General features: G+C 36.6%; 1 protein-coding gene and 1 pseudogene across 1 annotated transcript; both read left to right on the top strand.

The window, feature by feature from the left end:
* Positions 1–20,559: 20,559 nt before the first annotated feature.
* LOC128094236 (vomeronasal type-2 receptor 116-like) lies at positions 20,560–44,772 on the top strand. The gene is made up of 8 exons (XM_052712451.1): positions 20,560–20,589; positions 21,991–22,022; positions 28,235–28,402; positions 38,686–38,986; positions 39,343–40,149; positions 40,886–41,104; positions 42,571–42,694; positions 43,844–44,772. The coding sequence occupies exons 1-8, from the start codon at positions 20,560–20,562 to the stop codon at positions 44,770–44,772; spliced, it is 2,610 nt and encodes an 869-aa protein (XP_052568411.1).
* Positions 44,773–59,579: 14,807 nt separating this feature from the next.
* On the top strand, positions 59,580–62,029 carry LOC128124296 (vomeronasal type-1 receptor 4-like; annotated as a pseudogene).
* Positions 62,030–72,089: the final 10,060 nt, after the last annotated feature.

The following is a 72,089-nucleotide window of genomic DNA, read 5'->3' as shown; positions in this document are numbered from 1 at the left end:
ACCCAGACTACTATAACTAGCAAAATTTTCAGTCACCATAAATGGACAAAAAAAGGCATTGAATGACAAAACTAAATTTTAGCAATAATTGTCTACAAATATTGCCCTACAGAAGGTACTAGAGAAATAATATAACCTAAAGAGCTTAATCACACCCTGGAAAAAACAGAGAATAAATGATTCCAGACTACTAAAACTAACACCACCACCACAATAACAATAGCAGCAACAGCAAAATAACAAGACTCAGCAATCATTTGTCATTAATGTCTCTCAACTCAATCATTGCAATTCCACACAAAAAATACACACACTGAGAGAATAGATGTGAAAACAGAATTCATTCCTCTGCTGCATCCAAGAGACATGCCTCTACCTCAAGGATAGACATCACTTCAGGTAGAACAAACAGAACTATAGATTCCAAGCAAATGGACCTAAGTGGCATGCTGGTGTAGCCATTTTAGTATCTTATAAAATATACCTCAAAGTATAAAATATACACACAAGTACATAAACAAAACAATCTATGAGTGGGGACAATAGAGGGTAGGGGATGGGAGTTTAGAACATAAGGGAATGGGATGGTCAAGCTGGACCAGGGATCGAGTGGGAAAGCAATGAAAGAGAAACCATGATAGAGGGAGACATCATGGGGATAGGGAGAAACCAGGAACTAGGGAAGTTCCAAGGATTCCACAAGTTGACTCCACCTTAGACCACTAGCAATAGTGGAGAAGGTGCCTGAAATAGCCTACTCCAGTAATCAGATTGGTGAATGCCCTAACTGTCATCATAGAGCCTTCATCCAGTGACTGATGGAAGCAGGTGTAGAGATCCACAGCAAAGCACCAGAACTAGCTCCAGTAGTTCAAAGAGAGTGAAGAGAGATTCTATGATCAACGGGCATGAAGATTATGATGGGGAAATGTACAGAGACAACCAAACCAAAGTAATGGGAACTCATGAACTGTGGACAAATAGCTCTGGGGCCTCCATGGGACTGGACTAGGCCCTCTGCATAGGCAAGACAATTATGTAGTTTGATGTGCTTAAGGGACCCCTTGACAGTGGGGTCAGGATCCATCCCTGGTGCATGAGGAGGCTTTTTGGAGCCCACTACTTATGCTGGGACTACTTACATAGCCTTGGTGGGGGAGGGGGGGTTGAACCTGCCTCAACTGAGTGTATCTGTCTCTGCTGACATACCATGAGGAACCTTGCCTTGGAGTAGGTGTAAATGGGGTGTAGGTAGTGGGGAATGGCTGTGGGATGGGAGGAGAAAAGGGAGAGGAATATGTGGTTGGTATATACAATGAATAGAAAATTTCTTAATACTAAAAAAATGAAAAAAAATCTGCATCGTAAATGAAATATTGATGCTCAACCCCTGATAGTGGAAGACTTCAATTCCCAACTTTCATCAAGGGACCTGCCATACAGACAAACATTTAGCAGAAAAATACTGAAGCTCCCTGACATTAAAAACCAAATAGACCGAAGAGTTATTTTCTGAACATTTCACTCAAACATGCACAAAAAAATACCGTCTTCACAGCAGCTGATCTAAATTTTCCAAAATTGACCATGTACTCAGATACAAAGCAAGTCTCTACAGATACAAGAGGAATGGTAATAGTGCCCTGCATTTTACTTGAGCACCATGGTTATATCTGGAATCAACAACAACAGAAACAGGAGAAAGTTTACAAACTACGGAAAATGAGAGCCTCATTACTGAATGAAAATTGAGTTAAGACAGAAATTAAACACTTTCTAAAATTGAATGAAAATGAATACAAAGCATACCCAAAATGGATATGGGAAACAGTGAAGGCAGTTCTGAGAGGATAGTTCATAGCACTAAATGTCTACATGAAAAAAGTAGAGATATCTCATACAACTAACATAGCAGCAGCACACATGAAATCTGTAGAAAATGGAAGAAATCACACCCAAAATTAGACATCAGGAAATAAGTGATCTCAGAGTTTAAATCCACAAAATAGAAAAAAAATATATAAATCCCAGAATCAATGAAACAAGAGTTGGTTCCTTAATAAAATCAATAAGACTGAATGACCATTATAATTGGTGAGAAAAAAAATCCCAAAATAGCAAAATAAAAAAAGAAGGACATAATAACAGACACCAGGGAAATCCAGAGAATCATAAGGACATATTTTCAATATCTTGACTCCACTTAACTTGGACATGTAAAAGATATGGATGATTTTCTCAATATATACCACTTATAAAAGTTAAGCCAAGATCAGATAAACAATTTTAAAAATCTATACCTCTTTCTGTAATAGAAGCAGTCACTTGAGCTCTCCCAACCAAAAAAAAAAAAACAAAAAAAAACAACCAAACAAACAAAGACAATCTCAAGACCACATGGTTTTAGTGCAGAATTTTGTTAGAGTTTCAAAGAAGACCTATCATAAATAAGCTTCAAAATATTTCACAAAATGTAAAGAGAGAAACATTGTCCAACTCATTGTCCAAAGCAAATAAGGACCCAACAAATAAAGAAAATTACAAACCAATTTCCCTCATGAACATGGATGCAAAATTTCTCAATATATTACAAGCAAATGGATCCAAGTACACATCAAAATGATCATTCACCATGGTCATCTGTGTTTCACCCTAGAGATGCAGGGAGGCTTCAACAGATAAAAATCAGCAAATATAATTCACCATATAAATGAACTGAAAGAAAAAAAATGACAGGATCATCTCATTGAATGCAGAAAAGTCCTTTGAAAAAATTCAACACCACTTTATGATAGAAGTACTGGAGAAATTAGAGATACAAGAGATATACCTCAGCATGATAAAAGCAGTTTACAGCCAGCCCATCACAAACATGAACTTAAATAGAGAGAAAATCATAACAACTCCATGAAAATCAGGAACAAACAAGGTAACTCTATGTTGAACTTGGACATGATATCTTTGCTTCATCTTACTATATTTCTGGTTGTCATGTTTGATTGTTTTCTCCTACTATCCCGTTCTAGTAGGAGAGATCTAGAGACAAAAACAGAGTGGATCCAGTGAGGAGGAGAGGTCAGAAGGAACAAGCAGGAGTTAGATGGATGTAGATATAACCAAACTTCTTATTAAATAAGAAACACAGAACCAATGCAAAGAAGAAAGCCAAGAGGTCAGAGCTAAGAGCTAAAACCTTACCCTTCATCCTGCAGTGGTCCTAACTCTCTGAACCAGAGCTACCCTTGTGTTAAAGTCTTTATATAGAGTTCCTGTCCTGCCTTCTCATTGGCTGTAAACCCAATCACATGACCGCCTCATCACCACCTGTCTGTATAGGCCTCCAGGTTTTCCATGATTGGTATTGAGATTAAAGGCATGTGTATCCAATAATGGCTGTATCTCTGAACACACAGAGACTTACCCAGCTCTGCCTACCAAGTGCTGGGATTACAAGTGTATGCCACCACTGCCCTGTTTTCCTATGGCTTGCTAATAACTGTGACTTCCGGGCAACTTTATTATTAACATACAAATAACATTTTAATACAAATAAAATATCACCATAGATGGAGGGGAAAGTATAATCAGGATATATTGTATGAGAAATGAATCTATTTTCTATAAAAAGAAAGGGTTAAATAAAAATAAAATATATTTGGGATTTTGTGCCTACCTCCCAGTGCCATGCTAGAATTTTTTTCTCACTTAAGCATTCACAACTCTTGTGAATACTGTCACAATCACTGTAACTTCATATGTTCACTTGCTCTGTGGTGTTTGGAAAAAAAATGTGTCCCTCAGGCTATCCACACTCTCTGGTTTTTACAATCTTTCTACAGACCTTCACCAAAGATCTCTATGTTTAGTGGGGATGAATATGTTGTTTTTCCCATCTATGGCTGTGAGCTTCAAAGTCTCCTATTGTCTGTAACATTCTGTTTGAATTGCCATCCTTTCAAAAAGGACATTTTCTGGTGAGGATTGAAAGATGCAGTAATCCGTGGTATAGCAGTAATTAACTTAGCCTTGTTTAAATATTGGGTCCATTTTGCAGTATAAAAGTATTTGTTTCCCTCCTAGCAGCTATGAACTATCTAGTCACAGAAATTTAGCCATGTTTATATTTCCAGTCATGTGTTCCATACCCTGGTATGTATCTTAGATCCAATCAGAAAATGGTTGGTTACAAACATAACTTTTCTCCATTTACCCCCACACAGGCCTGTTGTTACTGTACCTATCATGTTTCACAGCTGTGTGAATGTGATGACTGTATTTCTTTTATGAGATGATTCATAGATTCCCAGCACAATGAAATCAAACCAGAAGAGATGCATCTTTCAGATGGGTAAAAACTTGGTCTCTCTACATCTTCTGATTCAAGATGTGGTTCCTTCACCAATGGGGTCTTACTGTCAAATTATGGAGGATCCAATCCTGTATCATCCCAATATATATGCTAGATAATGAATGTGAAAAATGTATGGTGTTTTACTTTCAGATTATGACACATTTGGCTTAATTCTGGTCCCCAGTTCTATCCATTTTTTTCCTGCAGGTATTATGAACTTTTACTTCCTTACAGGTGAAAAAAAATCTTCATCATGTTAGTCTGTATTTCCAAATACATGTACATAAGATGAATATTCTTTATTCAGTAACATCTCAATAGGCATATGAGACATGCTTTCTGTTTTAAACAGTGCCAAAAATAAAAATAGATGTGTATCTAGGTGGTGTGGTATGTTAATTGAGATAAATAGAAATCCAACTGTTTTTTCAGTTGGCATGTGTATTTTTCAGTGTTACTGCTTGTTGGTGTGGTGCACAAGTTTCTCCTTGTGCTTTTACAAATATATGTACCTGACCATCTCTCTCTGTGTGTTTCTTTCTCTTTCCTCTTTCTCTCCAACTGCTTTTTTGAATTTTTATACCCATAAGAATTTTCATAATTATCATGACTACAAAATTCCCTAAGTTGTGGAGTAGTTTCAGGTGCCACTATGCTAACGTTTGTATGTTTTATGTTTCTAATTGGACTTATTTTCAAGCTGTTACAATTCTTTAGATGGTACATATAAGCACCTGTTAGATATATAATATGAATAAATATAAGGTTCTTAATTAGGGTAACTAATTTTTAGGCACACAGTGGCTTGAATTGTGGTCATATACATTGTAAAGTATTTTCAAACTTGTCACATTCATTATTTTTGTTTGATTTTTCTCCACATATTTATGTACTGTCTCTCAAGTCCAGGTCAGTGTATAACAATAAAAGCAGATTCTCTTCTATCATGATTTGTGTGCTGGGATCAAACTCAGTTCTTCAAAATCATCAAAAGGATCTTCACCTGACTGAGCAAGCTTGGTGAGCCTTATGGTAATTACATTTATAACTGCTGGCTAAAATTCTTCCCCCAAACCTCAAAATGTCACTTTCAATAGATATGAAATATAGTATTTACTCTTAAAATTGCTGAATATGTGATTCACTTGGTATATCAATGTGAATTACAGAAAGTACACATTTGTTTCTTACATTAATAGCATCATAAAAAATCATGTATCATAGAAATATATTCTTGATGATCTGTAATATATATATATATATATATATATATATATATATATATATCCTCCTAATAATAACTTTCTGCATAAAAAGCATAAATATTTGCTTCAGGTATTTATGAAATACTTTAGAGTTTGATGTTTTTTCCTTTGATTTTTTAAATATTTATATTAAAGGTGGAAATGCATGCCAACTTTCAGATTTACCAACATTCATCATTCTTGTGTTATTAATATTAATGAAAACTTAAGTATCATTTGATAGAGATAAATTGTTAATTATGAACATACATAAGCTTTAAGAACTATGTATTATACTTTTCTCACATAGATAAACAAATATATAATTGAACATGCTTTTTCTCTACAGTATATACGTTTTTAGTAGATGAGCTGCAATGGACGACAAAGTAAGGAGTGGGAAGGGAGAGGGAGTTGTGGGAGAGAACACATTGAGGGACAATGAAAGTTAAAGACTATTTGAGAGGTAGGATGAGTATGGAAACTTCATATAGTAAAACTCCCATACATATGTAGGTGATCTAAAGAAAGTTGTCAAATAAAGGGGGTGGCCATCTGTTGTCACCAAATGAAGATTGTGGAATAGGATTGGGTTATATCTAACTGGGTTCTTGGTCCAAGAGACTCCACGGGAATCCTCAAACAACCCAGGCTATTGCCAAGACAAGTTTATTCTCCTTAAATTGATAACAAGGCCTCCTTGCTGAACACAACACCTATTCAACTTATTGAGCATGGAGATGTTAAATAGGTGCCTATGTAGAATATTCACCCTTACTTTTTGACATCTTTTGTACAGAAAATTACTCTGTTTCTGACAAAAGAGAAGTGTAAACAGAAATTTAGTCACATACCCTTTATCGACAATGGTGTACTGCCTGCAAGATATGCTAGGGTAATGAAGGCACAATGCTTGTGGGAGTCACCAGCTTTAAAGAGATTTGACTTAAAGCCCACTCCACAATATAAAATCCACACCCAACACTGACTGGATGACCAAGAACCTGAGATTAGATTGCCTAGGGATCTACAGTAAAAGCAAATAATACTGTCCTAAAAAAGAAAAAAATACAATATGTATATTGTCTTTTATTATATAATATATAATATTAATTAGATAATATAAAACTAATCATGAAATTAAATAAAATTATCTTATATAATGTATTTTACATTTTATGTATCCATATATTTATAGACATGAAGAATATATATGTGTGTGTGTAATATGTAATGATAAAATAGCTCTTAATGATACTCTGTTATACTCCGATCAGGGCCTTATTCAGCTACCATCAGAGAAGCTTCCTCCTAAAGCAGACTGGAACAAACATATATGACCCCCTTATATTATGCAAAGAATGAGACTTTGTAACACTCAGCCCTAAATGGGATGTCTCCATCAAATCCCTGTCCTCAGAGCTCAGGTAACCATATGTATGAGGGGGAAGAAAGAGTATAAGAGCCAGTGAAGAATGATGAGAAAAAATTAAGTCTCTAAACATATATGATCAAACTCATATGAACTCACAGTTACTACACAAGCATGCACAGGGCTTGCACAGGTCTGCACTACATCCCCTTTCTTGCATTGTAGCTTCCAGTTTAATGTTTTTATTTGATTTCTGCTGCAAGCTGCAAAAATATGTGCTGTAGAAATTTATCTGATTATGGCAAAGCAATACCTAAAAGAGTTAAGAACCCTTCTATAGGATGAGCTGTAGCTGGAGAGCTTTTCTCTCCAGGTCCCACCAAGTCCCGCCAGTCCCGGAGCACACTTATAAAAAAAAAAACACAGACTCTTACATTATTTAAACTACTTGGCTATTAGCTCATTCCTATCATTGTCTATCTCTTACTCTTATATTTATCCCATTTCTATTAATCTATACTTCGCCACGTTGCTTGAGGCTTATCGGTACCTTACATCTTCCTTGTCCTTGCGGCAGCTCCAGGCAATCTCTCACTTCCCTTTCTGTTTCCTCAATTCTCCTGTTAGTCCTGCCTATTTAAAGACTTTATTTTTAAAAACTAATAAGCCAGAACATGGAAACAACCCAGATGCCCTTCAACTGAAGAATGGATAAACAAAATGTGGTACATATACACAATGGAATACTACTCAGCAGAGAAAAACAATGGCATCATGAGGTTTGCAGACAAATGGATGGATCTAGAAAAAATCATCCTGAGTGAGGTAACCCAGACTCAGAAAGACAAACATGGTATGTACTCACTCATAGCAGGATACTAGACATGAAACAAGGATGACTTGTCTGCTACTCACATCCCCAGGGAGACTACCTGGAAAACAGGACCCCAAGAAAGACACAGGGATCGCCCAATGACAGAGAAATGGAATGAGATCTACATGAACAGCCTGGACATGAGTGGGGGTAATGAAAGGCGAGGGTTGAGGGAAAGAGAGCTTGGGGGAGCGGGAGATCCCAGCTGGATCAACAACAGAGAGAGAGAACAAGGAATAGGAGACCATGGTAAATGAAGACCACATGAGAATAGGAAGAAGCAAAGTGCTAGAGAGGCCCACAGAAATCCACAAAGATACCCACACAACAGACTGCTGGCAATGGTCAAGAGACAGCCCGAACTGACCTACTCTGGTGATGGGATGGCCAAACACCCTAATTGTTGTGCTAGAAACCTCATCCAACTACTGAGGGATCTGGATGCAGAGATCCATGACTAGGCCCCGGGTGGATCTCTGGAAGTCCAATTAGCGAGAATGAGGAGGGTTTATATGAGCGAGAATTGTTGAGACCAAGGTTGGATAAAGCACAGGGACAAATAGCCAAATGAATGGAAACACATGAACTATGAACCAATGGCTGAGGGGTCCCCACTGGATCAGGCCCTCTGAATGGGTGAGACAGTTGATTGGCTTGATCTGTTTGGGAGTCATCCAGGCAGTGGGACCAGATCTTGTGCTCATTGCATGAGTTGGCTGTTTGAAACCTGGGGCCTATGCAGGATTGTTGGGCTCGGCCTGGGAGGAGGGGACTAGACCTACCTGGACTGAGTCTACCAGGTTGACCTCAGTCTGTGGGGAAGGCTTTGCCCTGGAGGAGATGGGAATGGGGGGGGGATTGGGGGGAAGGGGAGGGGGACGGGAGGGGGGAGAACAAGGGAATCCGTGGCTGATATGTAGAACTGAATTGTATTGCAAAATAAATTTAAAAAAAAATAAAAAAAAATAAAAACTATATAGGCAGGACTAACAGAGAGGAGAATTGAGGGAAGAGGAAGGCAGAGGGGGATGAATGAATGAATGAATGAATGAATGAATGAATGAATGAATGAAATCCATTCCACTAACTTAAACATTAAATATGAACTCTTTTTTAACCTGTTGTGGTAGGGTAGGCCTAGTGTTCAGGAGCTGTTGATCAATATATAATAAACTCCACAGTTTTGAGTGTGTGATTTTATTTGGTTATAGTTTGGTGGGGTTTGTTTTCTTTGTTAGTGTTGTTTCCCTGTCTTGGGTTTTGGGTGTTTTCTTTTACTGAGCTTCTGTTTTTTGAGACTGAACTTGAATTTGGTGGGTAGGGAGAAGGAGAGGATCTGGAAGGACTTGTGAGAGGGGAAGAATATGAATGAAATACATTTGAATTTAAAATTGTTTTACATTATAAAATTAAAAAATAAAATAACATGCAGAAATTTCACTATGCTCAATATTATTCTTCTTTCATTTCTCTGTCTCTGTTTGTCTTTGACTCTCTGTTTCTCTCTCTGACTCTCTGTCTCTGTCTCTGTCTCTCTCTCTCTCAGTAAATTCATATCTGTAATGTATATATCTGCAGTTGAAGCATTTCATTTTTGCATTGATCCAAAGAGAGAAAGGTATGTCCAGCAGAAAAATAATTGTTAGTTAATTGTTTTATTTACTTTTGTCTTATTTATGAGAGTTTATGGGGTATGAAGTTTATAAAAACATACAGTGCTATTTATTTCTTTGTTTCAGAGAGATTTTATACCATCATATGAAAGAACAAATAGTAGTAGATCAGGTGAGTAGGCTAATAAGATCATATACTGTCCACTAAGACACTTGAGAATGAAGAAACAAAAATGCATTGTATTAGCCTGGTTTCTTTAAAGTAAGACAGAATAAAGAATGAGTACATATATGTGTATATTTATGGGATTTTTGAGACAGATTTCATGGTGTGTCTAGGCAGTTCAGCAATGGAAATGGATATCTCACACTGGAGAGAATGTAAATCCATTAGCTCAATTCAGGAGGCTGGATGGCTCTGCAGTCCAAATCTAATGTTAGAGTCTTTGAAGATTCCTGGAGAGATGCTGATTGTCATTCTATGTTGAAATTATAAAGATACTGGACCTGATATCAGTGAACTAAATCCAGAGCATCAGAAAAGATTGACTTGGTAGATGAGTGAAGACATGTCTCTGAAAATTGAAGGTTTTTGTCCTATACACTTTATGTGGTTTATTACCAGAAATTGATGCCCACATTTACAGCAGGTCTTTCTACTTCCAGTAATCTCATTAAGAAAATATGTTGTAGGCATTACTAATAGCTTGTTAGATTATTCATGATGCAGTCCAGTTGTAAATAGAACTTAACCAATCAAAAGCCCATTCTATATCAACATGACACAAAATTAAATCTCTTTCTGTCATGTTTTATTCCTTATAAAATCAATAACCAGGTCATATGATACAACAGTCTTAAATACAATGTCAAATTCATTACATATTTAAAAATAGATGGTGGTGTTCCTTGAGGAATATTTCATCTTTTTAATCATAACTTTAGTAACTATCAATATATAAATCACTGTTATGACCCATGAGAAATATTGAATTAAATCACAAATACTGACATATATGCTTGTTTATACATAAAAAGGTGTTCTTAACAAAAAAATCCTCATTTCTGCAACTGTTCATGTGATCTTAGCTGCTAACAATGAACTTATTCTACTACCTCTCATTATTTATTTACCCACACAGTAGCCAAACACCTATGAAGGTCTTAATTATTTCCCTGAATGTATGATCTCTAACTTCATTTCAGAAAGTCATGGGTTCTATATCATCCCACATGGATTTGTTCTAGTTTCAGTTTCTCACTGGCATTAATCACAGGACATGGAAAAACAGACCATAGTCCAAAAGGATCTGCTGTAATCCAGACATAATCTTCTATTCCTTTATTATAGAAAAACAACCATTTTTTCCCACAACTGTGGACTAATCACATCTCCTAACACTGGTATTCCTATAGAAACCTGTTCATATAAGGGCATTGAAAGCTCAAATTGACCAGGGTGAAATATCAAGTTCTAATTTGAAGAAATATTTGTTGTGTCTCCAGGCAGTAGTGCTCCACACCTGACAGCACATTTCTAGGACAACAAACCATAAAGTCACTGTAGCAATAAGCATTTTTTTCCTGGATCACTAGAGGTAATGTTGAGTGGAAACATTCCAATTTCCACACCAGAATTCATTGTCCCATAACTGATGGCTAAGAAAGACAGCATACAATACTCTGCATCCTGATTCAAAGCATTTACCACCTTCTGAAAGGCACTGTCACAGCCCTTTGTGCAAATACCACATAAATGGTATCTTACCTGTGAAAAGCCATTTCACCATTATACCAAGCTTGCTGATAAAGGATGGTGGAGGCCACATTAAACTAGTGGCTCCCATGTATATGGGCCTAATGTAATTCTCTTCCTGTGAAGAGAATTTCTTGGTAAGAAATAATGCTCTGTTATTGTCCTAATCCCGCCACTGAAAGGCTGTCCTGATTAACGGACTGGTTTAGTCTTCATATTCTCTATTGCTAAGAGTCTTGGCTAGGTTCATACTTATTGATTTCTGGGAGCTTCCATTGCTCTAGGTTTCTAGCTCATTGCAGAGATGCCCCCAGATCCAATTGTCTCTCCAAGAACTCTTTTACGTGGGACTGACCCAAACCCTCTGCATATATGTTGCCATGGTATAGCTTAGTCTTCTTATGTGACTCCTAACAATGAGATGAGGGGCTGTCTCTGACTCTCATACCTGGTTCCTCCCTCTTGATTGCCTCTTCCAACCTTAATAGAAGAGGAAGTACCCAGTCTTACTGAAACTTTATATGCCATAGCTAACTGATATGCATGGTATCAACATAGATACTTGGAGAGAAACAGGGAAGTACTGCATGGGTGTGATGGGAGAATACAGATGAGGGGAGGACTTGTGAAGAGGGGAGGAAGGAGAAACTGATTGGAATTTAAAAACAAAAAGCAAATAAACAAACACCCACAAAGATAAAATGCTATCTTATTATGATCAATCCACATGAGTCTATTAAATTGGTAACATAATTTATTAAGATATAAATTGAAGAAATACACTCACAAATACAGAATGGAGTTTTAGCTCTTAGCTCTGACCTCTTGGCTTTCTTCTTTGCATTGGTTCTGTGTTTCTTATTTAATAAGATGGTTGGTTACATCTACAATTGGTGCCCAATGTGACAAGAATCCATTAAAAACCACTTGTTTTGGCTTGACGGCAGGTCCGGTTTCTGGCCTGGGTGGCCCGGCTCCCTAGCTCAGGCCCAGGTCTGACTGATCCACAGCTGGAGCTACTTGCTTAAAGCTGGTGCTACAAACAACTCAGGCCTGCCCTGCCGAACAGGGCCCCTGCCTGTAGAGCCAAGGCTTGACTCAGCTCAAGCGGGAAAATCGTGGCTAGATTTAAGCTTTTAGTCAGAAATCATAGCTACACTTTCTTGCTCTCTCTCTCTCTCTCTCTCTCTCTCTCTCTCTCTCTCTCTCTCTGGATTCATACCTTGGACACCAGGTGACTGTTTTGAAATTCACTCAGATTTCTACTGTTCTACACAGACTTGGTAAGTCAATTAAGATATCTATTAAAAGGGAATTTTTTTCTACATTAAAAAATGGGCTTTTTGTGTACATTGGAAGAAAATTGGGCTTTGTTTAAAATTTTAAACACTCTGACAATGGAACAACTATATGAGAAGATTAATATTAATCGAATTATTCAGTTCATTACTTTTCTTATACTCATTTTACTATTTAAAAAAGATAGTCAATTTAAGTGCCAGGATAACAGTCTTAGGAAAACTTGTTAAACCTGTAAAAATGAATTATAGAGAAATTCAAATTCAGAAAGAAGAAATTAACAGTGAAGTTGTTTCAAAATTGGATCATAAGGTTACAGAAAGAAAGCCTGTCTTCACACAGTCACCCTTAATTTATCCGGTAGCCATACAGTAGCTACCTGGTGAAGAGAATGGACAAAATACTTGGATTCCAATTGAAATGCTAGATTTATGAAGATTTAAGGAGGCAATAGTATCTTATGGCATGCATTCCACATATGTAAAGCAAATGTTAAACAGCTGGTCAACTTGTAATACAATTCTACCACAGGACTGGCGGGGGCTGGCACAGGCTGTTTTTGAACCTGGACAAAATCTCCAGTGGAAAATGTGGTTCAAGGAGGAGATTAAAAATATAGAAAAACAATGGCGGGATAAAGGAATACAAGTCTGCCAGGATCAGCTTATTGGAGAGGGCCAATATGCTTCAGTACAAACACAATGTTATATGATGTCCAAGCCCTAATTCTATGTCAAATAGCAGCCTTGAATGCATGGGACAGAGTTGAGGAACCAGGAAAAAAACTGAGTCATTTACAAAGGTTATACAGGGCCCAAAAGAATCTTTCACAGATTTCTTACAAAGATTAACTTCAGTAGTACAGAGAATGGTCCCGAATTCAGAGGCTAGTCAGATAATAATCGAATCTTTGGCCTTCGAGAACACAAATGCAGCATGCAAAAGAATAATCAGACCATTAAAGGCAAGATCTGCACCCTTGGAAGATTGAATTAGAGACACGGTTAATGTTGAGGCTTATGACCATGATGATATGTGGGTAAGAGAAGCAATTTCAAAAGGTTGGATAAATGTTAGATGTTTTGGATGTGGAAATGAAGGACATTTGAAAAGGGACTGTAAACAGGTCATTCTTAGAAGTAATGCTTCTTCAAGGAACACTGGCAACAGAATACCCCTTCCTTCTGAAGTATGCAGAAGGTGTGGTAAGGGAAAACACTGGACCAACGAATGTAGATCCACAAGGGACAGACAGGGAAATCCTTTGCCTCGGGCCTTGGGAAACTTCCAGAGGGGCCTCAGGCAGGCCCCCACAGTAAATCCAGTTCAAAACTTTCCTGAATTTGTAGAGGAAACCCCTACTCAAAGCAACTAAATACCCAAATGCCTATTACAATAAATCATGATGGTCAGGATGATGAAACAGAGAATAGGAAATTCAGGAAAAAACATAAAGAAAATTTTTTGGCAAACTTCTATTATTGAACAAAGACCAAAATTAACAATAAAAATAAAAGATGTTTTGTTCTCTGGTCTGGTAGACACAGGTGCAGACATTACCATAAATACACCAGAATTTTGGCATCCAACTTGGCCACTTCAGGAGCTAAACATTCAACTGTTAGGAATTGGGACATTATCTCAGGTGAAACAGAGTGCAAGATGGCTCAAATGTATAGGTCAGAAGGACAGAGAGGAAAATTAAAACCATATGTGGCTAGCATAGCTATGAACCTGTGGGGTCAAGACTTGTTGAAACAATGGAATACTCAGATTAACATCCCTCCAATCTCAGAAACAAATCATAAACTAGTACATGTTTCTGAGAGAAATATAAAGATATTTTTCTAATGAGTGGTCACCAGTCATCCATATCATACAAGAAAGGGACACAACAACTGATAATCTTCCAAAAACACCAACAGCTCTACCTTTAAAATGGTCAATAGACAAGCCTGTATGGGTTCAGGAATGGCCTTTAACAACAGAGAAACTCCAGGCTTTAGAAGAGCTGGTAGAAGAACAATTAAATGCTCAGCATATTGAAGAATCAACCAGCCCTTGGAATACTCCTGTATTTGTTATTAAAAAGAAATCTGGTAAATGGAGAATGGTAACAAACCTTAGAGCAATTAACAAAGTAATTCAGCCAATGGGCTCTCTACAATCTGGAATTCCTTTGCCTACTCTGTTACCAAAAGGTTGGCCTCTCATAGTTATTGATTTAAAAGACTGTTTCATTTCAATACCCTTACAAGAAAAAAGACAGAGGAAGATTTGCTTTCACAGTGCCTAATTATAATAATTCTCAACCGGTTAAAAGATTTCAATGGAGGGTCCTCCCACAGGGAATGTTGAATAACCCAACTCTGTGCCAATATTTTGTACAACAGCCATTGGAAGTGGTACATAAAAAATTTCCTAAATCTAGAATTTATCATTATATGGATGATATTTTACTAGCTGACTTAAATGCAGATACTTTAGAAAGAATGTTTGAAGAAGTAAAGAAAGTTTTGCCTTGCTGGCGATTACAAATTGCTCCTGAAAAGATACAAAGAGGAGATTCTATTAATTATTTAGGATATAAAATAGAGCTACAAAAAATTAGGCCTCAAAAGGTGCAAATTAGGAGAGATAGACTACAGACCCTTAATGACTTTCAAAGATTATTTAGAGATATTTCTCATCTAAGAACTATTGTTGAGGTAAAAAACGATGAACCAAATAATTTGTTTAAAACCTTAGAAGGTGACAAGGACTTAAATAGTCCAAGAGAATTATCACCTGAAGCTGAGAAAAAAAATGGCCTTGGTAGAAAAGAAAGTACATGAAGGGCACATGGATCGTATTGACCCAAAGCTGGATTGCATTTTGGTTATTTTGCCTTCTAGGCATTCTCCAACAGGAATATTAGTGCAGAGGGAAGATATTATATTGGGATGGATATTTTTACAAAATAAACCAAAGAAAAAATTAAAAACATGTGGAAAAATTCTCTGACTTGATTTGGAAAGGAAAATTGAGACTTCGTCAATTAGCAGGAATAGGCCCAGCAGAAATTGTCATACCTTTAACTAAGGAGGACATTGAAAAATTATGGATAGAAAGTGAACCTTGGCAAAGAGCTTGCAATAATTATTTGGGAGATATTAACAGCAAATATCCCAAAAGCGATAGAATTGTTCTTATAAAGAGAGCTGATTGGATCTTGCCTCGAATTGTATGGGAAAAACCCATATCTGGAGTTCATACATTTTGTACAGATGCCAACAAACAAGGAAAGGCAGGTTACAAATCAGAAAATTTAAGTAAAGTGGTTCAAAGTCCTTATAATTCAGTTCAAAAATCAGAATTGTATGCTATTCTGTTGGTATTAATGGATTTTTTAGAACCTCTCAATGTAGTAACTGACTCTCAGTATGCTGAAAGAGAAGTATTACATATTGAGACTGTAGAATTTATCCAAGATGCTTCATAATTAACTTCACTATTTATTCAATTACAAGATACAATCCGGAAAAGGAGTCATCCTTTACATATAACTCACATCTGATCCCATACTGGTCTGCCATGCCCTCTAACACAAGGCAATGATGAGATTGATAAATTATTGATAGGAAATGTGCTGCAGGCCTCAGAATTTCATAAAAAACATCATGTCAATAGTAAAGGTTTAAAAAAGGATTTTTCCATAACCTGGCAACAAGCCAAAGAAATAGTAAAGAAATATTCTACTTGTTCCTTCTACAATCAAACGCCATTGCCAGCAGGATGCAACCCAAAGGGTATTCAGAGGAATGAAATCTGGCAGATGGACATGTTTCACTTTGCAGAATTTGGAAAACTGAAATATGTACACCACACCATCTATACTTATTCAGAATTTCAATGGGCAATTGCTTTGAGTTCTGAAAAAGCTGATTCTGTAATTACTCATTTGCTAGATGTTATGGCCATCATGGGTCTACTTGCACAAATCAAAACTGACAATGCTCCATCATTTGTCTCTGTTAAAATGAAACAGTTTTTTGCTTATTACAATATAAAGCATATTACAGGCATACCACATAATTCTACAGGTCAAGCAGTTATAGAAAGATCAAACAGAACTCTAAAGGATATGCTAAATAAACAAAAAGGAGTAACAAAAACCCCCAGAAATAGACTACATAATGCTCTATTAACTTTGAATTTTCTCAATGCCAATGAGAAAGGAACAACAGCTTTTGTATACTTTTGTATATAGTTTTTCTTATGTTAGTTATAAGCTTTTTCCTTTTTATTAAAATAGAAAAGGGAAAATATGGTGATATTTGATTTTGTACTAAAATGTTATTTGTATATTAATAAATAAAGTTGCCCAGGGGTCAGAGCTATTAGCAAGCCATAGGAAAGCCGAGCAGTGGTGGCATATGCTTATAATCCCAGCACTTGGTAGGCAGAGTTAGGTACATCTCTGTCTGTTCAGGGATACAGCCAGCATTGGAGACACATGCCTTTAATCTCAATACCAATCATAGAAGACCTGGAGGTCTATACAGACAGGCAGTGACGAGTCGGTCATGTGTTTGGGTTTACAACCAATGAGAAGGCAGACCCGAAAGTCTATATAAAGACTTTAACACAGGAAGTAGCTCTCTTTCAGAGAGGTAGGACCACAACAGGAGGAAGGGTAAGGCTTTAGCTCTTAGCTCTGACCTCTTGGCTTTCTTCTTTGCATTGGTTCTGTGTTTCTTTTTTTTTTTTTTTTTTGGGTTTTTGAGACAGGGTTTCTCTGTGCAGCTTTGCGCCTTTCCTGGGACTCACTTGGTAGCCCAGGCTGGCCTCGAACTCACAGAGATCCGCCTGGCTCTGCCTCCTGAGTGCTGGGATTAAAGGCGTGCGCCACCACCGCCCGGCGGTTCTGTGTTTCTTATTTAATAAGATGGTTGGTTACATCTATAGTACTGCATGGGTATGATGGGAGAATACAGATGAGGGTAGGACTTGTGAAGAGGAGAGGAAGGAGAAACTGATTGGAATTTAAAAACAAAAAACAAATAAACAAACACCCACAAAGAAACAATGCTTCCTTATTATGATCAATCCACATGAGTCTGTTAAATTGGTAACATAATTTATTAAGATATAAATTGAAGAAATACAGTCAGAAATACAGAATGGAGTAGACAGCAGAATTTGGCCTCTGATCTGACCAGGAGCAACTCCACCATGCAGGCAGGAGCATGGAGAAGGGGTATGTGACCCTTCTCCAACTCCTTATAAGAGGTCACGTACAATTGAGGAAGCCCCACCTCCTTTGGGCCATATTGCCCAATGTCATGAGAGAAACTAATACCACTCTGTTTCCTCTTTTTGTCCAATTAAGAAGATTCTAATCTTAATGCAAACTGTTTATAATAAGAATAATTGTCATGTACTGTCCAGGAAATACAAAGGGTAATAACAAACAAAAATGGAACTACAATCAGTAAGAATTACATCAAACAAGAAAGACATGCTGAATGTCCAAAACATGTGTAAATGGCAAATTACCAAGATTATTCTAATAACTGTCCTATCTTGAAGATTCTGATTCTAGTACTAATATGTTCTAGCTAAGATACGAGAAGATTATAACTATAACTATCTTAGTCTTCAGCTCCATCAAAGATCTGAGAAGGATCATAATAACATCAGAGAAAACAAGAGATGAATGCAAGCATTTTTCTGAAATCTTGTGATAGTAGACAGAGATATCTGACAACCTGGAGAGTCACCTAAAGGTTCTCAGCATTATGGTGCATTCAAATTGGCTACAGGCCTAGAATATATGACAGACCATTTTCAGAAGCAGGAATTTTTCGAAGACCATCTTACCCTGTCTTGGCAGAGGTCAGAAGTATCTTTTCCAAGCTTCCTACTCATGCAGAAAGGACAACATTCTAACTGTCAGGCATGGGCACTTCCTTGCCCAGTATGCTAGTTTGTGCCAAGAAGAAGACAAACTTCCAAATGGAAATGTTATAGAGTCCCAATGTTCTCTCAGGATCAGATCGGTGCTTCCAGGAGCAATCATGTCTCACATCAACAGAATTCTAAGTTGTCAAATTGCCATATTCTCTAGGTTTATGAAGTGTTTGAACATTACCTATCTATCTGACATACATTTCTGTAAATCTGGAGAACCTAACTGGCATAACTATAGAAATGACAAGCATGAGTGACTATAGCTCAGTAACTCTTCTCTACTAAAATAAATTGAGGAATAAGGCTTCACATTAGCAAGACAAACAATCTGTAAGCAGATGTACTGTATAAAGACAATGACCTCAGGATTTTGACAATACACAAAATAGCATAAGCAGAGGTAGGAATGTATAGTGCCATATGCAATATGACAATAATCCTAAATATGTATCAATATACAAAATATCCTAAACAGAGTTAGAACATATGTATAGTATGACAAATACAATATTACATTTGTATCAATATACAAAATATTTCAAACAGGAGTAAGAATATGTGTACAATACAATAAATATACTTTTGCATTGTATCAATATACAAATTATCTTAAATAGGAATATAAGAATAGTTTATATTTGTATCAATATACAAGCATCCATATCAGTGCAAATATCTAAGACTGAAATTTTACTGAATTAATTTATTATTAAATACAATAATCTACCTTAATATCCTATACGTATCCATTCCCCAATTTTTTCTTTTCTTTTCTAAAGGAGAAAACTGAGTCCAATTTTTTTGTTCCACTTCTAATCCCACATCCATCCTTCTATTACCCTCAGAAAAATAAAACATTTGGGAGAGGGCATCATTTTCTTAGAATTACTTCCTGCTGTTTAGGGAGTGTGGGTATTTCTGAGGGGTCCAGCAAGAAAGTTTAGATAGTTAGGTTGTTAAGGCTAGACATAGAGTCTGCATCCAGTCTCAGTAATGGATAAGATCGTCTGAGATTCTGTCTAGAAGTGTAGTATGATGAACTATCTCATCTTAGAACTGTCATGAAGAGTTTTCCGTCCAAAGCTGATCACTGAGTAATGTTGTTAGGTACTATGGCATCTTTCAGGACTGAGTAGAGTCATTGTTGTGGGGCCCCATCTTCCTTCTGGAGACTTCAGAGATTGATATTGGAAAGACTTATTTTCACTGTGGAAATCTTGAACATTATTAATATCAAAATGGAAAGTTTGTATTTAAAGATGACATGACATGTAAGGAAGGATTCTGAGAAATCAAGAATATTCCTGGGGAGAAATAGAATCTTGATAATAATGGTCCTTAGATTATTGGATTTCTTCTCTATCACACCAGTTGGCTCTTCTGATATGAGATAGAATCTCTCATTTTTTTTCTTTTAACAATGTACTTGGGTTTAGAGAAGGAGAGAGCCACATTTCAACTCCAAAGAAAGCTTGATTTATAATTGAATCGGGACCACAACTATTCTAGAGTTAAAGAGATATTGATGCTAGGGAGTGAGATATTACCAGGTAGAGTATATGGGTACCAATAGGTTCTTCCCTTCTGCTATAGACATCGGGGTGTCCAAGGCCTTATGATTTCCTAAAGATGGGTATTCCTGTAAAGACATAACAGAACCCTGTCACAACTCTTGTTTGTTAAATTTTTCTCACAACTTGTAGTGATGTCACATAAGTGGATATGAGCTTTTCCTTCTCCTCATCAAGGGGCTTCTCCTGTTTGAATCAGTTTTTTATTAATTTTATTCATATCCATACCTTTCCTTCTCCTGAAAACACAAAAGCAAACCCCTTCCCCAATGTAAGAAATCTCCTGGTTTCCATTCTGAGGTCAACACATCTTTGAAATAAACCAGCTAGTTTAGCTCAGGAGTTTTTTCTATTGTCCAATGTCTCTACACAGCTGTTGTTCCTTTCTCATCAGCACTGAGAAAATTCAAGGCTAATAAAGCATTATGAAATCTATTTATGAGAGTTATTGTTACCTGTTGTTGATTATTTAGCATATCCTTTAATGTTTAATTGGACCTTTCTATGACTGTTTGTCCTGTGAGATTATGTGGTATGCCTGTATCGTGCTTTATATTGTAATAAACAAAAACTGTCTCATTTTATTTTAGACATATGTTGAAGCATTGTCAGCCTTAATTTGTACAGGTATTCCCATGATGGCCATAACTTCTAATTGGTGGATTATCATAGAATTAGCCTTTTCAGAACTCATAGGAGTAGCCCATTGAAATCCTAAATAAGTATCAATAGTATGATGTAGATATTTTAATCTTCCAAATTCTGTGAAACGAAACACATCCATCTGCCACATATCATTACTTTGCATATCTTTTGGATTGCTTCCTGCAGGTAATGGAATTTGGTTATAGAAGGAACAAGCTGGACATTTTCTTACAATTCCCTTGGCTTGTTGCCAAGTGATGAAGAAATTCTTCTTCAAACTCTTGCTATTTACAGTGTTTCTTATGAATTTCTGAGACTTCTAGCACATTCCTTATTAGTAACTGGTCAATCTCATCATTACCTAGTGCTAGAGGTCCTGGCAGATGTGTATGGGATCTGATGTATGAATATATATATATATATATATATATATATATATATTTCCTATTTCTGATCTATTTCTGATAATTGTCTGTAATTGTATGAATAGCAAAGTAAGAATTCTGTTTTATCAGGAACACATTCAGAAATTTCAATGTATAGAAAAACTCTCTCTACATATTGAGAGTCAGTGACAATATTGAGGAGTTCCGTGAAGTCCATTAGTATGATAAGAATGGCATACAATTTTGTCTTTTGTAGAAAATTATATGGGCTTTGAACCACTTTACTTAAGTCTCCTGATTTATATCCTGCCTTTCCTGATTTATTTACACCAGTATAGAATATGGGGATTCCATAAATTGGTTTTTGCCATGCAATGTGAGGAAGGACCTATTCAGTTGTCTTCATGAATTTTATTCTCATGTTTTTTTGAGGTAACAGCTGTTAATCTCTCCCAAAAGGTTACTGCCGGAACTCTGCCAGTATTCATTATCTTTCCATAATGAGGAAATTTAAAGGTACTACAATTTTTGCTGGGTCCATTCCTATCAACTGGCAAAGTCTTAATTTTCCTTTTAGAATCAATTCAGAGATCTTTTCCATATAAGTCTTTAACTTCTTACTTGGTTTTCATGGTAGAAATCTCCATTCCACTATAAAATCTTCCCTCTGCATCAAAATCCATGTGTGGTAGTATCTGAAGAGGAGTATGACCAGAATGTACCTAAGTTCTGGATTCACATGATCTACCTGCAAAGCTCATATTCTCTTTTCTACTAGAGTTAATTCCTTCTCAGCTTAAGCTGATAATTCCCTTGGACTATTAAAGTCCTTGTCTCCATTTAGGATTTAGCCAAATGTACTAGTCCATCTTCGGGTGTTCCAAGGATAGCCTGTAAGTTGGAAATGCTTCCTAACAATTTTTGAAGCTTATTAAGATTCCAAAATGGATCTCTCCTGAGTTGTACCTTTTGGGGTCTAATTCTTTGTAGCTCTATTTTATATCCTAAGAAATTAATAGAATTTCCTCTTTCTATTTTTTCAGGAACAATTTATAGTCCCTAATGAGTCATAACTTTCTTTACTTCTTCAAACATGCTTTCTAAGGTACCTAACTTTGGATCAGCTAATAAGATATCATTCATATAATGATAAATTATGGATTGTGGGAATTTCCTTTGAATTCTTTTCAATGGATTTTGCACAAAATATTGGCACAGAGTAGGGCTATTATCATTCCATGTGGAAAGATCTTCCACTGATAGCTCTTGCCTGGCTGGGAATTATAATTAGGTTCTGTGAAGGCAAATTTTTCTCTATCCTTTTCTTTTAGAGGTATGGTAAAGAAACAGTCTTTTAAGTCAATAACTATTATAGGCCATTCTTTGTGTAGCAGAGAGGGAAAGGGCATCCTGTTGTGTTGTGAGCCCATAGACTGAATTACTTTATTAATATCTCTCAGATCTGTCAGCATTCTCCAATTACCAGACTTTTTTCTAATAACAAATACAGAAGAATTCCAAGGGCTGGTAAATTCTTCAATGTATTGAGCATTTAACTGCTCTTGGACCAACTCTTCTAAAGCTGGTAACTTCTCTTTTATTAAAGGCAATTGTCCAACCCACACAGGTTTATCAGGTAGCCATTTTAAAGTTAGGGCTGTTGGTACTTCTGAGAGTTCAACAGCAGTTGTGCTCTGTTTATGTATAGCCTGAATGTTTGGTGGCTGTTTTTTATAGTATGTTATAATATTATCCCTAGAAAACATGTATTTGTTTGTATGCCATTTCTGAGATTGTATGAATTTTGATCTAGATATTCCACTGCTGTAACAGATCTCAGCCGCAAAGATTCAATGCTACATTTGCAACATATAGCTCAACCTTCTTCTCTGTCCTTCTGGCCCTATGTATTGAACCCATCTTGAACTTTGTTTTACCTGAGATTGTGTTCCAATCTCTAAAAATTGGACATTTACCTCTTGAAGAGGCCAATTTGCATGCCATGATTTTGATGTATTATAATCACATCCACACCTATGTCTGCCAGGCCCTCAAGAGCAACACCATTAATTCATACTCTAAGCTTAGCTCTTTGCTCATTTATGGAAGTCTGCCAAAATGTTTGTTTTATGGTGTCTTTTGGAATTTTTGATCCATCTATCAGAGCTGTTCTATCATCCAGTGCAGTATCTTATTTTTTATATTAGACACTGGGTTATTTAATTATCCTGGAGAGGAATTTCCTCCACAGTGACTGGAAATGTTTGGAACACATTCAGTTTGGGGGTCTGTGAGGGGCCCCTTGAGGCAATTCCTGCCAGTAAAGGGTTACCTCATATAACAATTGTTGATCTACATTCATTGTTCCAATGTCTGCATTGCCACATCTTCTGTATAATTCAGAAGGTTGGGGTCTTTGTTTGGGTTATTTCTAGAAGGAGTATTGCTTCTAGGAGCATTCTGTATACAGATTCTGCTCATATGACCTGCTATACCACAGTTAAAAGATTTGGTACCTTGAGGTCTCCTTCCAACTCTGGAAATTGCCTCTAATATCAAAGCCTCATTACCATAGTTAAGAGATTCAACACCATTTCTATATTGAATCTATTCTTTCAGAGGTGCTGACCTTAGCTTTAATGATGTAAGTATTCTCTTGCATTAGCATTGTCAAACACCATGTACTCAGTTAATACTTGTCTTAGTTCTTGGTCACTGCCTTTTTAATAACTGTGGTCAGCCTTTGTAAAAAACAAAAAACAAAAAACAAAACAGTAAAATGTTTCGGTGGACTTTGGAAAATTTTGGTGTAGCTCAGTTGGTTTTCCTCGTTCTTGAATTTTTTCCAAGCACCTAAAGCTGCTGTATAGCATAGGGATATTGTATGCTCATCATAAGTGGCTTATACCTTTCTATCAGAGAAATGTCCCTCACTAAGAATTTGATCTTAGGAGAACTCAAAAACTCTGATATTACCTTATTTTTCCTGGATCTGAGCTTTTTCTCCCAACCAGCTTTTCCATTGTAATTGCTGACTATATTCTAGAAGAGCTATGATCAACTGATTCAAATCATCTGGTTTGATTCTATTTCTGAAAGACCTCATATTTAACATCTGTTTTATATATGTTCAGTGTATACTATAGGTAACCATCACTTCCTTAACATTTTTTTTAAATCTTTCATAAGAATATGTTGCAACATATATTCTATTTATGGCTCAGGATATCATTTGCTGGCTTCTCATTGATGATGACATGATAAGCCATTGTATGATAGCTAACTGGTGATGTTATGATTTGTATGCTCTTATTCTTCTAGTTCCTTTGTCTTCTTCACTGAGAGTTTCTTGCAGAGCTTACAGCAGAGCACCTAGGGTCAGTTGCATTGAGTGAATCTCCTCTGTTGTAAGGGATTCTAGAGATTTCATGGAATCATGCGAACTTTTATGTTCTTCTGAAACACATGATCCCATATCCCATATAAAGATTATCAGTTAATGATAATCTTTCTTTCCTATATAGCATCTGAATAGCAGCAGCATTTCTCTGGAGAGTTATTGCATTATTCATTAAGTACTCACATTTATTATCAGTAAAATCAAATCTGGTTGTACATTTAATAGTAATGGACTGAAGCTCTTGTGCTAAGTTAGCAGATTCCAAAAAGAAAAAAAAAGATTCATTTATTTAAGTCTTTATTACTTCATTGTAAATCCTGGGTAGCCGATTCCAGAGAAAGAATCTTTTTATTTAAGTCTTCATTGCTACCTTGTAAAGCCTGGTTAGCAGATTCCATAGAAAGAATGTTTTTACTTAAGTCTTTCTTCATTGCTACCTTGGAAAGCCTGTATCAGTCCCAAAAATGACTCCTCTTTGTTACTATTATTAAACTAGTTTTTCAATACTATGTGAATTATTATGCTAAATGCTAAAATGGTGTATATCATATACATGCCAGGAAGATCATATATGTCCTGTAAGAATTCATTCATCATAAAAGCAAAAAAGTTTTTAAATTCTTTTGATGTAACATTTTCTGCCATGTTTAGAGAAATATTCAAAATTTGTAAATAACATTTTATTAATTCATTTATTAATCAGTTTTACGGTGTAGAATTATCAAGTAGTTTTACCTTGGATTGAATCTTTGGTAGCTGGTGTTTCAGTTCTTGTGATTTTTTGGAGGGTGTAGTATCGTTACTTGACCAGTTGGTGTCACAGGTGCAGCACCAAAACAGGTCTGGTGCAAGCTGAGTCAGGTCCCTGAATGGCTCCTGTAAATTAAGCATTTACCTAGGCAAACCCTGAGCACTAGGTAGGGTTGTTGGGACCACAAAAGATTGTATACAACAATGAGACAATACACCAATGAACTGGAAGCACTCAGGCATGATCACACATCTGGCAGAAGCCACTTGTCTGGTTGGTACTATAAGGCTGTGACCAGATCCACCACTAAAAGCATGGAAATAGAAAGGTGCCTAGTGTGTGTACCTTTCCCTTGTGTTCAACCTGCTAAAGAACTCATGTGCTTCTGACAGTGGATACTAGAGCTGCTGCCTTGTGAGTCACCTGGCCAGAGAGTGAATAAATCACATGCCATGCGAGCTACCTGTTCTATAGGCTTCCTGCAGGGCTGCTGTATGCAGCTGGACATCCTAAGCAGGGAAAAAGATGTTCCTGGGGAGTTTGGACATCACAGGCTCTTCAGGGTAGATAAACTCAGTAGCAGCCACCTGTGTGCATTAGGGTTTGGTCACACAAGTAGCCCCAGTGGGGTCACATGAGGCTCAGATCCACATGGTTGGAACCGAATGGCTCTAGGGTGATAGCAAGGCTGACTTGCAGCAAGCATACAAGCCTCTGAGCCAATCTGCCACCTCTTCCAAGGCTGCTGACAGGAGCTACAGGGAGTGTGGGCTCTTTTTATCATGTGAGCACCACTTATTACTATCAGTACACACGAATCTAATTAAAAGAGTAACAGAATTATTAAGATATAAATTGAGGAAATACACTCAGGAATACAGAATGGAGTAGACAGCAGAAGTCACACTCTGATCTGACCATGAGCGAATCCACCTCAAAGGCAGGAGCAGAGAGAAGGGGCATGTGACCCTTCTTGAACTCTATTTAAGAGATTATGTACAATGGCAGGAAGCTCTGCCTCCTTTGGGCTGTGAGGTCATGTGAGCAGAGCAAATACCACTACACTGTCTGGAATACCATGATGGTGTGAAAGATATTCATTAAGGCACTAGATGTTTGTTTTGACAAGTGCATTATGTTCAGGATAAGCAAATCCATAACAAGAATGAGTATCTAGCCCATTAAGGTGAAATCGTTTGGTTTCCTTTTTTTTAATATTCTTCTATTAATTAAAAACATTATTTTCTCACACAATACATTCTGATCAAAGCTTTACTTTCTGTCACTAATACCAGTTCTTCCCACTCTTCCCTCATATCGAGATCAACTTGATTTTTGTCTCTCATTAAAAAGGAATGAGCTGCCGGGCGGTGGTGGCATGCGCCTTTAATCCAAGCACTTGGGAGGCAGAGGCAGGTGGATCTCTGTGAGATTGAGGCCAGCCTGGTCTCCAAAGAGAATTCCAGGAAAGGCACAAAGCTACACAGAGAAACCCTGTCTCGAAAAAACAAACAAACAAACAAAAAAAGGAATGAGCTTCTAAGAGTTAACAAAAAAATATAAAACAAGATATAAGATAAGATGCTAAATCAAAAACCAACATATCATAGGATCTAAGTGACAAAATCCAAATAATGTTGTGCATAAATAGCAATCCCTTAGAAGACATTCACACAGCATCTAGATATCCTGTTTGGTTAATTCAGTTCCTCCTGCTTTCTATGTTCCTGAAGCCCAAGTGATGGAGGGATTTACTAATTTCACTGCCAAAAGGACTATTTTGATGTTTCAGTTTGTCTTCTAATGCATGTGACTGAAAAAGAAATAATAATGGTTAATGGTTATCAATCCTCAGACAATTGTCTGTAGGTTTTTATTCACTCTACTCTTCCATCCTTTCTTTAGGGAACTTATTAATGTGTTGGAGCATCCACTCATTTATATAACATAATACAAAAGACTTCCACTGTGTTAACTTATCCTGTGAAGTAGGAAATAGAACGTTGCTCATTACAGCTTCATTTGATTTATTAGGTGAAGGGTACATTTAGAGGCTATTAAATTATTATGCTTTATAGAGAAAAGAGAAGGATTTCCCATCATCCTGATGTTCTCAGAACAGGGTAAGTAGCTAGTAAACCCACTGCACTAGGTACAGGTATTTATCAGAACAACACATCTACCCAATTATTTACTGAGGATTAACTAGGACAGCAGAGGTGCAGTAGCTCAAAGCATAGAATCTAAACAGGAAACTTCATGACTCAGTTGGTCCATTTGGAACTGAATAATTTAGTAAGATCATTAATTTTCTCAAAGTGAGAAATAAATGGATTTTACTGGATGTGGACATTACATTAATATGCATATGTAGATGTATCATAGAAGCAATTAATCTCTGAGACACAGACACTAAGCAAGGTAGAATCCACTGAGTTCCTTTGGTTAGGAAAATCATGATATCTCAATCATTTTGCTGGGTTCCATCCATCATGGGATTTTGACCCTTTCTCTACCCACTACACTTGGAATGTCATCCTCTGCTGTAGACTGTTAACACCAATCTCAGTTGTTTTCATATGAAAAGTTTCTTGCTTCATTCTTGTGACCAAATTATTCAAAGAAGAGTTGGTCCCTGAGCTCTTACTGCCTGTTGTTTGAGCTGAAATCATGGTGCCTAAGGGTGCAGAAGAAAATCTATAAACATATTTTTCAGCTTGTTTTTCAACTGAGTACAGGACCTCAGATGCATACCCCAAGGGTAGAAAGATTTCCAGAAATCTCAGTGGCAGTGGAAGAGGTATAAGAAAGTGCTCACAGTGTGACAGCTCTCTGGGTTACTGTGACAGCCTCACCCATCAACAAAGTTAGAAGAACATATGCTCACAAACACTAGAGCTAAGTATAAACCTGCTGGACACTGTGAGATCTGGATCCATCAGACTTATGTCTGAGCAGACATGTGTGTTTGTGGGATGTTTTCTTTTGGTTATTATTATCAGGATCTTGTTTAATCACAGTCATGCTTATGCATATAACTCCTCTGAGTGTTATATCAGAATCAAGGAAGATTTTCACCATGAAGGAGATGTAACCATTGGTGTATTTTTCCCAGTTCATACTATGTACACAGTCAACAAAGTTCCGCATCCTTATCTGCCAAACGTTTTTACCGACTTTCACATACAGTAAGTGTTGTTGTTCATTTATGCTGTTTCAGATTTCATGTTACAAATGACCCAGGTGATATGTGTATTCAAGTTCCTATGCTTCTTATTTTTATCATGAAAAACCCTCTTCACATCCAAAATTCCTTATTTAATTGTATGTTATTCTTCATTTATTTTCTACTCTCAAATATGATACAATAAGTAGATTGTTTGTTTATTGATATTTGTTTCCAAATATGACAATTGTATACAGGATCTTCCTTGGCCATGCCTTTACAGCCGTATGTTTCTTATATTAGGTCTTCAGAGGGAGAATGGTTTTATCAAAGTTTACCTGGCTCTTCAGGACACTCTAGAAGTCTATATGTACTCTTGCAAAAAGAGGTGATGCCACCAAAAGTTGTTACTATGGAGGGATGTGATGGTAGAGTAACAAGTTTGCATCAGCTAGATACCACTGATTTAGCAGTAAGGGTGTCAGATTTAGAAGTTAGCATTAGTTTCTTGTCAAAATAGCTATGCCTGTCTTCAAAGATTTTTAGTTAAAGGAATTATTTACTTATATTTTACTTCCAGAAGCATTTTTCTCTTTTACATGTCTTCCCATGCATTTCTAACAAGTTTTTAATCTCATTTTCATGGATGTGGTCATAAGACACAATGACAAGATTGTGGCCACTTAGGGTTGTTTCTTACTAAGTCAGAAATAAAATTAAGTTTGTGGTAGGGAGATATATTTGTTACTACAAAAGAGTAATATGCGTGTCTTTCTCCCTTTCCATTCCTCCCTCAAAATCTTCCATTGTACAACACCTTTTCTAATTTTTCATACAAGTTGGGGAACAAGCTAAAATTATTTTATAAGGCTTCTGATTACATCCTTTATTACACTGAGAGAGTGCATATATGTTTTCAAAGAGGGGATATGTCTGCTGTCTAAGTTTCTTTGACTCTTTTCATGCTTATAATATTTACATGCCTAGAAATGATCATCTTAATAATCAACATTACAAAACTTATTAGCTGTGGGCAGGATTTTTAAACAGATTTTACTTGAGGGCTATTATAACCATTAAGATGATATAATATACAAACATAAAATTATATATCATTCCAGATTAATGTAAGTTTTCCTTTGAGGCAACATGACTTAGTCTAATGGACTGCACATGATACAGACTTTACAAGGCATTTTTACCAAAATTTGTGTGTGTGTCCATGGACACTCATGCCTCAGGTTTCACATGCCGGTGAGAGATCATCTGTGGAAGGACAACTTAACCTCCCACCATGTGTGTGTTAACATCAAAGTCATACCATACTCAGAGCTATGTTTTTGCCCTAGGTGAACTATACTTTTTTCTATATGACAAATCCTGTTATACATGGTGCCAGTTATCCTTCCAAATTAAAATTGGTGCAGTCTCAAGAAATGTATGAGATGAAGAACATGTCTATCCCATTGATTTTAAATTGTGGTTAACTAGATATGTCAAAGTAGATTACCCCAAATCTCCATAAATTTCTTATGTTAATAATGTGACAAAAATCCAAGTATCATATGAAATTTATCTTTTACAATTTGGATGTTAGGAGTTTTTCTCCTCTACTATAAATATATGCCCCTTTGTGAGCAGTTTCATACATCAAAATCGAAAAGCATTCCTTGCAGCTTATTCTAAAATACTTTGCAGTGTGATGCTTGTTTTCAAATTTTTTAGTTCTTCATTTATTTTTGAAATTGTAATATAATTGGAGTATTTCTCTTTTCCTTCTTAACTCCAAACTTTGTCACATAACTCTTCTTCTTCCCTTCCAAACTTATGGACTGTTTAAAAACTTATTAATACATAAACATATATATACATATACATATACACACACATATATATATATGTATGTATGTATGTATGTATATATATATATATATATATATATATATATATATATATATACATGTTCCTAGCTACAAACAAATCAGTCTTCATAAATGTACTCCTATGCATAGTTTTGAGGATGACCATTTACTATTGGATAGTCAATGTCTTTGCTTTTCCCTGTAGAAGACTATTTCTCTGACTTTTGATATTCCTTAGTTGCCTCTAGTTCTTTGTATAGAAATAAGACCCTATGGTCTTTCTCCCAGCCACTTTGGTATATCTACTATTGTCTTCTTAATTCATATCATGTTTAGGCAGTCATGTTCATGAAACTTTCAGGATAAGACTTTTATTATAAAATGTAAAATTTTTCAAACAAATAACCTAACTTGAAATGACCAAAATTTATCAACACTGCTTTTTAATAATAGCAATTAAATAAAAAAGTTAAGGGTTTTATTAGCACTGTCTTAAAGTAGAGCAGAATGGTGCAGCGGAAGCGTGCTGGGCCCATAACCCAGAGGTCGATGGATCGAAACCATCCTCTGCTATCTGAGTTTTTTCTATTCTTTCCCCCAAGTACTTTAGGTTCCATTCATAGTGATGAAGTCAAATAGGTATCTGACTGGAAATAGGAGAAGAGACCGGAAATTTTTCATGGATGCTCAGGTGATAACTATGTTCTCTTGATAAGTAGATTTATTCTGGTTACTGTGCCCTAAAACGCCTAAAATCGCTAAACGAAGGCGAATACAAGGGTAAGAATGGAAGAGCACTTCAGTTTGTTTCATTACTTAATTTATAGGGCTTTATTTGCAAGGGTATGGGGATAGACTAGAAACCCATTGAACAGTCCCATTAGATATTCTTTGCAATTTCTACAGTCTTATTTTTCAAAGCAGTGGGTAGTGTTTTGAGAAAAGTGTGGAGGTGGGGAGTGTGTGGGCTCTTCAAATGAAGTCTGGCTGAGAAAACCACTTCTGCCAACTCTGATCCTGTGTCTATAATCTCTACCCTCCTGATAAGTCTTTTGCGAAGCTGTGCTATTCTCTACGCTTATTTTCTAAACTGTCTTACATTTCTCTCCCAGAAAAGATTCCTGTTTAAATTTTATGTGTCAGATGCTGTCATAGAAATAAATAAGAAAAATGCATTAAGTAGCCTATAATCTAGATAAGTGTTTTGTTTTGAGTGACCTTGAACTGCTCCTCTTGCCTGTACTAACAGGGTTTACTATGTTCTTTAAAAATAATTCTTTACTGGATCAGAAAACAGAAGTGTTATTATCTCTTGGAAGACAAATAGTTAAGAGTAACACCACATACACATAAATATATGTACATTGTATTTTTGGAAAATTGAAAGAAAAGTAATAAAGAGATATAACTATCAATTTCCTGGACCATAACTCAGACAGTAAAGTCAGCTTTCATGTTTCCCCCAATCTGTCTTCCTTTTGTGTATTAGCAGTGAAAATATATTGATGCCTATCTATATCATGATTCTGAGCTCTTCCCTCCATTGCTGCCTGTATCCTCATAGTTGATCTGTTCTTTCCATGAATTGAAGATCTGTGGCCTTTTCTCTTCATAAGGGCACAGTGAACTTTGAATGTTCTCTACATCTTTGTATGAAGGTCTATGTGGACTGTATTAATTTATTAGAAAGCCCTTCTTTGGTGTCCATTCTGTTGGATCCACTGTGCTTTGTTTATGCTCACTTTGTACTTTTCATTAGCATGGAGATCTTATTTGCTAGCTCCCCTTTTCTTAGGGTGTTTCACAAAAAATGTGTAATCTGCCACGGTATTTTACAACACAGCAAGAAACACACATACAGCTAATCAGATACACACCAGCCTACCTGGTGAAAGAATTTTCTTTGGATTCTTGCAGAAGTGAGTACTGATGGCTGTCATTGTTAGCATTATGGGAATTCTTTTAATATTTACCTCAATGTGTCACTTGCAGAAATATATATGTCTATCTATCACTGTATTCACATTCAATAATAATTCAGAACATTTTAGACTGATTTTGTCTAATAAGATTAATAAATATTAAATTATCCAATGTCACTCTTGTATCTAATGTAATTGAATAAATAAATAATGACATCTCTGATTTCCAGTGCAAATTACACAATGCAGGGACAATAATTCCTACAACACATTCTCAGATTTCTAAACCTTTCAATATGTCTGTCTATCTTCTACAGCTATCATCCAGTGACAATATTGTACATCATAGGTTACTAATATATATCTATGAAGAGACAGAATCTTGTATTTTTATTTCTCACCATTTTTGCCAATTTCTAAAGTTTTTCACGTTAGTCAAAATTTTAAAAATTTAATGTGGGGGTTGGGGATTTAGCTCAGTGGTAGAGCTCTTGCCTAACAAGTGCAAGGCCCTGGGTTCGATCCTCAACTCCAAAAAAAAAAATTTAATGTGAATGAAATATATTAAAATCCAAAATCAATTTTAACTAGTACATAAGAGAAAGGATTAAACTTTCTTGTGTATAACAATAGTGAATATTTAGATCACAACATTTATGCACTTGAGTATGTCATAAATTTCCTTGGTTTTGAACACAGCTGAGTGCTCAGTCAGAAAATCCTAATTTCATTTTTTTCTTTCTATTTCTTTCTTTTGGGTTCTGGACAGACCCTCACTATGCTTCTGTGATATCTTGGGCTTCCTTTCTATTTCTCTGAAGCCATTTTCCCTGCAATGTGGCTTCTCCATCTCTGTCTGACCTCCATGTTTGATGAACTCAAGTTCTTCAGCATGGCTGTCTTTCTTCTCTCTCCCATTGTCCTCTTCCATGAAACGGGTATGATGTACTCCAGACCTATCTTGGTGCATTTTCATTTTAAAAATCTAATAATAAATCATTCAAGTTCAAAAATCCCACATTTCAGTATTATATATGAACTTGACGTAATTTTTTATGTTCTTATATAGAAAAAAAAACAGAGATCTAACATATACTGATCAGATTTTGTGATTAAAGTTTTTATCCCTTTATCATTGCTTAGTGCTTGGAAGATTTGAGTGCCTCTGTTGTCTTTTCATGGAAAATATAACAGGGATTATGAATATAATGTGCTCAGAAGACTTCATACATGTAAGAAATTCTCAAAATGCATGCATTATATGTACGTGTACATGTATACACACACACACACACACACACACACACACACACATATATATATATATATATATATATATATATATATATATATATATATATATATACACACACACACATACATACACATTCAAATCATTTTGGTAGGAAAGAAAACTTGATTTCCACTATTTTTCTTGGTTTCCACTATGAAGGAGTTTTGTGCCCATTTCCCTTCCAGTACATGCCTGTCTTTATTTATCACTTTGGTGTGTCTGGCTGCTTTCTTGTTGGTTTTTAAATGCTTTCATGAATTAATTGAGAGTGCAGTGTGTTTTGATTACATTCAATCCTCCACTAACTCCTTCCGTATGTGCTCCTTTATAATAATCCTTCTGTTCAACAAATTTGACATTTCTTCTTTCTCCCCAAAGAGTCCTGTCTATGTTGTTGTATTACTCATAAAAAATTGAGCCTTCTCTGGATTGTGGTAAACCTATTGGAGTTCAAAGCTTTGATAATAACTGACTATCACAAAACCTATCAAGTACAAAATCCCCACGGCTAGTGGTGTGATTTCACACAAAACTCTCTTCTCAATGCTTGAGGTTTTCTTTTCTTTTTTTTTTTTCTAGCATGACGTTTTGCAGCTCTGGTGCCACTGATACTATTCATTTGTATCTATAATTACTCTGTTCTTTCTGGAAAATAATTTTCTTTTAATTATCTACAACCTCTGGAAGATCACTGAGATTTCTGTGCTTGAGAATACTGTGTGTTCCTCATCTGAAGCTGAGCATTATCCAGTGCCTCATTCTCTCCAAAATGTTCAGTTGAAAGTCTCTTTTAACTTATACCTTCCAAGAGAGGTTTCTGTGACAAAAATGGATCAATGTTCTCATTTATGGTTTGACAAATAAATTATTAGGAATCATGCTCATTCTATGTCCATTTAGCATAATAATATTATTATATTCTCTCCTTGGGGTTATGATCTCTTTTGTGTTCCAAATAACCATGCTATGAATGAATTTCTTCTCATGGAACATGCCCTTGATCCAAACAGAAAATTATTTGAATATTCATGTAACATTTCTTCCGCTATTGCATCAGAGGGCATGTCTTATTAGGTCAGTTATTGTTGCATCTTGCAGGGCTCATAACTGGATGATGTCAACTAATTTTTATTCCTGGTTTCATTTATACAATTTATTGTTTAGGGTATTCACCAGAGAAAATTTTGGAACACAATTTAAGCCAATAGAAAACCTTTCTTAGCCAGCCTGCAAATATACTGGGTGATCAGAATCCCAGGGTAGCATAGAGAGTTTCTCAGGATGAGCTTTTAAGTACAAAAAAACATGTCCTGTGTTAAAATAAATCAGTTAACAGGAATAGTTTGTTAGAATTGGAGCTACAGAAGCAAAAAGCAAGTTTAATACATTTAGAGTCTTTCTGAAAACTATGTGCGTTGTTCTCACTTTCATCAGGTGGTGCAATTAATTTGCTGAGCTTTCCAAGCTGAATGGAGCTTCCACCATCAATTCAGTTGTGCTAAGCTCTGGAGGCCTACTAAGGACTGGGGCACTGCTACATTCACCACTGTTCTCAGTGAGTGAGACAAGTCATGACTATTTTAGTTTATGATCCAATCAGAATGAGAGTTAGATGCCCACCCAGTGCTGATAGCAGAGTAGTTTGCCAAGGGGAGCAAACATTTTACAACCATGCCAAGAACTTCTCTAATTGCTCCTGACCAGTTAGTAAAGAGAAATGGATTTCTCCCAAATCCATACATACTTTCCTATATTTTATGAAAACTCTAAGCCTCTCCAATTTTGTAGGAACATTTCTACAGAGAAATCTGTTTTTTAATTCAGTAACAGGAACTTTTATTACCTCTGAGTTCTGATCAACATATCTACTTAGTTTGGAAACAGTTAGAAGAGCCATTTAGTCAGACTGTTTGTATATGTCACGAAGTATTCCCAGAGGCCCAGTAATATTGCATATGTATATTATAAATCATCCCATTAGTCTGAATATCAGCTATCCAAATAAGGAAAAGTGTGTAGATTAAACATTTGGGATATTAGATTTCTTTGTCCTTTGTAAGTCTCCTAATGTTAATTAAGGCTACCCCCAGTCACTGTAAGTATGTCAGTCAATGAGCTGACAGTCTGTTTATTTCATATCCCTATGTAGTATGAGGGCATGGTCAAAACATAACCAGCAATTCTGGCTGATTTTGGATGGGAATTATATAAATCTATTCCTAAGGTCCCACCTGCAGCATAGAGTCTGATTTCCTAGGATATTCCTATTTCCCAAAGACCAGAATCTTTTTAAATCAATCTTTTTAGGAATCTCCAGATTTCAATGGAAACCTCCTTGATGTTGGCAACTATGGGACAAAGACACAGGGAAAGCATGGAATCGTAAACTCTGTGTTACTATCTAAAAAGATAAACTCTCACTTCCTTCATTTCTCCAATACAGACAAACACTTAAAGTAGGCATCAGCAAGTAAAGGTCAAGATGAAATAAAGGCTCCTGGTCTGTAGTCACATTAGATAATACCTTCCATGTATCTGTCATCCTCAATCTCCAGTCTAGCCCTGAGAGCAGTGAGAGTTGGACTGTGATCTTGTGTTCATAACCATAGTGAAAAACACAAGATACAGGAAGAGGTATAAGAGCAGGGAGTGCAAGAACCTGGGGACCAATGAAACCTTATTATTAATGGGTCCATAGTTCAGAGACATTCCATTTGAGAATAGCATTTGTAGCTTCCCCTTTCTTTATCTGGGTGGGGTGGGTCTGTGATGTAAGAGCACCTACATTCACCACCAGAGGAGTGGAGAGAATGACCTTGTAGGGTCCTTAACAGATTAGCTCCAGTGTCCCTTTGGCTACTCAATTGACACAGAGGATATCACTCTACTTAAGCAAGGTGAAATTGGTGGTGGACTCAGAAGATGGCTGGGTATCTCAGATAATTCAGTGAATAACCTGTGTGGAGAACTGGAGGGCCTTTAGTGATTTGATAAGGGAATGATTAAAGAGTTTTGTCAACTGCTTGTCTAAGAGCCTGAGAAGCAGTTGGGGAATTCTTCCAAATATAATCTCATGGGTAGTTAATTCCTCCCTGTGTGAGGAACAGTGAACTGAGAAACAGTAAAGGAGGAAGCCTATCCATCTTTTTCTGGACTCTAATGAGAATTTTGTTGGAGTTTCTTTTCATGTCCTGTTCATTCTTCCTGCCAGCTCATAACTCTGAGGTCTAGATATACAGTTAAGTTTCTGCTCTGTGTCTAAAGACATAGCTATTAATTAAGAGAGTTTAGTTTATGAAAATCAGGACATTGTTGGACGCTATTGCTAGAAGGAAGCCAAATTGGAGCACCCATTTATGCCTGAGCTTTTTAGCTACTATTGGAACACTTTTAGTCTATGGGGGAACACTTCTAATCACTCAATAATGATATTTTTAAGAAAGTTGCAAGTAGTTTTCCCTTCCCCAGCAAGGCAGATCTTGGTTGAAGTCAGTTTTTCCAACGTCTGACATGGTATTAGTCTTTTATCTGAATCCCTTCCTGGGTAAGGACTCTCTGTTTTTGATTTACTTTAACACATTCCTGGTGTATCATTGTGATATGCCATGCTAGTGTGTCAAGTATAGCTATATCACACCTTGGTCTGAACCACTCAGAAAGTTTTGTTGTACCCAGGGAAATAGCCTGGTGAAGGTTTTTTTTTTAACAGAATCCAGCCTGTTATTTCTGAGAGAATGAACTTTTCCTCAGGTACCTTCCATCAACACATAGGTGATGGAGGAATGTCTTTCTGTATACTGCAAATATGTGTTGATCTGATTGGTTGATAAATGAAGCCATTTGACTTATGGCAAAACAGCTTAGTGTCAGTGTGAAATTAAAAAAAAAGAGACAGGAAGAAGGCAGGGAGAGAGACACCAGCAAGCCACTGAAGGAGCAACATTTAATGGGATGCGGGTAAAGCCACAGTATATGTGGTGATACATAGATTAATAGTCTTGGGCTAATTTAAGTTATAAGAGCTAGCTAGCAAAAACCTTGAGCCATGGCGATGCAGTCATAATTAATATAAGCCTCTGTATGTTTACTTGGGGGATGCAAGTGGGAGAGATTTGTCCCAACTGCCATCAGACCAGGACATAGGAAATCTCATGGCTACATATAGTTTTATACTGACCATTTTTCTTTACCCTGCAGTCTCAGGTAGCCCTGGTTTGTAGTGTGTGTCATCAAAACATCAATAAATTTTAGTGTCAGCTATCAGACCATGAGTTATACTATGTGCACATGGAGGACAGCAATTTCTAGAGGAAGCCACATAGCCACTGGGAGGGCCAAGATTTTTTAATGTCCTTTTTCCAGCAGTGAAAAGCCATCTTTCTGTATAGATCACACAGTTGACATACCCAATTGTAAAATCGCATGAACTGATGGTCCATGTATATAGTAGTGGAGTTTCCTTTTCCCCATATGAGATACTGGGCTAGATCAATCAGTTCTTCTACCTGGGATGAGGTTCCTGGTTTAGGCACAAATAATTTTATTAAAAGTAAGTATTGCATCTCCCATGTTCCTGGTTTCATCTTTCATCTGGTGATAGTCTTGTATGAGCACCTGTAGGTTATCATCAGGCAAGAGGGATAGCTGGTTGATGACAAACTGAATTCATATTGGAGCTAGGAGTTGAGTCTTGTACTGGGTCATACAGTCATTAAACAGTTGATGATGTTTTTTCCTCAGTAGAAGACCTCATTTTTCCTAGATACTATGAGTATCAGATCTTAACACATTTAACTCGATTGCATTCTTTTATTAAGCTAGCAGTACTCTCCACACATATTTGACAGATAGGCCATCCTATAGCTACAGGGTCCAATCATTTGGACTGATGGATCACAGGGAATTACCATGGTCCCAACATTTGAGTAAAGCCCCTTTTGTCTTTGGCAATGAAAAGCTTGTGAGGCATCTGGAAGTTGTAGGGCTGGAGCCAAAATCAGAGATATGTTTAAAGCCTTGGATGTCTTTCATTTAATCTTAGTCAAGATTAGGGGCTTAGTTCTCCTACTTGGTGCTTATATAGAGAGGCATTGCAGTTTCCACAAACACTGAAATACCCAGCTGCACTCAGGAATTATGGAATCTGTCTCTTAGTCTTTGAAGTTGGAATCTGCAGTTTTGTGTGGTCTGTAATTTCCTCAGGTATGTTTTTATTCAATCTCTACAGGTATAATTTTAAAATACACCAGTTGATTCTGGCCCTGGTATTTGCCATTGAGGAGATCAACAGGAACCCTCATCTTTTACCAAACATGTCTCTGGGATTTGACTTCTATAATGTCCCATACAGTGAGAAAAATATTCTTATGAATGCTCTGTTTTGGCTCACAGGCCTGAGTAGTATTCGCCATGTATACTGCAATTATAACTGTGTAAAGGAGAGAAAGTTAACTGCTGCAATAACAGGACCATCGTGGGCAAAATCTGCCCATATTGCAACACTGCTTCAGCTCTACAAATTTCCCCAGGTGAGGAGTTGTTTGGGATAAAAATGCAGATCGCCTTTGCTGACATTTCAGTTGTTTCCATAGGTAAAAAGGTAAATTTGGATTAGTTAGATATCAATGACAATTGTCCAGACAATTGGAGATGGACCTCTATTCCACTCACTGGGAAAAGAAAGGGGAGGTTAGAGTAGACAAGGAGGATTAATAAAAATAGAAAAAAGGCCAGCAATTTTCTGAAAAATTCTCCCACAGAAATTTGCCATTAAAATCATGGTGAATCCATCATTGTGCTAATCATTTCCATCTGTTTCTGCAGAACAAGGATTGTGCAAAGTGCCATTGTTCTTTCTCTTCTTTCCAATTTTTTTTCTCTTCAGCTCACTGTTGGTCCTTTTGAGACTATCTTCAGTGACCGAGGTCAGTTTACTTCTCTCTACCAGATGGCCCCCCAAGGCACAACTCTGTCTCTTGCCATGGTCTCTTTGATGCTTCATTTTGGCTGGAACTGGGTTGGTCTTCTTATCCGAGATGATCACAGAGGGACTCAGTTTCTAGCAGATATCAGAGAAAATATGGAGAAAAATCAACTCTGCATAGCTTTTGTTGAAATGATCCCAAGCACCTGGAATTCATTTTCATACAAATACTGGAAAAGACTTGGCATCATCCAGGAAACATTGGCCAATATTATCATCATTTATGGTGACAATGATTCACTACAAGGTTTAATGACAAATCTAGGGCAACAGATTTTGACCAGTAAAGTCTGGGTCATGACCTCTGAGTGGGATGTTACTAATATCGCTGATTATTTCTTGCTAGATTCATTCCATGGAAGTCTCATTTTTTCACAACACCATGAGCAGGTGCATGAATTTAAAAATTTTATCCAAACAATTAATCCTTATAAATACCCAGAAGACAATTACCTTCCTAAGTTGTGGTTTTTGTTCTTCAAGTGCTCATTTTCAGAGCTGGATTGTCATCTTTTGGAGAACTGCCAACCCAATGCTTCCTTGGAATTACTGCCTAGGCATATGTTTGATATGGTAATGAATGAAGACAGCTACAATACATACAAGGCTGTCTATACTGTGGCCCAGAGTCTCCATGAGATGAGCCTTAATCAAGTACAAAGGCAACCATTTGGAAATGGGGAAAGAATGGTGTTCTTCCCCTGGCAGGTAATATTCCTTCCATTGTATTAGAGCATCAACAATGTGAAACTTTGAGAGTGTTCAGAGGCACCAAACTAGGTATTAAATATTTCAGGATTTTACATATAGTTTATCTATATACATACATATACGCATGTGTGTGTGTGTATGTGTATCCATACACAGGAGATTCTTCATGTGTTATTATATCTTCCATGTCAGTGCAGATCTTTGTGCTCATGTTGCTGAGGAATATGGTGCTAGTGTCAAAGAAGAAATGATTTTAATCAATATAAAAATTGTGTCACAAAAGGAGCACATTTTTTATTGTAATGATTACAACAGAAACCTCAGAATTTTCTCAGTGAAATGATGAAAGCTCATTATACCAAGTTTATTAGTACATAAATGATTTCTTTTAACTACTGTTTAGTCATAAGTACCCCCATTTTACTCAATGATCTTTGGGATAAACCCTGTGTGTAAATGGGTATGGCTTTCTTTTAAAGAAATTGAGATTTGCTTCAATCAATACTCACCGATTCCATTCCTAAAGTTGTACAGAAGATGTTCCTGAGGCTGACTGTTCCTCAGATGTAGAATTGTATCCCATTAACTTAGATCACCATTGCTGACCTTCAATGATACCTACATTATTATTGTGTCCTATACCACAGATAATGAACACTGAGAATTATTCTGTAATCCATTGGTGTATAAACTCTCAGACCTACATTAAAATGTATTCTTGCATCACTTTCAGCTTCATCCTTTCTTGAGGAATATCCATGTGGGAGCCAACATGGCTTTAGAATGGAAACAGAAGTTCGATGATGATAAGTATGATATTCTCAACTTTTGGAATTTTCCAAAGGGTCTTGGATTAAAAGTGAAAGTAGGAATTTTTTTGCCCAATGCTCCCCAGAGTCAACAGTTGACTTTATCTGAGAAGATGATACGATGGCCAGAAAAATATTCAGAGGTGGGATATATTTCCTCAATGCATTAAACTTCTTTTAATATAACAACTTCTACTTTTGAAATTAAATCCCAGTACTATAAAATTACCAGTATACAAAGACCAAAAAATGACTACTAGAAGACATTGTTTTATCATCCCCTGATTCTTAAAAAAAGGACATATTTAAGCTTTCAATGTCTGCTAATATTCAGTGTTGCATGGGTTAAATTTTGTCAATTTGACACAAATTAAGTACACCTGAGATGTGGTATATGCAATCCTCATAATGTCTCACAGGACACTCTGATGTGGAAAATCTCTATAATCACAAACAGAAATGTAAATAAGTTATATTTTCTTGCTATAATCAAACACCATCACCAGAAATGACTTTTGGAAAAAAAGACTTTATCGGACTTGCATTTCTGGAGTTTCAAGTGTCCTTTATATTCATGAGGAATATCAGTATGTGGCAAGCATGGAGAGATGGGCAGGAACCTGAAACAATATTTCTCAGTCCACACACTGGAAGCAGAGAGTGAATACTGGAATTAGGTGAGGGTCATAAATTTTCAAAATCCCCAACCACTGAAATAATTCAGCCAATAAGTCTGCAACTCTCAAAGTTGCGATAACTCTCAAGATAGCACCACCACTGAGGAAATATGTAGTCACATATCTGTGTTTATAATTGCCACTTTTCATTCAAACCAATATACAATATATCTATTGGAATTTCTTCAGTGTATATAAAATTTGAGTAGTTCATCTTGATTCCATGCTTAAAATTACAGAAGATAAACAGTTATCATTTCTTTTATCCACCCCTTGAATTGAAATACTATATCATACATGTGTGTATGTTATCTCTTGTTCTGCTACTGAAGATACATGCATACTTAATGTAACTTATGCAAGTGTTTCTTTTGGCTGGCAGTATGAGCCTTCAGCCCTTTATTTGGAAATTTATTGCTCTAGGAGTATGATGTTGCTGATGACATCATATTCTCAGTCAATAGAAAAATGTAAATACCATAAATCACCTTTTTCTCATTCTCAATTCTGAGACAACAGCCTATAGAATGGTGATGCTCACTCTTAGAGTGAACGCCAACAATTTGTTTACATGGTGATTATAACTCCTGTCAAGTTGACAAGCAAGATTTACAATCATGGTGGAAATAAAAGTTCCTCAACACATCAGAAAGCAAGCACAGAGACAAGATCCATCTGGAAGGACCACTTGACCTTCTAGGTCATGGCTTCTATGACCTAACTGCATCAAACTTGCCCCTACCTCATTATGATCCAAACTGTCTAATAATGGGATAATCCTCAGACCAATTTTGTATAGTTCACAGAAGCTCAAATTCCTTTTCTACTTTTATAGGAATAAAATTTGAAAATTAATTATATGATATTAAAAATATTATTGAGCCTTTCAATAAACCATGAGAATTTCTTAACTTTGCTCCTATTTTTCTCAGATTCCTCATTCTGTGTGCAGTGAGAGCTGTGGTCCTGGATTCAGGAAAATTTCCCTAGAGGGCAAGGCTGTTTGCTGCTATGATTGCACTCCTTGTGCAGACAATGAGATTTCCAATGGGACAGGTAAGAATAAATCTTACAGGAATCGTTCCACATTTCTACAGGATTCTGCATTATCTTAAAAACTGAAAAATTATCTAGAGAGAATTCACAAATATTTATTCTTTCTCTTATTAGGATATGAAATGTGCATCACCATGTCTTGAAGTAGTGCAGAGTAGGCACTGAAATTTATAATTGATTTACATTTCTGATGAAATTCAGATGTTGTTTCCTGCAGGAAATCCCTTTTCTCTGTACTAATGAATATGCCTTATTTCCCCACATAATTTAACACATAGTAATAAAGTGCGTAAATTGGCTGTTTTCCTAACTGTATTTCAATAATGATTAGAACTCACCTAAATGTTTGATAGATTATTTTAATAATGATTCTTCCCAACCAAAACAGAAAAGTAGCAATTGGTGTTTCATATCCCCAATATATAATTATTGACTATAGAGCATAACTAAAATTTCAAATTTCCTTAATGAATAGGATTATGTCCATTTTCATACGCCAATTCAGAGAAACAGTATATAAAATAATATCCTCACAGCATTTCCAATGGTCAGTATTGTAATTCAGTGTTCTAAAAAATTCCAAAATAGATACACCAATAGCACAAGAGGCTTGAAGGTATATGAGAGAAAAAAGAGTAAGGTGTATTTAATTTATATCACTATAAAGAAGATGGGTTGTATGAGAAGCTACTAGTAATTGATAACTACTACCAAAAGAGGAACATCACTTTTTCTTTAAGGTTGTGGACTCTGAAATGTTGCCCATATTCCAGTTGTTGCCCCCATAGTATGTATATACTAGCATCACTGAATAGACTCAGTGAGGATTAAAATGTAAAAAGAAGAGATAAGAGAGCACGTTAAGTTGGGAAGTAAAAGAGGGAGAAGTTAAAGAATGGAGCAAGGGGAAAGAGGGCTGAGTTGGATAAACATACTTTATAAGTTCACATAAATAATAACTGAAATAACAGATGAGGAAGTTGGGTGGTATAGATATGAAAATGTTCACTACGGAGTTTGTGTTTCTTTGTCCCTGAGAAAAAAGAAAAGTGATGTAGATAGCAGTTCTGTCAAAAAGTATTTAAAAAATGGCTTAGAATAAAAGGGATAACTTCAGCTTGGATTAAATCTCTCCTCATTTTTGATCAGATATGGAAAAGTGCATGAAGTGTCCAGAGAGTCATTATGCAGACACAGAGAAGAAACACTGCCTCCAGAAAGCTGTGAGTTTTCTTAACCATGAGGACCTCTTAGGAATGTCTCTCACAACCATAGCTCTGTGCTTCTCTGTACTCACAACTGTGGTTCTTGGACTCTTTGTGAAGCACAGAGACACTCCAATTGTCAAAGCTAATAATAGGACTCTTAGTTACACGTTGCTTATCACACTCACTGTCTGTTTCCTATGTTCCTTGCTCTTCATTGGCCATCCCAACACTGCCACCTGTATCCTGCAGCAGATCACATTTGGAGGTGCTTTCACTGTGGCTCTTGCCACTGTGTTGGCCAAAGCTATCACTGTGGTTATTGCCTTCAAGGTTACTTTTCCAGGGAGAATGGTGAGGTGGCTAATAATATCAAAGGCTCCAAACTTCATCATCCCCATATGTACTCTGATCCACCTTGTCTTCTGTGGAATCTGGCTAGGGACCTTCCCTCCCTTCCTTGACCAAGATGCTCATGCTGAACATGGACATATCATACTCGTGTGTAACAAGGGTTCAGATTTTGCATTCCATGGTATACTGGGATATCTCTGCTCCTTGGCACTTGGGAGTTTTACTATGGCTTTCATGTCACGGAATCTTCCAGACACATTCAATGAAGCCAAGTTCCTATCATTCAGCATGCTGGTGTTCTTCTGTGTCTGGGTCACATTCCTCCCGGTCTACCACAGCACCAAGGGGAAGGTCATGGTGGCTATGGAAGTCTTCTCTATCTTGGCTTCTAGTGCAGCCCTCCTTGGCTTTATTTTTGTCCCTAAGTGCTATATTATCTTAATAAGGCCAGATAAGAACTCAGTTCATCATATCAGGAAAAGACCACATTCTAGAAGGCATACCTCTCTCAAAACCTAGTTTAAAACTGAACATAGTTCTCATATTAAGACATGAATTTCAAAGATGAAGTCCAGTTGATCTCTACTGCAAATATATGTTATGGAATTAGAGTATGGGTTTGATTCTTTGTGCTTTTACATGGTCATCTTCTTACAGGAAATTTTCTGTCTACAGTCATCCAATTGTACTAGAGCCTCTTTATACTGTAGTTATTGGAGTTATCCACACTTGAAACCAGGTTGTATTTCCACAAGAGCAGGACCTCAGTATGTATCTGGACTTGACTGAAACTTTCCATGAATATCATGATATTTTGAACGCATAGAGATCTACCTGCATCTGCTTCTGTTCTTCTAAGATGGACAGCTTCACACCACTTCTTTTGGGAATAAAGATGGCCAGTCCCACCATCCCACTGTATTCTTCTATAATATAGACTGCTAAGAATTAGGTTATTGATTGAAATTGCTTGAAAGCATCAAGTATATTCTCTTTTCCAAGTGCACTCATCACATGTTGTTTTAAATTTTGAAAGTATTTCCTGGTAAAATTTTATCTTGTCTTTCAGTAGCTGTGGAAAAATATATAGATCAAAATTTTATTTTATTTTCACCTTTTAATATACAAGATCTGTACAAGAACATCTATCTGTTTCTTAAGGTCTCAAGGCCCTTCACTAAATTATCATGTTTTCATTCAAGAATTTATGCAATTATACTGAAGAATATGAGATTTTCAAAATGTAAATGTAATCTTTTATGAACATAATATTTTTCAGTCATTGAATAATATGTTGCATGCCAAGTTACAATGTAGACTTACTGCAAATTATATTTTATTACCCAATGTCAAATGTCAGTCAATCAGAACAAGTAACTATCTAACTACATGGATCCCTTATTTGCCCTCATATGATGTATGTCACATTTCCACCTGTTTTAAGTCTATCTAACTACCCTCCCTGTTCCCTTTTAATCTGGGAATTTGCACATCATTTATCTGAATGCTTCTTCCAATTAACTGCTTTTCCTTGAATTAGTATATACTCTTCATTTAAAATCATGAAAAGTTACAACGTGCCACTTTATTATTATATATTTCTCCAGAATTCATCACCATTTCATATAAATACATACAATATATGAAGTAAAATATTTTCTATTTCCACATCATTAAATAAAAGCAAAATTGTATAAATTGCTTTACTTTTACTACTATGAGTTTTGTCGTAATTGTGGTGACTCTTTTGCTCTTATGTCTATATAATAGGCTAGGAGGTTTCATAAATGCTATTGTTAGCTGTCAATGAACATCATTTCTGTTTGTCAAGAGGGAAAGCAACCCTAGTTATGGAAACCAAAACAACAACCAAGAAGTAGTGAAGTCTTGGATCTCAGAGCAGAAGCTACAACTGCCACTTTTCTAAAATAGCATAGTCCCTAAACATTCTAAATATTTGTTCTCATATACAAATAAGTCTAGGTCTATTCTTCAGATCTTTTTAAGGTTATGTCATATTTAAACAGATGCATACAAGTAAACAAGGCCACAAGCAATCAAATTGAATAATTGTGGATCCCAGTTCCAATTGATACATTTACAGTAAATACTCCCCTAAGGTTCAGGTTTTATTGATGAAGATGGGAAAGAAAAAATCTAAGTGCCTGAGGACCTGCAAGTTTGCTGTGAGATTATGTCTCTTAGGAATGTTATACATTATCCATAAAGACACATAATATCTGATCAACATGACTTCATAAATAGTAGATGAACTAGAAACACAACAATAGGCATGCTTATGTGAATGTCAAACCTCATTAGACCTCAACCATGCCAAGATTACAGGGAACAAAGTAAAACTGACAGAGGAAGAAAAAGTCTTCCATGAGGCAGAGCACACTAAATGATTTGTAGGACAAAATGTTATTCATATACAATTTAGGATTGTATATTTATATGTATTCATATACATGAATTATATAGTACATAATTTATGTGTTATAATTGAAATTATATGTATAGGTTATACAAGGTATATATTATATATAGGAATTATACATACATTTATATTCCTAATATGTACTCACAGATATTTGAATGTATATATGTAATAACAACTTAAAAAAAAAAGTCCATGAGTTTATAATAGAGAAAGAATAGATATTCAGTATCATTTAGTCAGAGAGAATTGAAGGGAAAAATGATGTAATTCAACTATAATATGAAAAATAGCAATGCAGTTATATTAATTGGCATTTAAAGTTAATTTATATCTTCTATATTTTTAACGTTTTTCTTTAGCTTTCCTTACAAAGTAAATAAATATGTTGTGAAATTGATCATTGCTGTGGGATGGTCTGTATGTCAAGTGTGTTGCTGATTGGTCAATAAATAAGTCACTGATTGGCCAGTGGCTAGGCAGGAAGTATAGGTGGGACAAGGAGGAGAATAAAGCTGGGAAGTGGAAGGATGAGTCAGAGAGACACTGCCAGCTGCCATAATGAGAAACAGCATGTGAAGATGCCGGTAAGCCACAAGCCACGTGGCAAGGTATAGATTTATAGAAATGAATTAATTTAAGCTGTAAGAAAAGTTAGCAAGAAGCCTGCCATAGCCATACAATTTGTAACCAATATAAGTCTCTGTGTTTACTTGGTCACGCGTGAGCAGCTGTGGGACTGGCAGGTGAGAGAGATTTGTCCTGACTGTGGGCCAGGAAGGAAAACTCTAGCTACAAATTATCCTTCAATTCACATTAAACTTTTTTTAAAGAGTTGTCCTCTACAGCTGTGGATCCTGCATGGAACCAGAGTAGACCTTCTGCACATGGGAGATGATTGTGGAGCTGGGTCTGTTTGAGGGGACACTGACAGTGTGATCAGGATCTATCCCTGGTGCAGGAACTAACTTTCTGGATCCCAATACCTGTGGTAGGACACCCTGCTCACCCTTGATGCGGCCAGGAATGGCTTGGTCCTGCCTCAACCAAATGTACCAGACTTAGCTGTCCTCCCATGGGAGAATTTACATTGTTGGAGGAGAAGATGAACTTACCCTGTTGGGGAGGGGGAAGGCATGGGCGGAGCAGATGGATGGAAGAGAGGGGAGTCTATGGTTGGTATGTAAAATAAATAAAAACAGAGAGAGAGAGAGAGTACACCAAATATGTTAGCCAAGGGAATGTGTGTTAAGGCTAGCTTCCTCCAAAGAATAAAGATGCTTGATAAAAGGTGACTCTGGACAATAAAATCAATACAGAGTAAAAAAAAAGTTGTCCTCTATTAAAAACAATGGAATAAATGAATTTATACTTGAATGACAATGAATGCATGGAGATAATTCTTCTTACTCTCAGCTTAAATCTAATAGTAAAAAATGAGACTAAGGCCAGGTGGTCATGGCACATGCCTTTAATCCCAGCACTTGGGAGGCAGAGCCAGGTGGATCTCTGTGAGTTTGAGACCAGCCTGGGCTACCAAGTGAGTTTCAGGAAAGGCACAAAGCTACACAGAGAAACCCTATCTTGAAAAACAAAACAAAACAAAAAAAACAACAAACAAAAAAAAGAGACTAAATTTTCTCACAGTGTAGACATTTTTTGTTTTAAAAACATGTTGAAAATAATAACTTATTCATTTTAACTATGGGACAGGAGAGCCTAACATTCTACTAACATCCTGTACTGACTCACAGATTGAGTAAAAAACAAGGTGCATTTTTCTGATGCTTCCATGATACACACTTCACAATCAAGGTCAGTCATTGCATACTTTAAAAAAATTATAAAATATTACAAGGAAATGAATCTAAGATGAAAGCAGGCATAGCTATTTTTATATTATATGATAAAATGAATTTCAAACCAAACTAAACAAAATAGGTTGAGAAGGATATTACATAGTAATCAAAGGGAAATTATAATGAAAACACATAACAATTCTAAGCATGTATGCACTAAATGCCAGGCACAAAAGTTTGTAAAAGGAACAGTACTGCTGCTAAAATCACATATTGATCCAAACACAGTGATACTAGGTGACTTCAATACCCTAATCACACAAACAGGCTGGTCTTCCAGGCATAATCTAAACAAAGAAACACTGGAGTTAGATAACATCATGAATCAAATAGACATGACAGACATCTATGGAATATAATAAACAAACACTAAAGAATATTCCTTTTTCCAAGAATTCACAAAGCTTCCTCCAAAATTGACCACAAATAAGGAATAAACAAGTCTCCACAGTTATATGAAAATTGAAATAATATCTTAGACTCGGTCCTACCACTATGAATTAAAGTTGGATATCAACAATACCAACAGGAAATATAAAAGCTCATGGAAGCTGAACAACTCACTACTGAATGAACAGTGGGTCAACAGAAACAAAGAATGAAAATGAAAACACAGAATATCCAAAGTGTGGAACACAATGAAGGAAGTTCTCAGAGGCAAATTCAAGGCACTGAATCCCTACATAAAAATACTGGAGTGATTTCTTATTAATAACTTCATTACACACTTGAAATCTCTTGAAAAACAATAGGTGAAAATGGTAGATAAAAAGAAATGAGGACTACAAATCAGGGCTGTGCAAATCAAGGATGAAATCAAGGAGACAGAAACTAATAGCAACAGCATAAAACAAATGAAGAATAAAAGGAATGAAAGGATGTTTCCTCAAAGAAATCAAGAAGATGACAAGGCCTTAGACAAATTAGTCAACAAAATGAGAGAGACTATCCAAATTAATGGAGCTAGTTATGAAAGAGATGACTTTACAACAGATCCTGAGGAAACTCAGAGAAACATAAGGACATACTTGTGGGAGCCACACTGTCTCCAGCTTGTGGCTTGATTACATCTTGACTTAAGGTCAGGTAGTTGAAGCTTGTCTTTGCTTCTCAAGGCTGAATAACAGAATGTTTGGACAAAGGCGTGGTTACCAGATGTTTTGATAATAAGGAGATGTTTATGCTCGTTTGTTCCTTGAACCATAGTGAGGAGGTCTTTTGTACACCCACTCCTTTGTGTATAAAAAATGCTTTGCAAAATAAATTTGGGGCTCCTGCTGTATTCATTGAGAGTCCTCCCAATTCTATCTTGTGTCTTTCATCTTTTTTTTTCTTAATCTTCACTCCCCCTTCAGGTACTGTTGGACAGGTCAGTTGGTCCTGACATGTGGTGCCCAAATAGGAGATCTGAAAATGGCGGGCTTCATGAAGGGCACTCAGGTGAATGGAGCACTCAGATATCATTAAAGTGGAAGTACAGTGAGTAGCTTGGGAGTGAAATTGTAAATATGGGGCAGGGAAATAGTAGACATCTGTTTATACATTTGCTTAAAGATAATTTAAAAGTCAGAGGAGCTAAAGTAGGGCAGCAGCCAGTACAGAAATCTTTAGTTTGTACAGTAAGTGTGCCCTTGGGTTCCCAAGCATAAGACCTTGGACACAGACACATGGGGGATAATTGTAGTCAAAATCCAACAGTTTTTTTTAATGAGGCTGGGCCTGGGAAGGTCACAATGGATGCACTTACTCTGCGGACATCTATCAGGGACACTTTTAATTTGTGCCATGAACAGCAGAAGGTATTTCCCCCTGAAATGGTTAAAAGTGAAACAAAACACTCCACGACTCCAGGGGATCCACTAGACACAGACTCCTTTACAAAATTGTTTGATGATGATCAGTTCAATCCTGGTGATGAAGCTGAGCTTAAGGAAGAAGACACTAAATAGCATAATCAGGAGATTTCACCTGCTCTGCTTCTGACCATGAATGTTAAGAAGCACAGATTTTCTGATGAAACTAAGGAGGAGCTGAAGGGCTTGAGAAGATTTACTAGTTTCCCTTTCACAAAATTGGAGACTCTTCAGGTCTCCTCTGCTTGGAAGAGCACTCCTCTTTCTTCTGTAGTGGCTGGATTAGATCTACCTGGGGGACTATCTATCAATGTAGAAAATTTGCTTATGATTGCTGTGGTGCAAAGTCCCCTGTAACATGGCAAGCCCTCACCCTTAGTCATGCATCTCCCCTACAAACTAGTGTTAGAGAAGCAGCTGGCAGAGGGAAAGATGTGCAAGAATTTCAAATGTTCCCAGGGATTGATAGAAGCCTTGCTTCCCAGAGATTGGAAACAGATTACCAAAGCTTGCCTGTCATGAAAGGATTAGCTGTTGTGAATTCAAGATAGGGAAGCATTGGCTAATAAATGTAAGTCAAAGAAGGATATCCAGGGGAATCCATTGTGTTATATAAGTGATATTTTGCATAACAATAAAAATCAAGGAGTTTTGCTTTCTACTTCTATACAGCTTCAGCAGAGTCTTGTTCATGCAGGGTTGTTAATTGCTCCAGAAAAGTGCAAAGACAGCTGCCTTGTGCTGTGGGATGGTCTGTATGTCAAATGCTTTGATTGGTCAATAAATAAAACACTGATTGGCCAGTGGCCAGGAAAGAAGTATAGGCGGGACTAACAGAGAGCAGATTTGAGAGAACAGGAAGGCAGGGGGAGACATTGCCAGCCACCACCATGACAAGCAGCATGTGAAGACACCGGTAAGCCACGAGCCACTTGGCAAGGTATAGATTTATAGAAATGGATTAATTTAAGATATAAGAACAGTTAGCAGGAAGCCTGGCACAGCCATCCAGTTTGTAAGCAATATAAGTCTCTGTGTTTACTTGGTTGGGTCTGAGCGGCTGTAGGACTGGCTGGTGACAGAGATTTGTCCTGACTGTGGGCCACCCAGAAAAACTCTAGCTACAACCTTTTCAGAATTTGGGACATATATTGTATTCTAAAGAAATTAAAACTTAGAAAATGGAAATGGGGAAACATAGCTTGCAAACTATGAATGGTTTTCAAAAATAATTGGGGATATTCAATGGCTATGGCCCTATTTGAAGTTGTCTGTGGGAGATCTGGAGCCCCTCAGTGAGATTTTTACAGGAAATAGTAATCCTAGTTTCCCTAGGTGTCTTACAGATGTTGCTGGACAAGTACTGGCTCAAGTGGAGCAGGCCATTCAACATGAGCAAGAATGTTATGTTGACTATGCAAAACCATGGGGAATCTATGTGCTTCCTACATGACATACTCCAGCAGGTGTGTTATTGCAAAATGGGCTGTTACTGTGTTTGAATCTAGCTGTTTCACCAGCCTGAGTGTTGAACTCTTATTATGAAGCAGCAGCTTGTTTAACACAGAAAACCTGGATAGATTCTAAGTGATATTTTGGTAGAGAACCAAGTGTGATCAACATTCCTTTTACTAAACAACAAGCTGATTGTTTATTTTAATATAATGATATTTGGGAAATTGGTTTTGCTCAGTTTTGGGGCCAAATTGATAATCATTTCCCAGCTGATTGATTGTTTCAATTTACCCAAATGCATTCATTTATGTTTCCTAAAGTTGTGATAAAAGATCCCAAAAAAGATGTTATGCTGTTTTTTCCTGATGGTTATTTTAATGGAAGAGTTGCTTATGTCATTAATGGTAAAGGTTATGCAGTACAAAGAGCTCCAGCTTCAGCTCAGGTAGCAGAATTTTTAGCTGTGGTTATGGGTTTCCAGGTTTTTTTTTAAATAGCTCATATAATTTGTATACTTATAGTCATTATATTTTTGAGCCCTTCAATTTATAGAAACTGTTTCCTGCATTGGGACTACCAATGGTCATGTTACGATGTTATTTCAGCAAATTCAAGATGCCATTTATCGAAGAAAGTTGACTTGCTTTGTGGTTTATATTACAGTTCATTACAATCTTCTTGTCCCTCTAGCTGATGATAATACATCAGCTGATAAATTAACACAGATGGTCACCTTGTCCCAGGTAGAATTGGCTCAACACTCACATGCCATTCATTATTGGAATAGCAAAAGTTTAAGGAAACAATTTGGCCATACTAGGGAAGTTGCTAGTCAGATTGTTAAACAATGTGATGTGTGTCCACAGTATTTGCCTGTGCCTTCCTTAGGGGTAAATCCTTGAGTCTCTCTTCCCAGTCATTTATGGCAGATGGATGTTACTCATGTTGCAGAATTTGGCAAATTAAAATATGTTCATTTGACAGTCAATACCTATCCAGTTTTTTTGATGGCTACTGGGCAATTTGGGGATGCTACCAAGCATGTGATAGCTCAGTTCTTAAAATGTTTTTCATATAGGGGGATTCCTAAAATTATAAATACAGATAATGGTTTGGGATACATTAGTAAAGCATTTCAGCAATTTTGTTCCCAATGGAAAATTGAATATAACACAGTCATTCTTTATAATCCTAAAGGACAAGTTATTGTTGAATGAGCCCATGGCAGTCTCAAGATCCATTTTTTTTTTTTGGTTTTTTGAGACAGGGTTTCTCTGTGTAGCTTTGCGCCTTTCCTGGATCTCGCTCTGTAGACCAGGCTGGCCTTGAACTCACAAACATCTGCCTGCCTCTGCCTCCCGAGTGCTGGGATTAAAGGCATGCGCCACTACCGCCTGGAAAGATCCATTTTCAAAATATAAAAAGGGGGACTTATATCCTCAGTCACCATGTAATGCATTCAATTATTCCCTCTTTATTTTAAACATTTTGAAAGTGGATGCCCTTGAGCATTCTGCCACATATAGATTTTGGCATGATGACACTCGAACAACTTCTGCTGAGGTGAAATAGAAGGACCTTTGCACTGGGTTATGGAAGGGACACAACCCTCTTTTGATATGGTTCGAGGGCATGTTTGCGTTTTTTCACAGGAAGAAAATGAAGCTCGATGGCTAGCTCAGCATTTGGTGTGGTATACACAAGAGAGGAATGCCAGTCCAGATGATATTGTGGTTGCTGATGCTTTCCCAGAGGGGTTGGAGTGAGATTTACTGAACCCAGGTTCCTGATCCCCCAATATTTCATCCTGTAGTCTGGAAAAGGAAGGAGATTATGGTTATGATTAATGATTCTCAGCTTCTTGATAGACAAGCTACACAATTTTCCGGATCTCTATGAGTATTAATTATTCTGGATCCAGCTGAGAAATGCCTATCTGTTTTTCCAAAATAAACCTGTGACTGGGTGTTTGGCCATTTATACACACTGTATCTTGGGACAAGGCGGTCACTTATTCCATTATAGTGTTTATCTTCTGTTGCCGAAAGGAAATAGAAACCATGAAATCAAGTGCCTCAGAGATTTTCCCTCTATGGGAAAGAGACTTGTTGGAGGAATCCAACACTATTATGAAAGCAAGGTGTGGCTGAAGCCCCTCCTTCTGCATAGTATCACTGGATTTCAGAGATATGTTCTAGACTGGTCAGGAAACCAAATTAGGAGGTACTGAAGAGACCTTCCAAAATGATGAGGAGGAGTGAGATGAAAGTTTTGCTGTTGGTATTTGGTCCTCAGCGACTGGAGCAACCGAAAGTTATCTTTGGAAGCCGGAGGGAGTGATGCAATGGATTTTAGGAGAGGCAAAATAAGACATTCAGAATTATGGAGTTACTCCTACCACACTCACAACAAAAAACACATTTTCTTGTCTCTTGAATAGATCAGCATTAGCTTGTGTTAATGCACACTCTTTTTAATGTAAGTTATGAGAATTGTAATTAACCAATTGTGTGTCCATTTTTAATTATCATACTAGAATTATGGTGTTAACCCATTATTGTTTGTAGCCTCTTCTTTTCACAATGAAAGTGTTACTGGGTGGAAAAAGGTTAGAGCTCACCTGAGAGGAATTTGGTGTGATGCTATTGAGTCCTTAGATTTTATGTAGTTAAAAAGGAAATGTTGGATTTTGATGCAGCTAAAACTGCTAAAGACATCCTTGACCAATTTAAAAAAGTCATTCCATCTTAATCATCCTTTACCCCATTATTAGAGTGTATTGCAGCCATAGGAACATGTGTATTGCTAGGCATTATTTGCTTGTCTATAATTATCAAGTTATTTGTGAACTCTTGGTGGAAAGTTGGTTCAGAGCTACATGGAGTTAAGCTCTGCACCCTCCCTTGAAATTTTCCAGAGGCTGGTAGTTAAAGACAGATAATTCCTTTTTACCATTTTTCTACCTAACCACTGAATGAATGATGGAATTCATGAGACTAAGATGGATAAGACTGGTTAGTTGAAAAAACCAGCCTAATACAGGAAATGTCATCTGAGGGGTTTGGGGCACCCTTAGAAAATAAAGGGGGAAAACTGTGAGATCCCACAGTGACTCCAGCTTGTGTCTTGATTCCATCTTGACTTAAGGTCAGAGAGTTCAAGTTTGGCTTTGCTCCTCAAGGCTGAATAATAGGATGTTTAGTCAAAGAACGTTACTAGACGTCTTGTTTGTCTAGGCCAAGTATCAGGGTGTTTGATCAAAGGTGTGGTTACTAAATGTTTTGATAATTAGGGAGGTGTTTATGCTTGTTTGTTCCTTGAACCATGGTAAGAAGGTCTCCCCTTCCCCCGCCTTGTTTTGGGTATAAAAGGGCTATGGTAAATAAATTCAGGGCTGCTGTAGTATTCACTGAGAGCCCTCCTGATTCTATCTTCTCTCTTTTGTCTTTTTCTTTCTTAACCCTCACTCCCATATTCAGGTACTCTTGGACAGGTCAGCTGGTCCCTACAGTACACTCCACATAGCTGCATACTTGCTGTCTTCACAGGTGAGATGATAATTGGGGGGAAACACATGGAATCACACAGCCATATCTCAGGCCTTGGCTGCCTCCCTATAGCATATGTCCAAGATAAAGAGACTTTAGAAGTGGGTTCAGTAACTCAGAAAAGATCTAGTGTTGTGTGTTTCATATTGCATTGTGCAAGTAGAGTTTGTAGGTGGAAGTTTCTTTCATCCTGTCTGACCCTGCAGTTGGAATGGATTTCTCCCACACATGTTCCTGAAGTCATTTATAAAAAATCACTAAGGCTTATTTTAATTACAATCTTATGGCCTATGGCTTTAGCTTATATTAGCTAGCTCTTTCAACTTAACTCAACCCATTCCTATTAATCCACATGTTGCTGCATGGCTTTGTGGAATTACTTATTCTCTCATATCTTGCTTCTCCTGGCAGGAGCTCACAGCATCTGCCCTGACCCAAATTTTCTTCTCTATCTCACTTGGATTTCCCACATGGCTCCATTCTGTCCTGCCATAGGCCAATACAGATTTATTTATTAACAAATGGGAGCAACAAATATTCACAGCATACAGAAAGATATCTCACAGCACTTCCCACTTTTTGTCTAATCAAGGAGGAGAGTTTTCACATTAACAGTAAAGTTTTATATAACAAAAGTTATCAAGCAAGAGTTACAGTTACAGTATCTAATCTATTTGTATTTGGTAAAATTAAAGAAAATATTCTATCATCTATTTTATATTTGTGAATCTAACATTTTATATCTAATTTACCTTTTATCATAACTAAGGAAAAACTATAACTATCTAGTCGAACTCCATCAAAGACCTCAGAAATATATATTACCTAAGTAAACAGAAAGTGCATTATATGCAACTTCCAAAATTCTAGAAATGACAGAGACATCTGGCTGCATGGAAAGTCATCCAAAGTTCCTCCTTAATGGGGTGTCTATCTTAAGCCTATAGACCTATAGTTTCTCAGTCACTTCTCCCTGTTTCTTGAACAATGTCAGGCAGTCCCTCTGCAAAGCAAGAACCTGTAGAACCACCTTGCCTTGTTTTTGCAAAATTCAGTGTTCATTTTTCTATGGGTCCTGAATGTCCAGTTTATATAACATACTGTCAAGCTATCCAGGCAAGAGCATTTTTCCCCCCCAAATGGCTAACTTCGGCTGTAAAGCAACTAAGCTCCATTTGGAGTTTCTTCAATGCCCATCATCTTCTCTGAAGTATATTAATGCTTCCAGGAACAGATATGTCTCAATGTCCAGAAAAGTCTAAGTTCTTAAAACACTCCAAATGCCATATTTTGTAGGTCTTTGAAGTGTTTGAAGATTACCTACCCACTTGAGATACATCTTTGTATGTCTAAAAAAACTTAACTAACTTGACAATAAATTTGACTATTAGCTGGGGGTAGTGGTGCATGCCATTAATCCTAGCACTCTGGAGGCAGATCCAGGGGGATCTCTGTGAGTTTGAGGCTAGCCTAGTCTATAGAGAGAGATCCAGGGCAGGCACAAAAACTATACATGGAAACCAATCTTGAAAAAAACAAAAAAATGACTATTAATTTGTATTTCTTTATTTTTATCTATTATTTATTTATTTATTTATTTATTTATTTATTTATTTATTTATTTATTTATTTATTTATGTATGTATTTGGTTTTTCAAGACAGAATTTTTCTGTTTAGCTTTGTGCCTTTCCTGGATCTCGCTCTGTAGACCAGACTGGTCTTTAACTCACAGAGATCTGCCTGCCTCTGCCTCCCCAGTGCTGGGATAAAAGGCATGTGCAGCAGCCACCACCACCACCACGACCCAGCATGTTTCTTAAGTATATATTACATTTTTTTTTTGGTTTTTTCGAGACAGGGTTTCTCTGTGTAGCTTTGCGCCTTTCCTGGAACTTGCTTTGGAGACCAGGCTGGCCTCGAACTCACAGAGATCCACCTGGCTCTGCCTCCCGAGTGCTGGAATTAAAGGCATGCGCCACCAACGCCTGGCTTATATATTACATTTTTAAATGAGGTTCATAAACATAATACCTTCAACAGGAATATATATATATATATATATATATATATATATATATATATATATATATATATATAGAGAGAGAGAGAGAGAGAGAGAGAGAGAGAGAGAGAGAGAGATAGATATACATATAGTGTGTGTAACAAAATTAATTTTAAATTTGGAATTTGGAACAATAAACCCAAATCAATAGCAATGTAAAACATTTCAAGCGAATTATTGCTCTTTAAAAGTAGGTTCAATAATCTATCCTTTTATCTTATCATATCTATATTCCCTTTTCTTTTTAGAAATAGATTGCATTTATAATCAACCACCTTTAAATAAAAATAAACATTTATAAACAATATTTGGAAATTTGGGCATAGCTTCTAATATTACTTCCTGTTTGTTGTGCGTTCTGGCAATATTATGGGGATCCTGAGAAAATTAAGAAATATAGTTAAAATATGGCTGTAGTAGTGTTTAAGGCTTTGTCAACCTTTCAGGGGGTCTTGGTTGATCAACCCGTATTAGCCTAGAAGCAATCCACAAGTTCTAATCTTCTGTGGAAAGAAAAGCAGAACCTCTTTTCCAAAGCAACATATTCCTAGACACAAATTTTAAAGTCAAGATACCTTTAAAATATACATATTGGTTTAACTGAGTATCCTTTATACTCAAATGTCTCTCTCCTGTTAAAAATCCCAAAGACAACACAGTCTAGACTGGCTGTGTAATTTCCATCTTTGTGTGGCTTAATTTTTTATATTACTTTATTCTCCTTTTTAGGCACTTTATTTTATATATATATATATATATATATATATATATATATATATATATATATATATATATGTGTGTGTGTGTGTGTGTGTGTGTGTGTGTGTGTGTATGTGTATGTATGTGTGTGTGTGTGTGTGTGTGTGTGTGTGTGTGTAGGGCCCTGCCCCACACCCGTTTTTGTTAGCTGTTGCCTTGCTTGCTGACCTTGATCAGATGTCCTCCCTATGCTGATTCCCTGCTGGTTTCCACCCTCCTGAATGCTTAAGGAAATTCCTTATTTGTGTATCCTGCATATTGGGTGTTAACAGCTTAGATGCAAGAATGTAGAACATCTGTAGCAAACTTCTGCCCTCTGGAGTTCTCCCATTTTGCTGTAAGCCTGTATTTAAGGTTTCCTCCCTCTTTTAAAAAAATGGCATTCGGCATTCAGCTTTCTGCTGAGGCAAATGAACCACTGTCTCTTGTCTCTGTTTTTGGATCCACAGCCCCTTGCTCAGACATGGTGAATGCAGGCGTTACCACTATATATATTTATAATGATTGTCTATACCTTCTGACCATTGTTTTAAACTGCATGTGGCTAGGACCAAAGCAGCAGACTTGGGTGCTCCCTCCAGTCCTCTTGACTTCTTAACATTGCAGAGCTATGTTTACCACCAACTCTAGGAAGCAGTGGGTCTATGCCTCCATCAAGCAGTGTGCAGCCCAGAAACCCCTTTTCTTTGTCTGTACTCACAAAAGATAAATCCACCACGCAGTGCACTTCATGGTTTGGAGACATCTCTGTGTACTGTGGTGGGAATCTGCCATGCTGTAGGTCAAGTCCACATGCCCTGAACACACCGTACTGTAGCTCAAGCCTCCATGCTGAGGTATCTTTGTATTTGGCTTGCCTGAGAGACATAACTAGGAAGCTGCTCTTTGTTCCATTTTAGAACCCTTTTTTAAAGCTTTTTCAGGTTTTGGGTGAAAATTCTTGCTAAAATTTTGGGGACCAAATGTAGCCAGAATTTTCTAAGGTGTGGGGATGAATCTATCCTACATATGGTCCCATAGTCACATATAAAATAATCATTCAGAGGCTTATATTAATTACAAACTGTATGGCTTATGGCTTTAGTTCATATTAGCTAGCTCCTTCAACTTAACTCAATCCATTCCTATTCATCTATATGGTGCCACATGGCTTTGGGGCACTACCTGTTCTCTCATGTGTTGATTCTCTTGGCAGTGGCTCACAGCACCTGCCCTCCCCCTGCTTTTCTTCTCTATCTCTCTTGGATTTCACACCTGGCTCCATTCTGCCCTGCCATAGGCCAATGCAGCTTTACTTATTAACCACTGGGAGAAACACTTATTCACAGCATACAGAAAGATAGCCCACAATGGAAGTTCATAAAGGAAATCCTGTGTCAAGAGTGTGGGTCAGTGGCCCTATCAAAGTGGGAGTGTGGATTGAACCTGTGTGTATGTCAGAATTGTAAAGAAGGAGAGACACCACTGAGGAATAGGGTTAGTCAACAAAGATACATGTGGTTCTGGACATTTAACACTGCTGAATTCTGCAAATATTTAATATGTTCTATAGTGACAGGACTTATGGAGTAGGAGAAAACAGTGGTTTAAGGTGATCTGCCAATCTCCTAAAAGGATTTAATCATTCAAATATAAAGAGTATGAATGAGCAGAACAAAGGAGGATGAATACAATTAATAATCAATTTTTTTTTTACTGAACCATGATTAAGTATGTATTTTGTTGACCTTAGTGCTCATTTGCAAAGTGGTCACTGTGGTTGGTGATAAATGTATTACTGAATGTGACTGTAGTGATTAGAATAACAAATTCACATATCCCAAATCTTCCCATTTTACCCTTGTTATATGCAGTACTTGCTAATTAAATGTTTTAAATTATACAAAAGAAAAGTGGAACGAAACAAAGTACACTTGGAAACATAATATTTGTTAATAATCTGCTATTTAACTAGCATTGTAAGAATCATAAAATATATTAATATTGGTGTTATTAGTTTTTGTGATGGTTTTGTACTTGGAATAAAAAACTAGCATTAATGTCTATGATTAATGGAATTGTTCCCACAATGACTGTCCATATGTTAATGGAAAGATGTCTTTAGATAAATGTAAATAAAACAAAATAAATTGAGAAAAATTTTTAATCTCTTCAACAAATGTGCATAGTGTGGGGTCTCTTGGGTTATTTTCTCTATAAATGTAGGTAAGGAGAGTTAAGGAAATGCTGTCCATCTGATGCCAGGTGTTAGAGGTGTGCCCTGCAGTCAGTTTTCAAAATATTGAAATCATAGGGAAATTAAAGAACCATGGTGTAAGAATTTGAAAGTGATGAGTTTGGATATGTATAAGATGGATGTGGAAAACTTTTTGACATCCTAAAATTTATCTGTGAACTGAAAGTGATTCAAAGCAATATTCTAAAAAAGTCTACATCTGAACTCTTCCCAGTTTAGACAATTAACTTTCATTGTCCACACAATAGTTTTACATATACATTTTATATATTATAATTTTCTCTACTCTTATGTTAATAGCCAAAACTTTTATATTTTGCTGGTATTCATTAAGATTTTTGTGTGATCTGAAACTGAAGATAGATTATTTTTCTCACACTCAATATTTTAAAATATATTTGTGTTTATTGTCCAAAATACATGACGTGATTTTAACAGTTCTGTAACACATTACACCTATATCACTCATGTGGATCTAGGAAAGGCTATTTGAAACCATATAGGTTTTGAGGTAGTACTTCAAGGTTGAACATAATTCACTATGGGGCAAGTTGCTATCACTTTATAGTATCTGTTAGTTACTGTAAATATTCACCCATGACTTACAGTGACCTGAAAATAGAAGTTTACATTCATGTGTACAGATGATGTAAAAAAAAAAAAAGCTCTAGGCCCCAGAGTTGTAGGGTGAGCATTTATGTGTAAGCACAAAGGAAATATTGTAAACTTCATTTGAAGAAACCATCAAAGCAGCAGTCAGGGCACTGCACTGTAACTTTGCACGTTTTCTCCATTGCCATTCATCCTGGTTCAAGCCTTTGTCTTAACTCTGCTTTACAAAGGATTGCTGCAGACCATGGAAGCTTTTAAGCTGAAAGTGTTTGTAACTGATTTTGGATGCAAGCTCTTTCTCTACCTTGAAAAAATGGGTGACAGTACATGTATTTGAAGTAGCAGCTTCATAAGTATTTTCCAGGCAATTACCATCAGCGACAGGGACTCCAGGTGTTCAGAGATTACAGACAAAACATTCCAGCACAGTGGTTTATTCCTATGCTTCTGTTACATTCTGAACATCTTCACAAATTCTTATAATCTCCTCCACGTGACTTGAAAATTGGAAGGTAGAAACATAAGTATACAAGACTGCGGGTACTGCTCCTTTTTTCTTGAAAAAAAAAATGGCAAAATTCTGCATTCTGTGTTTCTGCCTCTCTTTGATGCTGTATGTGGGGGCCTGATGGTATGGACCAGCATATCAACTGTTCTTACCCTGTATAACCCCAAGCAGAGAATGCAACACATGCCTTCTACCAAAACTTCCCCCAAATCTTCCACTGAGTCCAGGGATATCAATAACATCCTTCTTGAAGGGAGTACATTTGTTTTCTTTTATATAATTGCTTGTCTCTTTCAACTGTGTTCTTGAATAATCCTAGCTAGCTCCTGGTAAACACATCCACAGTCATCTCTGGGTGTTTCCCAGCTGTGAATCCCTTTCTGCTCATGAGTAATGATTCTATAGCATCCAGTCACTCTGTTCCATGGATGAAAAATTTATAAGAACATGATATGATTAAAAACATAAACTGAAGCACAATACATGGTTCTTGATTAATCCCTCAGGCCTGAGAATGGTATGTACATTGTGGACAACCATCACACATGAACATCAGTGTGCATGTATAAACTTTTGTGTTGTAATTTGTGTATGTGCCTTAATGCATCTATGTTTAGTCAAGTGCATAAAAACACTCACTCAGGTTCTGTTTACCCTACTTCATGCAATGTGGTTGTCAAGTTTTTGGTAACACATTGTAATCTACAAAGCTAAATAAAAATACATGTGTAAAATTTAGATTTCTGAAAAAATAATTTACTATGATCATGATACACTAACAAGAGCCATTATGTTCATGTTTTCTTGATATGTGTGGTGACTAGCTTGTTAAATAAAACTTACTTCTCCTTTGTATGATTCTATTCTTGTGTCAGTATCTGTACATTGTGAGAGCCACATGTAGTTAATGCTATGAAATATTATTAGACATGGACAACTGGAAATAGTCATATTTTATGAAGCAATTGATGCATATAGAAAACTTATGATCCAATGGATGGTTTTGACACTTCTTCAAATTCCCTCTATCTTTATTATGTTACTGTCTTTTGGTAAATCAAATTATGTGATTAAAAACCTTATCCTGGCCGGGCGGTGGTGGTGCACGCCTTTAATCCCAGCACTCGGGAGGCAGAGCCAGGCGGATCTCTGTGAGTTCGAGGCCAGCCTGGTCTACCAAGTGAGTTCCAGGAGAGGCGCAAAGCTACACAGAGAAACCCTGTCTCGAAAAACCAAAAAAAAAAAAAAAAAAAAAAAACCTTATCCTGAAAAAAAAGTTGTCTACTGCACTCCCTGTCCAACTTGCTCTTAGGAGTCCCGACATAATTACATAATTATGCTTCATTTTTAGCACCTTGGGTTTAAACACTGAAATGTATCTTGAATTTTTTTTTAAGATTTATATCTTTTTTACGTATACAATGTTCTGCCTGCATGTATACCTGCACACCAGAAGAGGGCACCAGATCTCATTATAGGTGGTTGTGAGCCACCATGTGGTTGCTGGGAATTGAACTCAGGTCCTCTGGAAGAACATTCAGTGCTCTTAACTTCTCATCATACTCTTCAAAATGTTTTTTATCAGCAAGCCAGACATTCATTGTTCAGTGAATTTCCCAAATGATACAAAACTCTGAATTCATGTTACATTATATAAAATTTTCCATCTCAAATGTGCTGCCTTAAGTCCCCTCCTGTAACTAAACAATGAGTTGTGAAATGTGATATTTCCCAGCACAAACCAATGTAATTGGTTTTTAATTAATGTTGTAGAATACATCTGCATGAATTCTTTATACTTGATATTTAAAATTTGATGTACGTTTAATTTTCCTGTTTCTTAATATGTTGCTTATAGGATTTAACATTGACACTATCAATCAATTTATACATTGAAATACTGAGGCACAAATCCAGCTGTTTGTACACGAATTCAGGTTTTCCCTCAAGGTATATAGTGTGGGTGTTTGCAAACACCAGGGCCTCCACAATAAGATGTACTTGAGACAAGAGGAAAATCCAGGACAATACAACTCAATACCCATTTTTGGTTCAAATTCCTAGAGGTTGACAGTTGGTACTTTATTTTAGGCATGTTTAAGCCTAGCACAAGTTTGGGGGAAAGTTTCTATGTGGTAACTTATTCCAGTGTGTACAACAAAGCTTAAGAAATGTTAACAATGAAACATTTTACAAGTACAAAGAATCTCTTCTACAAATATTGGTTCTATTAACTGAGAAACAATTCCCAATCTAAGTTCTAACTAGAAGGATTGAAAGAAACAAAAAAGTCTGTGGGAGTCAGGTGTGTCCTGGCTCTACAGATATCAGAGGTCACCATTCTATTAATTACATCCAGTCCCAACATTCTTGGTGAAAAACAATTTATGTATCTCTTCAATTGAAGAGGCAACCCTGAAAGTTTAGTATTCTTGGTTCCCCAAGAACTTATCTGTGAGCATAAGGACCTCATGACATCTGAAGTATAATACCAAGAATTTTTGGTCCTTTGTCATAAAACAAAGACCTTGGTAGCTGTAGATGAAATTCTAAATGGTATTCGTAAATAAGAAACACAGAGCCAAATACAGAGTTAACGCCTAAGATATCAGGGCAAGAGCCATGACTTCCTTTAGCTCAACACTCACTGCCATTGCTTCCCTAGTGAAAGAGGCCGTCTTCCTGTGTCCTGTCTTTTTATTGCCTTTCTGTTCTGCCTTCTCATGGGCTCTAAACCCAAACAAATGATTTCTCATCACTGCCTGTCTAGTCACTGCCTGTCTATACAAACCTCCAGGTCTCTATGGTTGGTACTGGGATTAAAAGCGTGTGTCTCCATGCTTGACTGTGTCCTTGAACATATAGATATTGTGCCTGACATGTGATTGGATTAAGGGAGTGTACTACCACCACTAGTCTTCTGCTTAATATCTGTGACCTCTGATCTCCAGGCAACTTTATTAAAATACAAATGAAATCACATTTCATCACAGATAAAATATCACCATAGGTAGGGGATATTCTTGTTGAAATTGTATGTGCAGAAAGGTTGCATGGAAGGTGGCTCAGTGGATCAAGTACCTAATGTAAAAACACAGGGATTTGTGATTAGATCCCTAGTATTCATGAAAAGCCAAGAGTGATGGTGGGAGTAGACTCCTGAAGGGCAGAGGCAGGATGATTCCATGAAATCCTGGCTAGCCTGTGCACAACACAGACTGGTTATATACGCTGGGAGTATTGAAAGACTTTGCCTCCAATAATACTATATAGTTAGAAAACAAGGCAGCTGACATCACATATGTGCTCAAAATAAAAATAAACAAACATGTAAATTTGCACCTGCATGCACAAATGCACACAAACAGAACAACACAAAAATATTAGAAATAAAGACTGTGTGGTCAGAATTAGCTGGGTTATGATTTCTCCTACATCTTAAATTTACTGTATGAACTATTTTGTATCATGATCCTTAAATTCTGAAAACTTCTGGTAGAAAGCTTAAATTGTGAGGTACTGCTGGCTTGATCTGTTTCTAGCCCTTTATACATCAACATGCATCAATCTAAAGAATTATTCTCATGACTGTATGCTGGTTAGTGTTATAGGAAGAGCCTGTGATTAACTTACAAAAATCTTTCTCAGACATCAGAAATCTATATACACACATTGAATGTCAATCATCCCTCTGCTTCCTTTACTCTTAGAGGTGGTGAAAAAAAGTCACGGCAACAGTACATCATATTACCCCTTACCACTACAGGACCTGAACACCCCTTGCTCCATTTCTTGTTCTTATCCTCTCTTTCCTTGTTCCATTTAGCAGTGTTGGAAGATAAACATATAGGATTCTAGATCTTCTAAGCAACTTGCATGTGCAAAGTCACAGAAAATGGCAGTTTGTTAGCACATGGTGTCATGCATCCTCACAGAGCAAAACAAAACCAGAATTTTCAATGCAGGATGGTCTACAATAGGGGAGTGTAACATGAAATGCTAAATGATCTTATTAATAAAAAAAACCTGGAGCAGATATTGGGGTAAAACCTGAAAGCCACTAGTTCTTATACCTATGAAATCCTACATCAAATGAGAGTAAACTCCTCTTGCTACTCTGCCTTTGCATTATCACTTCCTCTATCCACAGAGCCTTGTCACTTGCTGTCTGTCTATACAGACATCTAGACCTCTATAGTTTATTAGTGGTAGCTCTTGCTTCTGATTTTCAGGCAAACTTTATTTGTTACAGCACAAATAAAGTATCACCACATTTCCCCCTTTTTATCTAAAATAAAAATGTTTACTCATAATGTAAGAAAAATATATACAATAAGTACAATAAATATATACAATATATACAGGCCTTAAATATATCAACAATGTCTAGTCAATTTTCACTTGACAAATTCAGAAAAAAAATACTCCATTATCTATCCTATTTTGGTGAGCCCAAAATGTACCTAATTCACTTTCTATCCTAACTTGAATTACTAACCAAAAACTATCTTTTGATGTGTTTCAAATATACACTTTACACCTCTTTAGTGAGTTTCTGTTCTGAATTTATTAACATGTAAAACTACAACTATAACTATCTAATCTTCAACTCCCTCAGAGACCCAAGAAGGAAATAATATTAACTAAGTAAGAAGGAAATGCAAACCAGCGACTTGCATGAAATGTGAGAAATGACAGAAACAGCTGGATGCCTAGACAGTCACCCAAGGTTCCTCTGAAACATTAGGGTATCCATCTTTGGCCTACAGGCCGAGCATATCTGAGAGAATCACCTGTGAAATGGGATTTTCTAAAGAGCCTTCCTACCTTGTCTTGGAAAGGACTGGCAGTGCTTTCTTTTGGGTCCTGCTTGTCCATTTTGGACAGCATACTGTCAGTAGTCAAGAAAAGGGCACTTTCTTTCCCAGTGACTAACATTTGTGACAATGCCCACCATCTTCTCTTAAGTACACTGGTGCTGCCAGGAGAAGACATGTTCCATTGTCATTAAAAAAAAAAAGAAAAAAATCTGTTATTAAAATATTATAAATGCCATATTCTTCAGATCTCTGAAGGGTTTGAAGATGACCTGTCTATCTAAAATATGCTTTTTCTTTACCTTGAAAGCATACCTAATATGACTACGAGTTAGATTGTAGTGACTATTAACTTGCATTTCTTATATCCTAATTAGTTGGTAATATAATAACTTTCAAAGACTAGCAATTTGCAATACATTATTAAGTCAATTGCATAAGTATAATACCTTGAACAAGGTTAGAAATATATGTACGATGTTTTCTAACAAAATCAATCTCAAATATGTATCAATATCCATAGTTTGTATACAATATAAAAAATTCTCTCCAATGTAAAATATTTAAAATTAGCAGTTGCCTTTTTTTTTTTCGAGACAGGGTTTCTCTGTGTAGCTTTGCGCCTTTCCTGGAACTTGCTTTGGAGACCAGGCTGGCCTCGAACTCACAGAGATCCGCCTGGCTCTGCCTCCCGAGTGCTAGGATTAAAGGCGTGCGCCACCACCGCCCGGCTAGCAGTTGCCTTTTAAAAGTAGATTCAGTAATCTCCCTTTTAATCTTCTCATATTCATATTTTCTCTTTTTTCTTTTCAGAGTAAATTCAATAATCTATCCATTATTCTATCATTTCTATATCTTATTTTCAGAGTAGATTCAATAATCTACCTCTTATCTATGTCCTCTTTTTTTCCCAAACAAGAACCCTGAATCTAGTTTTCTTTGTTTAGCTGTTTTCCTGACCATTATCAATTAACAACTTGTAACTAACCATCCTAAACAATGACAATTATCCATAACGCATTGAATGACCAAAAACTATCCACTTCATTTGTTGGGAATGTGGGCATTCTATTCTTAAAATTACTTCCTGCTCTCTGGAAAATCAAAGGCATTTTTAGGGGATCCTGAAAAGAAAAATTTTGAGTTAATTGTCAAGTCCTGAAAGAGGTAGCTGTATCATTTGTTGTCAAGTCTCTACATAATGTGAAAGTGCAGAGCTGGTCTCAAGTCCTTGCTTAAGTAGTCTTTGACGCTGGATCATCTCAGCTAGCCATCTCAAAATTGTCCTGAGTAGTTGGTAGTCAAAAGCTGATATTTGGGTGTTTGTTAGCCTAGTGGTATTATAATTGTCCTGATGGAATCATAGCTGTAGGGTCCCATCATTTGGAGACTTCAAATTTGCTGTTAGGTGTGGTCATAGCTCCCTGCAGAAAACTGATACTCAAACTTGAAATCATGTACAGGATGATAGATGCAGTCTTTTATCTAGAATTAATTATTATTCTATGCAACCGTTATCATGACAAAAGTTTTATATACATATAAATCTCATTAATTTTCATGTAAAATCCATACCTTAAAACAAGTTTTAAAGAGTCAAAATAAAAGCAAAGAATTATGAGATTTGTTGCAAAGAGAATTGTCCTTTAAGTTTGGGTTTTCTTCTGTGCTGTATCAGGTGGTTCTTCTGATATGATACAGAGATTTTGGATTTTCCTTTAACAAGCATGCTTGGGTTTATAGAAGGAGAGACCCACACTCCAACTACAAAGGCAGCTTTATTTTTTAATTGAACTGAGACTATATGAAGACCATTTGCATTATGTGTCTGTAGAAAGCAACAGAAACATATATTTAAAAAAGACTAATAAAATTTTATATGTGATATACCAATAGGCCAATTTACTCTATTCCTTGGAACATTTTTTTTCCAGATGATTTATCCTTTTTCTTCATATGTCTCATTTGTCCCCTGTTTTTCAGATTCTTAGCATTCAATCTCCTGAAAGACAAAACCAAGAACCCTAACTTCAGGGAAGTTCCCTTTTAGCAAGGTATATCTGATTAAAAAGATCTGATGAAAAGCATCTATTAGAGGTATAAGCTAATTTAAATTGAATGATCATGCTGCTTGATGAACTATCACTTCTTCTAATTAAGAGGTCTCTCTTGTTCAAATCAAACCTTTATCAATTTTGAGGATATCATAGCTTTTCTACTCCTTTAGAAACAAAAGCAAAACCTGGGCCCAAATGTAATACATATGCTGGTTTCCATTTTGAGGTGAGTGCATCTTTGAAGTATAAAAGCTGATTTAATTCTGTAGTTTTTTTCTATTATACAATGTCTCTCTGCAGCCATCATTCCTTTCTCATGATCCTTCAGAAAATTTAAAGTTAATAAAGCATTATGTAATCTATTTCTGGGAGTTTGTGTTACCCCTTTCTGTTTATTTAGCATATATCCTTTAGAGTTCAATTTGATCTTTCTATGATTGTTTGGCCCAAAGAACTGTGTGGTATATGCTTTATATTGGAAAAAGCAAAAACCTGTTTCATTTTACCAGAGACATATGCTCCAGCATTGTCAGTTTTAATTTTTACCGGTATACCTATGATGGCCATAACTTCTAGCAAATGTGTGATTACAGACTCAGCCCTTTTGTAACTCAGAGCAGTTGCCCATTGAAATCTTGAATAGGTATCAATGGCATGGTATACATATTTCAATTTTCAAAATTCTGCAAAGAGAAACACATCCCTCTGCCAGCTTTTATTCCTCTGGGTTACAAGATGCTGGTAGTGGAGTCTGACTGTAAAAAGAACAAGTAGGACATTTCCTTGGCTTGATTCCAGGTTATGGAAAAATCCTTTTATAAAACCCTTATTATTGACATGATTTTTTTTCTGAGACCTTTAGCACATTTTCTATCAATAGTTTATCGATCTAATCATTACCTTGTGCTAGAGGGCCTAGCAGATCTATATGGGATTGGATGTGAATTGTATATGAGGGTTGATTCCTGTTTCTAATTATTTCTTGTAACTGAATAAATAATAAAGTTAATTCTGAATCATCAGGAATAAATTCTACAGTTTCAATATGTAAGACCACTCTTTCAGCATATTGAGAGTCAGTATCTGTGTTGAGATATTTGGAAAAATCCATTAATACCATCAAAATGGCATATAATTCTGATTTTTTGACAGAATTTTAAAGACTTTGAACCACTTTACTTAAATTTTATGATTTGTAACCTGCCTTTCCTTGTTTGTTTGCATCTGTATAAAATGTACTGGCTCCAGATATTAGTGTTTCCTGTACAATTCAAGGCAGGATCCAGTTAGCTATCTTTATAAGTTTAATTCTATCACTTTTGGCAGATTTTTGTTAATCTCTACCAAAAAATTACTGCAAGCTCTTTGGCAAGGTTCACTTTCTTCCCATAATTTATCAATTTCATTATTAGTTAAAGGTACTATAATTTCTGTGGGGTCTACTACTGCTAATTGACCAGTCTCAATTTTCCTTTTAAAATCAAGTCAGAGATCTTTTCCACATAAGTTTTTAATTTTTTCACTCTGTTTATTTGGTAAAGATATCTATTCCAATATATCTTCCTTCTGCATTAAAATACCTTTAGGAGAATGTTTAGAGGGTAAAATCACCAAAATGGAATCAAGCTTTGGATCCACACAATCCACATGTGCATCCTGCATTTTCTTTTCCTCCAAAGCTAATTCTCTCTTGGGTTCATCTGATAATTCTCTTGGACTATTTATGTCCTTGTCATCCTCTGAGGTTTTGAATGAATTATTTAATTCATAATTTTTTACCCCACTAGCACTCCGTACACTGGAAAATTCTCCAAATAATCTTTCAAATTCATTGAGTCCATAATCAATCTCTCCTAATTTGCACTTTTGGGAATCTAATTTTTGTAGACCTATTGTGGCATGAATTTTAAAAGGTCTTATTAATAAAAACAAACACAGGGCCAGGTATTGGGGTGAATATGGAAGATCAGAGAAGCAGAACAAGCCACAGCCACCACACCTCATCAATTCCTCAGCTGATCCTGTTTCCTCAGACTGGAAGCTTCTGTGTCCTCATCTGAATGGATCTCAGCTGAACTCCTGCTCAAAAGCCTCAAAACTTAACCAGCACTAGTTCCTGGTTTTCATGCCTTATATACTTTTCTGCTTTCTGCCATCACTTCCTGGGATTAAAGGCGTGACTTACCATGTCTGGCTGTTTCCAGTGTGGCTTTGAACTCAGAGATCTGGATGGATCTCTGCCTCCAGAAGGCTAGGATTAAAGGTATGAGTGTCACCATTTTCTGGCCTCTCTTTCTTTCTAGTGGCTATTCCCTTCTATGACCCCAGATAAATTTATTAGGGTGCACGATATATTGGTGAACACAATATCACCACATTTCCCCTTTTTTGTCTAAAATTTAAAAAGCTTATAACTAATACAAGAAAAACCATATCCAATAAGTACAATAACTATATACAATATATACAAGCAATAAATACTTAAACAATGTCTAGTCAATTTGCATTTGACAAACTCAGAAAAAAATAATTCCATTATCTATCCTATTTTGGTAAGTCCACAATGTACCTGATTCACTTTCTATCCTAACTTATATTACTAAAAGACTATCTTATGTCTTTCAAATTTATACACTTATACCTCTTTAGTGAATTTCTTTTCTAAAAATATCTAGTCCATTAACATTTGACAGATTCAGACAAAAAGCTCCATTACATATATGAACAATTTCCAGTCCAGTAACATTTGATAAATTCAGACAAAAATGTTTCATTACTTATCCTATTTAAAACAAGTAGTTCCTTGTAGCTAGAGTTTTCCTGCTTGGTCCACAGTCAGGACAAATCTCTCTCACCTGCCAGTCCCATAGCCACTCAGACCCGACCAAGTAAACACAGAGACTTATATTGGTTACAAACTGTATGGCCATGGCAGGCTTCTTGCTAACTGTTCTTACAGCTTAAATTAATCCATTTCTATAAATCTATACCTTGCCACATGGCTCGTGGCTTACCAGCATCTTCACATGCTGTTTGTCATCATGGCGGCTGGCAGTGTCTCTCTCAGCCTTCCACTTCCCAGCTTTATTCTCCTCCTTGTCCTGCCTATACTTCCTGCCTGGCTACTGGCCAATCAGTGTTTTATTTATTAACCAATCAGAGCAACACACTTAACATACAAAACATCCCACAGCACTTCCCCTTTTCTTTTTTTCAAATAGGAAGGTTTTAACTTTCACATAGTAAAATTACATATGACAAAACAATTATCAAGCAAGAATTACAGTTACAATATTAAAGAAGATATTCTATCTATCCTATATTTGTGAGTCTAAGGATTTATATCTAATTTATCTTTTATCATAACTGAGGAAATTATAACTATCTAGTCTTCCACTACATCAAAGACCTCAGAAGGATATAATATTACCTGAGAAATGGGAGAAGGATGCAAGCTGGTACATGGACTGCTCTCACCCAATGTGAGATTGAACTGTTGACCTTGTGTACATTCTAATTCACAAATGAGTCTGTCAGATATGCTAAGCCTGTAGGTTGAAGATGATGCCCCAGCACTGTGGAGAAACCTCAGGTGACTGTCCAGGCAGCTGGCTGTTTCTGTCAATTCA

The sequence above is a fragment of the Peromyscus californicus genome, unplaced genomic scaffold (genome assembly GCF_007827085.1).
Source record: "Peromyscus californicus insignis strain IS unplaced genomic scaffold, ASM782708v3 Scaffold_4__1_contigs__length_199733344, whole genome shotgun sequence".
NCBI classification, from domain to species: Eukaryota; Metazoa; Chordata; class Mammalia; order Rodentia; family Cricetidae; genus Peromyscus; species Peromyscus californicus.
This window is presented reverse-complemented; position numbering and strand designations above follow the sequence as displayed.

What these genes read in the sequence shown, in the direction of transcription:
- LOC128094236 (XM_052712451.1), top strand. Translation starts at nt 20,560, where the DNA reads ATGTGGTATGCCTGTATCGTGCTTTATATT. An exon ending in CCTGTATCGTGCTTTATATT is followed by an intron (nt 20,590 to 21,990) that starts GTAATAAACAAA and finishes CAATTTTTGAAG; the next exon opens with CTTATTAAGATTCCAAAATG. An exon ending in AGCTCTACAAATTTCCCCAG is followed by an intron (nt 38,987 to 39,342) that starts GTGAGGAGTTGT and finishes TTTTCTCTTCAG; the next exon opens with CTCACTGTTGGTCCTTTTGA.